The 72,089-nt window shown below is 45.1% G+C and overlaps 3 protein-coding genes and 1 pseudogene across 4 annotated transcripts; 2 read left to right on the forward strand and 2 right to left on the reverse strand.

The window, feature by feature from the left end:
- Window positions 1-13,401: 13,401 nt before the first annotated feature.
- On the reverse strand, window positions 13,402-17,900 carry LOC147992607 (uncharacterized; annotated as a pseudogene). The gene is made up of 3 exons (XR_015609389.1): window positions 17,798-17,900; window positions 14,807-17,521; window positions 13,402-14,705 (listed from the first exon to the last, which is right to left on the reverse strand). The product of XR_015609389.1 is annotated as an uncharacterized LOC147992607 (transcript).
- Window positions 17,901-25,743: 7,843 nt separating this feature from the next.
- LOC147992608 (pirin-like protein) lies at window positions 25,744-29,580 on the forward strand. Its single transcript, XM_087531176.1, has 8 exons — window positions 25,744-26,027; window positions 26,936-27,079; window positions 27,162-27,211; window positions 28,021-28,059; window positions 28,202-28,230; window positions 28,325-28,387; window positions 28,690-28,793; window positions 28,871-29,580. Exons 1-8 carry the CDS (start codon window positions 25,855-25,857, stop codon window positions 29,355-29,357), a joined length of 1,089 nt encoding a protein of 362 aa, XP_087387302.1. The 5' UTR covers window positions 25,744-25,854; the 3' UTR covers window positions 29,358-29,580.
- A 36,680-nt stretch (window positions 29,581-66,260) lies between these two features.
- On the forward strand, window positions 66,261-67,090 carry LOC125528800 (photosystem I reaction center subunit VI, chloroplastic). Its single transcript, XM_048693240.1, has 2 exons — window positions 66,261-66,515; window positions 66,601-67,090. The coding sequence occupies exons 1-2, from the start codon at window positions 66,397-66,399 to the stop codon at window positions 66,911-66,913; spliced, it is 432 nt and encodes a 143-aa protein (XP_048549197.1). The 5' UTR covers window positions 66,261-66,396; the 3' UTR covers window positions 66,914-67,090.
- Window positions 67,091-67,686: 596 nt separating this feature from the next.
- On the reverse strand, window positions 67,687-71,160 carry LOC125528791 (rop guanine nucleotide exchange factor 9-like). Its single transcript, XM_048693231.2, has 7 exons — window positions 70,518-71,160; window positions 70,291-70,407; window positions 69,710-69,864; window positions 69,310-69,384; window positions 68,934-69,206; window positions 68,512-68,823; window positions 67,687-68,372 (listed from the first exon to the last, which is right to left on the reverse strand). The coding sequence occupies exons 1-7, from the start codon at window positions 70,864-70,866 to the stop codon at window positions 67,968-67,970; spliced, it is 1,686 nt and encodes a 561-aa protein (XP_048549188.1). The 5' UTR covers window positions 70,867-71,160; the 3' UTR covers window positions 67,687-67,967.
- Window positions 71,161-72,089: the final 929 nt, after the last annotated feature.

Raw genomic sequence — 72,089 nt, forward strand, 5'->3', positions numbered from 1 at the left:
CATAGTTCGGGACCCCCTACCCGAGATCCGCCGGTTTTGACACCGACATTGGTGCTTTCATTGAGAGTTCCTCTGTGCCGTCGCAATCAGGAAGGATGCCTCTTCCCGTCTTTAAAGACGGCGCCGTTACTAAGGGAGCCTTGGCTGTCGGCCAAACTCTCCGGCTAGGCGGTTTTCTCATGACCGCCTGTTCGGCCGTTGCGCCGACGGTGACCTCTCGGGTCATCAAAAGCAATCTTCACGTCAGCTCAGAACTCGTCGAGCAGTTAGATCCAATGGAGATCTCTTCCGTAAACGAGCTCTTGGATCGCATCGCCGCCTTGGGGGTCACTACGGATTATGACCAGGTTGGGCTTAAACCCGATCTAAGAGAAATTAATTCTCCCCAAGTCACCCATCACGTTGCCGTGGTAGAGGCACAGCGCGGCGACTCTTCATCTATCTTAAGGACTAGCTACGTCCGGATTCCCGATCCCTCCAAGCCGGATACCCACGGAGGGGAGGATGTAACTCAAGACCTGAACTTAGAATCAGGCAACGGGCTAGATTCACTGGACAACATCCAAGAATCCGAACTTCAGAGTTCGGAAACTCCTTGGCCTCTGAGTCTTAGATTGGGTGAAGTTCCGGATTTAATTCCACCCACCCACCCGAACATAAGCGATCTATCCCAAATCAGGCAAAACCCCGAAGAAACAGTACATCATTACTGGGCAAGGTTCCTCCTGGTTATGAACAGGATAAAGGACTGCCGCGAGGAAGACGCAATCTCAATCTTTTGCAATAATAGCACGGACAAGGGAATCCTCAACGCCACAGGTCGTCGTGATATTACACGCTTCTCTGACTTGGCGTCCATAGTACAAAAGTACTGTGCGATGGAAAGCGCCCGGAAAACCGAAACTAAATTTTGGGACAATCCGGCCCTGAATAGAAACCTCGTCCGAAATAAAAGGGTGCATCATCATCAGACACCCGGGTTAAAAACCAAAAAACCAAAACCCTCTATTGGGCATGGAACCGTACTGGAGGGATGGCTTAATGGACCCTGTAAAATTCATAGTACAGAGGACGCCACACCAACTCATAGCCTTAGAGCATGTTGGATACTCTGGCAGGTGGCCAAAAGGGGCGAAGATCTCCTAATTCCGGAGGCCGCAGAAAACCACCTCAGGGACTCCAGTACAGTCTTAACAGTCTTCGAGACTTTCGCATCAAATAATATGCGAAAAAGAACACTCCGCAGCCTCGCCGAAGTCTATCAAGTAGCAACAATAAACCCATGGAGTGACACGTCTATTACTTTTAATGCCAGTGATGAACCTAAAATCCGAACAGCTCGAGCACCGGCCGCATTGGTACTCAGTCCTATAGTGGACGGCTTTCGCCTCACCAAGGTACTCATGGACGGAGGCAGCAGATTGAACGTCATTTATGAGGAAACCCTTCAAAAAATGGAAATAGACTGGAACCGCATTGAGCGAAGCAGCACAACCTTTAGAGGAATAATCCCCAGTCGGGAAGCGCGCTGTGCAGGAAAAATCACACTAGATGTGGTGTTCGGCACGCCGGATAATTATAGGTCCGAAGAGGTCACATTTCAAGTGGCCCCGTTCAGTAGCGGATACCACGCTCTGCTGGGGCGGGAAGCGTTTACAATCTTCCAAGCAATACCCCATTACGGGTACATGAAGCTCAAGATGCCCGGGCCAAACGGAATCATCACTCTCGCTAGTGATCCGGACATAGCACTCCGCGCCAAAAACAAGACAGTCGCATTAGCCCTTGAGGCACTGTCCGAAGCCCTAGCGGCTGAGGAACTGACTACGCTGCGCTCCACGATAAACAGGGACGATGTGATACTCGATAAAAGATCCAAGTCCACCTCCTTTAAACCAGCGGATGAAATAGTCAAATTTCAGGTCCATCCAACGGACCCCAATAAAACAGCTTCCATCGGGGCACGATTAAACCCCGATGTAGACGCCGCACTGCGAGAATTCCTACGGGAGAACTGGGACATTTTTGCCTGGCACCCTTCAGACATGCCAGGAATCCCACGCAGGCTGGCCGAACACAGCTTAAATATCCTAAAAGGATTCAAACCTGTCAAACAAGCCCTTCGGCGTTTCTCTGAGCCCAAGAGACAGGCAATGGGAGAGGAGCTAGCCAAACTATTGGAGGCCGGATTCATCAGAGATATAAAACATCCGGACTGGCTAGCAAACTTGGTGATGGTACCAAAGAAGGACAAATCCTGGCGCCTGTGCGTTGACTTCAAAGACCTTAACAAGGCTTGCCCAAAGGATCCCTTCCCCCTCCCCCGCATCGATCAAATTATCGACGCCACTGCAGGACACGATTCGTTGTGCTTCCTCGACGCATACTCCGGTTACCATCAAATCAAGATGGCCGAGTCAGACCAAGCCGCAACGGCATTCATCACCCCATACAGCCCATTCTGCTTCAACACAATGCCTTTCGGGCTAAAAAACGCCGGCGCAACATATCAGCGCATGATTCAGACATGTCTGGCAAACCAGATCGGCAAAACAGTAGAGGCATACGTGGATGATGTGGTCGTAAAAACAAGACATGTCGAATCTCTAGTAGACGACTTGAGGCTTACATTTGACAACCTCCGAGCATATGACATCAAGCTAAATCCGGAAAAATGCGTTTTCGGCGTTCCAGCCGGAAAGCTCTTGGGCTTCATTGTATCCGGTAGAGGAATCGAAGCAAATCCAGCCAAGATCCGAGCTTTGTCACAATTGGATATCCCAAAGGACCTCAAACAAATACAAAAATTAACCGGATGCGTGGCGGCTCTAAGCCGCTTTATCTCCCGGTTGGGAGAAAAGGCGCTACCCCTCTATCGCCTCCTTCGGCGCACCGAACACTTCGAGTGGACGGATGCCGCCACGGCCGGACTCGAGGAAATAAAAGCCATATTGGCAACAAACGCCGTCCTGGCCGCGCCAAACATCGGCGAACCAATGCTATTGTACTTTGCAGCAACCCATCAAGTTGTTAGCGCAGTACTCGTCGTCGAGCGAGAAACGGACGGACACAAATTCCCCCTTCAAAAGCCGGTTTACTATGTGTCCACTGTCCTCACCCCATGCAAATCACGGTACCCACATTATCAAAAGATTGCATATGCGGTATTCATGGCATCCCGGAAGCTACGACACTACTTTCAAGAGTGTTCAATCACAGTAGCATCGGAAGTACCACCACTCAACGATATTATAAACAACCGTGACACAACGGGCCGAATTGCAAAATGGGCCATCGAGCTCCTCCCGTTCGACATAACTTATAGGCCACGACGAGCTATCAAGTCGCAAGTTTTGGCCGACTTCGTCGCAGAATGGACGAAGGCCGAACTCCCTAAAGAGTACGACACATATTCAAACTGGATCATGCACTTCGCCGGTTCCAAAATGTTGGCTGGACTCGGGGCCGGCGTCGTTTTGATGTCCCCCACAGGAGACACAGTTCAATATGTACTCCAGATTATGTACACGGACTCCAATAATGCAGCCGAATATGAGGCCCTTTTACATGGTCTCCGGATGGCAGTATCCATGGGCATTCAACGCCTAGAGGTGCGCGGGGATTCGAACCTCGCGATATCCCAAATAAATGGAGACTTCGATGCCAAGGATCCAAAAATGGCAGCTTATCGCAACGCCGTCCTCAAAATGTCAGCTCGGTTTGAGGGGCTCGAATTTCACCATATAGCCCGAGAAAACAATCAGGCGGCAGACGTCCTGGCACGCATCAGCACAAAACGCGATGCGGTCCCCCCCAACATCTTCCTGGAAAGGCTGTTCAAGCCATCCGTAGTATCGGAAAGGGAACATGGCAATATTAGCCCGGACCCAACCGCACTGTCCGACGCCGAACAATCTGACATAATCGGAGGCTCTGCCAATGAAATCACAACCTCAGCCCACGTACTAATGGCCGTTATCGCCTCGTGGACAGAACCATTCCTAGCCTACCTTACTAGGCAGGAACTCCCAGAGGACCAAAACGAGGCACGCTGTATAGTGCGGCGATCTAAAGCCTATAAAGTCCATGAGGGAGAACTTTATAAGAAAAGCACTACCGGAGTCCTTCAAAGGTGCATCTCCGAAGAGGAAGGGCGGAACCTGCTGGCTGAAACTCATGCCGGACTCAGTGGCCATCACGCCGCAGCTCGGTCCCTTGTAAGAAAGGCTTTCCGTACAGGCTTTTATTGGCCGACGGCCCGGGCGGACGCTCAGGACTTGGTCCAACGATGCGTCAGTTGCCAGCTTTTTGCAAACCAAAGCCATATGCCACCCACCGCCCTCCAAACTATCCCCATCACTTGGCCTTTCACGGTCTGGGGGCTTGACATGGTGGGACCCCTTAAAGGCGGAACCCACAAGAAAAAATACTTACTGGTCATGGTGGATAAGTTCACCAAATGGATAGAAGCCAAGCCTGTTAAGACGGCCGAATCCGGACCTGTGATAGACTTTATATCCGGGGTCGTACACCGTTATGGCGTCCCCCACAGCATCATCACCGATAACGACATGAACTTTACGGCCGATGAGGTAAAACTCTGGTGCAAAAACATGGGCATCAAGCTCGATTATGCTTCCGTCTATCACCCACAAACTAACGGTCAGGTCGAACATGCAAATGGTCTCATCATGAGCGGCATCAAACCCAGATTAGTGCGGTCCCTCAAGGAATCTAACACGCACTGGGTAGAGGAGCTCGACTCCGTACTCTGGGGGCTGCGAACCACGCCGAATCGCACCACCGGATACACACCATTTTTTATGGTGTACGGCGCAGAGGCAGTCTTGCCCTGCGACATAATTCATGACTCACCTCGAGTGCGCATGTACGAAGAAAGGGAAGCCAAGCTCGATCGGCAGGACGGTTTGGACGCCTTAGAGGAGGAGCGCGACGTGGCAAAAGCCCGTTCCGCATTCTATCAACAGCAGCTCGAAGATATCAAAGCAGAGAAGTGCGGGCCAAAAACTACAACGTTGGCGAATTAGTTCTACACCTGCCGGACAAGAAAAAGGACAAGCTGAAGCCCAAGTGGGAAGGTCCCTTCATAATCGACCAAGTCCTGACTGATGGAGCATACCGCCTGTGAGATGCGTCGGATAACCGACTCGAGCCGAACCCATGGAACGCAACCCGTCTCTGAAGATTCTACGCCTAGCGCCGGACTCTGTGTTTGTCTCCTTCCTCTGTCCATTTTTTACATTTTCTGTCTTACATTTCTCTCCTTCCCCTCTTTTCTTTTATAGCCCTTAAAGTCTCCTCAAGTGACGTGCTACTCGCGCTCATTAAACCTGGGGGCTTCTTTAACAGAAGCTTATTTATACGGGCTTCATGCCCACCACATGTGTCAAACTTCCGCATGTACCTTTTCTTCACCATTATATGCATCGATATGACTTAAGTTTTGGCCAAGTTGGGTTGCCTGGCTCCTGTGCTTACCCCTACGTTCCCGATTGTTCGGCTAGGTGGTAAAGAGAGCACCTCTGCGATTGTTACTGCCGGATCAGCCGGATGTGTACCTCAGACTGGGTGAAGCCGAAAGCTAGCGTTCTTAAGGGAATATTCGGTCGGTGAACTAAAAGATGACCTTTTTTACTTATTTATATATATGCCCCCAGATGATTTTCCTGCGTTTGCAGTCCGGACATGCACTTTAGGGCATGCCTCCCAGAGAAAGGAACCCCTAACGGAACTATTCTCTCTGGAAGATGTTTCTTACTAACCATGTAATATAACATAACTAGTTGGGCACTTGTCTGATAAAGCACTAATGACCCCTACGCCTGGTCTCCATGCATACCCCGGTTCTTACATAATCGGTAGGGTATTCGGACACACTCCGGACCGTCAGGTCCTGAGGTTGAAGCGAAAAGGTCGGCAACGACAAACGATCTACAATCCGGCTAGAAGGCATTACACATGTCAATTAAAAATTACAGTCACTCTGACTGATTGTATTCCTCTTCAATACCATCTAACAGGCTGTCTAACTTACAGTCCTGCTGGGAATACTTTGCGGCCAATTCTACTTGGCCATACACTAAGCTTACAGGGATCTCCTTCCTGCCAGGCCCCACAGGTCCGACCTCGGCCATGTGGTTTGGGTCAGACTTCGTGTACCGCGTCTTCACCATGGCCCAGGCCTCCCTAGCGCCTTGTCGGCAGGCCAATATCTTCCACAACCGGAAGCCCCGCCGAGCTCCCTTAAGCTTCTCCGAAAGCTCTCCAAGGCCCTCGGGCATGGAGTGGGAAGGCCATAAGGCTTGGGCAACGCCTCGCATCGCCTGCCGAACTCGCTCGTGCAGTTGCGAGAGCTCGGGAAGAAGGTCACCGGTAGAACCGGGCATCTCCTCTACAGGACGACCCGTTAGCATACCTACAGACATTACTCTGTTAGTCGACTTCCTCGCCGAACTCTTTTCTTTCAAAGATTCGCTTAAGCACTTACTAAATATGTCGCGTTGAAGCCGCTGATTCTCCTTAGTAGAGTCCGACAGCTGGCCACGAACATCTTTAAGTTCAACGTCCAGCTTGGTGTTGGCATCCTGAAGATCATTCTTCTCCTGCCTCACCCTTGTCAACATACTCTCACCGGCCTTTAGCCGGCGCAAGAGTTGTTGCCTCTCCGGATCTAGTCCGGCGCCATCTGCAATATGATTTGTCAGATTTACACCCACACCGCACTTCGCAAGATACTAATCTTTCAAGTGTATCTTACCAGAGGGGGTCTCTTTGGGCTCCCCTGCCGCGGCTAGTGCGGCCTCCAGTTGGGCTTTGCACTCTTCCAGCTCCTGGGACAGTACGGTATTCTTCTCTGTAAGAACCTGCATAACAAATGATCCTTAAATTAGTTACTCTAACGGTTTCAAGTCTCGGGGGCTACTGGTATATATATATATATATATATTTACCAAAATTTTCTTACCCGTATGTCTTTTACATATTGCTCCGTGGCTCTGGCTAAACCATTTTGAGCGGCACGGAGATACGCATCTCCCGAACTGAAGGCATCTAATGCCTCTTGGGAGAAACAAGCATCACGAAGAACTGTCCGGCGACGCCTGTGGTTCATGGCACTCTCCACCTCGGAATTGGTGGCAGACAGCCTGTCCGCATCCTCTGTCGGAGGAGCGTCCGGTGCGCGCCTTGTGTTTGCTTCCGCTTCCGGGCCAGGCGTTGGAGCCTGACTGGTGGAGGCGCGATTGGCAACCTCTCCGGATGTAGTCCGGCGAGGTCTCTTCGTCCTGAAGACAGCACGAACATTAATATGCCCTGAAGGAATAACACCAGGGAAAAAGAGGGTGCGCTATACCTTTGCGTCGGCGTCTCAGTCCGGACTACATTCCTTTTTACCCCACGGGGCCCTGCGGCTCCTCGTTGGCTAGCCGCCGCAGGTTCGGCCTCCCGCCTCGGAAACCTCCCCTGCAAAACACGGTCGTTGTCAGGAAAACTGAAATGCGTGAGAATGGATTCCTTCTCAAGGGGATGAGACTCCGCTCTCTGTTACTTGGGAGGCCGGGATTAACCCTGGGTAATCAGCCGTAATGGCCACCAAGGTATTGTCCTTGCTTAGCTGATGAAACACCCCGTCAATCAGCTCCACCGATATGTCCGGATCCTCTTCGGAGTCCGGATCGAGGGACCGTTCTGGATCCTCGGGCTGTGGGGGACGGCTGTTTATATCCTTTACTTCCTGACGCAGTTCCTGCGTTGAAATCGGAAGACTACATATTTAATCATGGGAAAACGGATGGGCAAGCACAATTGTCCACTTACCCAACTCGGAGGGTTGTACATAGAAAATCCGCCCTGCGGGTTGACGCGGAGGAATTCCTCCTCTTCTCCCTTGTACAAAGAGGATAAGATCTTTACTAGAGCGGCAGCTGAGGCTGGCCCCTTACGACCGTAACGGGTGGCGTCATCCTCCCCGTTAAAATCCCACATGGGGTGGCCTCTATATTGAAGCGGATGCACCCCCCGCATAATGCATGCGGCCATGACTTCAATCATGGTTAGTCTGGAATGAGCCAATAGTCTTATCCGACCCATCAGGTGAAGGACGTCCCTGTCGCCTTCTCTCTGAGAGCTTCGCGGATGCCAGCTTAGGTGTTTCTTTAAGGGAGCACTGTTGAATTCGGGGAGACCGGCCCGGATAGGATCCGGCAGCGGGACATCATCTATATAAAACCATTCCGAAGGCCAGTCCTCGGACGCCTTCTTTGGGGTTCCGGATAGATATCTGGTCCCGACGATATGCCACACTTCGGCTCCGCCCACTTGACATATAGACCCCTCTTGAGAGCGGGGCACCAGGCAGACTAACCTCTTCCTCAGCGCGGAATGAGCCTCAACACCCAAGAATAGCTCGCAAAGGGCGACGAAGCCCGCGATATGCAATATAGAGGCGGGCGTGAGATTGTGCAACTGGAGGCCGTAGAACTCCAGAAGCCCACGGAGAAATGGATGAATTGGAAATCCAAGTCCTCTTATTAGATAAGGGACGAGGCACACCCGCTCTCCTTTGGAGGGATTGGGGGTGCTCTCCGCTTGCTCTCCGCCATTATAGGTGGCGAGTCTGGCTCGGACCGGGACCATATAGGCCTGAGGGAGAAATCCCTTGGCCTGAAGCGACACTAGCTCGCTGTGCGGGATGGAGCACCTCTCCCAGTCTCCAGGTTTAGGACTAGAAGGGCGAGAGGAGGAGCTGCGACGGCTGGCCATGTTGGAATGGACCTTTGCTGGAGGCGCTCTGATGATTACTCGCGGAGAGGAGAAGGTGTGGTTTGGATCTGAATCCCCATCCCATTAAATAGGCGGCTCGTTTATGCGGCTAGGGGTGTGAATGTAAAAACACCCCGACTTTTCACATTCGTTTAACACGTGGAAGACGACCATTATTGGGCGTGGAAGCCAAGGTGCGCTACATTACGAAAATCGGACATTATTCAGCAGGTACACGGAATTTGGAGAAGAACCCGCCTTGCAATGCCGAAGACAATCTGCGCGTAGGACTCGTCGTCATTGAAGCCTGGTTCGGGGGCTACTGAGGGAGTCCTGGATTAGGGGGTGTCCGGGTAGCCGGACTATACCTTCAGCCGGACTCCAGGACTATGAAGATACAAGATTGAAGATTTCGTCCCGTGTCCGGACGGGACTTTCCTTGGCGTGGAAGGCAAGCTTGGCGATGCGGATATTTAGATCTCCTACCATTGTAACTGACTTTGTGTAACCCTAACCCTCTCCGGTGTCTATATAAACCGGAGGGTTTTAGTCCGTAGGACAACTTCATCATACAACAATCATACCATAGGCTAGCTTTTAGGGTTTAGCCTCCTTGATCTTGTGGTAGATCTACTCTTGTACTACCCATATCATCAATATTAATCAAGCAGGAAGTAGGGTTTTACCTCCATCAAGAGGGCCCGAACCTGGGTAAAACATCGTGTTCCTTGCCTCCTGTTACCATTCGGCCTAGACGCACAGTTCGGGACCCCCTACCCGAGATCCGCCGGTTTTGACACCGACACTTAGTCTTGATCAACCTCTCACAAGACCAATCTTTAGGTAATTCCTTGAATAGCACCTTGGTCGACACAAACTCTCCTTGAAACCAACACATGTACTCCAAGAAAAGCCTATGGGCAAAACCTTCAAATATAACTCAAGGCAACCATTAGTCCATAGAGATTGTCATCAATTACCAAAACCAAACATGGGGGCACCACATGTTCTTTCACCATTGCACACGGCAGAGGACGAGATCGTGATACGTCTCCAACGTATATATAATTTTTGATTGTTCCATGCTATTATATTATCAACCTTGGATGTTTTATATGCTATTTTATATGATTTTTGGGACTAACCTATTAACCAAGAGCCCAGTGCCAGTTTCTGTTTTTCTTGTTTTAGAGTACCGCAGAAAAGGAAAATCAAACGAAGTCCAATTGACCCGAAACTTCACGGAACTTATTTTTCGACCAGAAGAAGCTCACGGAGTATCAGAGATGGACCAGAAGAGTCTCGGGCTGCCCACAAGGGTGGGGGCACGCCCACCCCCTGGGCGCGCCCCACTGCCTCGTGGACAACCCGGAGATCCACCGACGTACTTCTTTCTCCTATATATATCCATATACCCTAAAAACTTTGGGGAGCATAATAGATTGGGAGTTCCGCCGCCAGAAGCCTCTGTAGCCACCGAAAACCAATCTAGACCCATTCTGGCACCCTGCCGGAGGGGGTGGGGAATCCCTCTCCGGTGGCCATCTTCATCATCCCGGCGCTCTCCATGACGAGGAGGGAGTAGTCCACCCTCGGGGCTGAGGGTATGTACCAGTAGCTATGTGTTTGATCTCTCTCTCGTGTTCTTGAGGTGGTACGATCTTGATGTATCGCGAGCTTTGCTATTGTAGTTGGATCTTATGATGTTTCTCCCCCTCTACTCTCTTGTAATGGATTGAGTTTTCCCTTTGAAGTTATCTTATCGGATTAAGTCTTTAAGGATTTGAGAACACTTGATGCATGTCTTGCACTTGCTTATCTGTGGTGACAATGGATATCATGTGATCCACTTGATGTATGTTTTGGTGATCAACTTGCGAGTTCCGTGACCTCGTGAACTTATGCATAGGGGTTGGCACACGTTTTCGTCTTGACTCTCCGGTAGAAACTTTGGGGCACTCTTTGAAGTTCTTTGTGTTGGTTAAATAGATGAATCTGAGATTGTGTGATACATATCGTATAATTATACCCACGGATACTTGAGGTGACATTGGATTATCTAGGTGACATTAGGATTTTGGTTGATTTGTGTCTTAAGATGTTATTCTAATAGGAACTCTATGATAGATCGAACGGAAAGAATAGCTTCATGTTATTTTACTACAGACTCTTGAATAGATCAATCAGAAATGATAACTTTGAGGTGGTTTCGTACCCTACCATAATCTCTTCGTTCGTTCTCCGCTATTAGTGACTTTGGAGTGACTCTTTGTTGCATGTTGAGGGATAGTTATGTGATACAATTATGTTATTATTGTTGAGGGAACTTACACTAGCGAAAGTATGAACCCTAGGCCTTATTTCTACACATTGCAATACCGTTTACGCTCACTTCTATCATTCGTTACCTTGTTGTTTTTATAATTTCAGATTACAAATACCTTTATCTACTATCCATATACCACTTGTATCACCATCTCTTCGCCGAATTAGTGCACCTATACAATTTACCATTGTATTGGGTGTGTTGGGGACACAAGAGACTCTTTGTTATTTGGTTGCAGGGTTGCTTGAGAGAGACCATCTTCATCCCACGCCTCCCACGGATTGATAAACCTTAGGTCATCCACTTGAGGAAAATTTGTTACTGTCCTACAAGCCTCTGCACTTGGAGACCCAACAACATCTACAAGAAGAAGGGTGTGTAGTAGACATCAGATCACAAATCTTGCTTCCTCTTGCTCAACATGTTGATTGATTCGTTCACTCGATGTTGGTCTACACATTATGTAGACCGCGCGAGCTGCCGTGGTGTACCACTTGACAGAGGGACGGCCGCTTACGTATACACATTGTCGGATGAAGCTGAAGAGGGAATATGTGTTGGAGGGCCTGATCCGTTGATAAAAACTTGTTGGACATCTGGTTAATCTAGTCAAATTTAAAACATTGTTGTACTAGACTTAATTTGCATATGTATGAATGATTTGTGTTATTTTCTATCTTTTTTATGAATATCAACCGGTTTGCATGAATTTCGTCTGATTAGTTCAATGAGGGTTGAAATGCATGCGACTATGGTAGGATGGCGGCCTCCCGCATCCGTGTCCACGGACGAATGCGGAGAAAATTTGCGAGTTGCCATTGAAGATGCCCTTAACCCCATAAAATGCAAGTCATGGACACATCCATTTTACACCCGGGCTGAGATGGGTTTAAGTGTGAACAGTAAAATCATTTTAAATAGCAAAAAATTCAAAAAAAATGTGGTGCCTGATATTCATGTGCGTGGTGCCCATGCAAAATTAGGTGAAGTTTGACATTGAAGGAGGTTGTGGCAAAAAAGATAAAATTCAATCGAATGTCCAAACTTCCCAAAAATTTGCCTGAACATCACACATCTGCGCATCTTCCATCATTTTCTTTTGAATTTTCCTGCTATTTTTTTATTTTACTGTTTGGGTGTAGATGAGTCGGGACACCGAATTGAATTATCAAATCACCTAGTTTTTTTTTGAGAAATATCAAATCATTTAGGTTTTTTTTGAGACACATCAAATCATTTAGGTGAAGCACCTAGCCAGTAGAAATGCTCAATTCCAGCCTTCCAGGCCCGTTGGGTTCATGTGTCTCTCAGGCCAGCTACATACCAGTGGACCGGGCCGGTAAACAGCACCCAGGGTATGGACAGTTACACTCGTCGTCGTTGTCTAAAAAAAAAAACTACACTCGTCGTCGACCTGTTCGTCTTCGATCCCCTCCGATGAGCCTCCCGGAACAACCGCAAACACAACGGCGGCCGGCCCAATCCCTCCCTCCGCCTCCTCATCTCTCCCCAGGCAACACTTATAAGCAAATAGTTCTCGCCAGATTCCTGCGCCGATGCCTTCTCTTGGCGCGGAGGCGGCGAGGGTGCAGATCGATTGCCGGCGACCGGAGACGGAGGATGAGGATATGGAGCTAGCGCGCGCAGGCGGCGAACGGGATACTTTCCCATCCTTCCATCGCCGTGGGGGAGATGCGCTCGCGGCGGTGTGAGGCGCCGGCGTCCACACGGGTAAGAGGAACTGTGCAGTCTGCAGTACATTGCATCTCTTTAGTCCCACATCGGTAGTTGAGTGCGATTTTCACGGATTTATAACTATAGGCTTCAGCAGGAGTGTCATCAATTTTTATTTTCTTTTGAAACCGTGTCATCAGGTTTCTGGTACAGGGAGATAGTGGTATATAGTTGTAGGAATAAAAAAAATTGCTCCATTAATACAGCCAGGTTTTTGCCACCAACGATTGATTGAAAAGTGGCATTTTTCCAATGGGAATGTGCATATGAGCAATGTAATTCACTATAGAATCGACCTAAATCAACTATGTGGCGCGACTGCTATTTTCAGGAGCACTAGCTCCCATTTTCGGTACGGTGCTGTTACCGCTGGCCTCCTGACCTGTAGTTCCAATATGTTATTTCTAGCTGCTACATGCCATGGTGACATAGTTCCATATGCTATTTTTCAGGAGGACTAGTTAATTTCTACTGTAGTTCTTCATACAAGATTAAGAAAAACTACAATCTTGAAATGTTCTCCAGATATAATATAACTCATAAGATGTAAAGACCTTGAAAACACCTTTTGTTTTTTCATCTTTTGCATTGCCCAGTAATCAGGATGTTAGAGTAGAGGAAAAGGTGAACTCAACTTAAAGTATATTTTCATGTTTGAAGCATAGTGATAAGACATTTCCGATAAAAAATCTGGGCTGCAATTTTCATGCTTGGTGTGTAACATACTGAAACCTCATGTTTTGTTTGTCAATATGGAGCACCATAGGTAGTTAGCGCTTGTGTTTTGCTCATGCTTCCTGGTAAATCCTTTTGGGCCGGGATTCAGGAAGCTCCTGTTTTCGGTTATGCTCGCTGTCATTTTCATTTTTGTATCTGCAGTCTTTCGGAGCTGCTAGTTTCTGCTCATTTTCTGTTTTTGTGTTCTGAAATTGTGTATGGCTCCCTTTCTGTCCTGCTTAGTTTGTAAAACATAAATATAGATGTGTTGTGCAGAGTTAAAGGTTTCTTTTTTCTAGTGTATTGCTTTCAAGAAGTATTTGCACAAATATATTTCAGTGCTGTTAAAAAATGATTATTTCCTGTGATGATTGTTCCATAGCACCAGTTTCTGTCAAATCGTCCTCCCAGTCCTGAAGTAGATCACGCAACTTCATGAGAGCTACCAGTATGTAGCAATAGCATCCTCTCAACTCTTGAAAGTGCGACGCAAGTCTTGCTAGTTGTACTAATAGCAGAATATTTTGTCAAAGTCCGCATTTTACTCATGGCTAATTTATTGAATTCATACCAACACGATTTATAGAGGCTGGGCGTGAGCTCTTAAAGTTGTATAGACTCGATGCGGCATTAATAGTCAATACAAATTATCTTTATTAAAAAATACCGACTCGATTTATAAAAACTCGATGGGACATTGCAAATCGCATGAGTTAATCGTGACAAGTGCAATCTCACTTGCCAAATCACTCTAGTGTGGCATAGCTTGCTCTGGTTTGTTTGCTCTGACATATATATGATGTTCTGGCTGCCTGCAATTTCATGGCTACTTCTCTCATGTTCATTCGTTCTCTTGGGAACAGACGGGTACAAGACAGAGCTACTTGCACAAGGGACACCAAGCACTGATATACCACGTTTCCTGCTTCCGCTGTTGCACGAATGAATCCCTTGCACTCTTCTTGGAGATGATCATCAATGATATGCAGTATCTGATCTGGAGAGTTCCTCTCTGCGAAATTGACAATGTTGAGTTCATTGTCAAAAATAGGGTCTGTTGGTCTCTTATCTATCAGCATCTCTAGAAGAACAACTCCAAAACTGTAAACGTCCCCATAAGTTGATGCTTGGCCAGTTTGAGCATACTCTGAAAACATATAAAATGAAACTGATTAGTGCCATATAAATCTAAAAAGCCAATGTTCAGACATTAAGCCTCACACAAATATATGATGTGGAGATGAATACCTGGAGCAATATATCCTATAGTTCCCTTCAATCCAATTGAGCCATCTGAAGTTGAGGCTGAACTTGAATGCCCAACTGATGTTGACTTTGAATTACGGACGAGGTTTGCAATGCCAAAGTCACCCAAATATGCATTCATATCAGTGTCCAGGAGGATATTGCTGGGTTTCAAATCGCAATGGACAATGGATCTTGTGATGTCATGGTGCAGGTAGGCCAATGCATCAGCGATATTAACAGCGATGCTTATTCTTTGCCCTAAGCTCAAAATCCTTGGACCTTCACCAGCAGATTTTGTGTGTAACCATGTGTCCAAATTCCCGTTTGGCATGAACTCATAAATTAGAGCTTTGAAAGTGTTACCATCATTATCTATTGTTGAGCATGCTGTTAAGATAGAAACAAGATTTCGATGTCGAATACTTCTCAAAACCTCGCATTCTGATATGAAACTTTTGTCTGCGTATCTCACATCGAGGTCAAAAACTTTAATAGCCACTTGTATTTTTGCTTGAGTTAACTTTCCTCTATATACTGAACCGTAGCTTCCTCTCCCAACCAGGTTTGACTCAGAAAAGCTCTGTGTAGCTTGAGCTAGATCCCTGTAGGTAACTCTAGGAAAATGCTTGCCAAAAGAAAGGAACAGTAAGTATGTTCTTCTTGGCGTCTTGCTCTCCAGGAGTACAAAGTAAGCGAACAATACGAGTGATGTGAAGCCAACCAAAGGGATACATACTCTGACCAAGTAGTACAGTCTTCCTTTTCTCTGAGAAATAGCAGAGCAAGTGGGCATACGAAGATCCACTGCTCCACCACAAAGTCCTGAATTCCCATCGAGAGAAACAGCCGTGACATTTTCAAATACCCCATTTCTTGGTACTTCTCCATGAATATGGTTGTAAGAGAGGTCTAGCTGGTTCAGATATTTCAGGTCACTTAGTGATGTCGGAATGGATCCAGACAAACTGTTATGTGAAAAGTTGAGCACCACCAAGCTCTTCAGATTGCTCAAAGACTCCGGAATATCCCCTGTGAGAATATTCTGGTCCATTTGGAGGATCTGCAGCTCTTGACACTCACCTAAAGCACTAGGAATTTCCCCAGAAAGTTTGTTGGATGAAAGATACAGCTCAACTAGCTGCCTAAGATTACTGAACTCTGTAGGTATTGTTCCTTGTAAGTTATTGTAGGATAATGCACATATGGTCAGTGTGGAGCCAGTGTGGAAGATCTCCCTAGGAATGTTACCCTGTAGATTGTTATAACTAAGGTTCAACCTTGTGAGCATGGTGAAGTTTCCCATACTGGAGGGTATCGGACCTTCAAACTCATTGCTTGCTAGATAGATCTTTATCAATTTAGTAAGATTACCGATAGAGTTTGGTATTGGGCCAGTGAAGTTATTCTCATCAAGAGCTAAAATTGCTAGATTTTTCAGCTTTCCAACCCATCCTTCAATGGAACCGCTGAGCTTGTTTCTACGCAAGTCTAGTAATGTTAAGCCACTAAGATTCCCCATGTTAGTGGGTATTGTCCCTGACAAGTCGTTTCTATCTAATGTTAGTATTTGAAGTTTGCTTGACAGGTTGCTAACAGAATTTGGTATAGCTCCTTGTAACTGATTTTGACCTACTGCAAGAACTTGCAGAGATGTGCAATTGCTCAATGCATCTATGAATTCCCAGCTTTGAATATCCTTTGCTTCAAGTTTATTATTCTGAAGGTTTAGATAGTTCAACATTCCAAGCCTACCAAGAGAACTTGGAACTTCAGCTGTCAATTTGTTGATTGATAGGTCCAATGTTGATAGCCCTGAAATATTACCTAGCGAAGCTGGGATGTGACCTTCAAATTTGTTATAGCCCAATGTGAGCCATGCGAGCCTCGGGAGGGTATCACCAAAATTAGGTGGCAATGTGTTCCCTATCATATTGGTACTTAAGTCTAAAATTTGCAGATAAGATTGATTAAGCAAGGTTGTTGGGATACTACCTGATAGGGTATTACCACCAAGTAATAAAACTGCCAGATTCGGAAATTGCCCTATCTCATTAGGAATGCTACCCATGAGTTGATTATCTGCAAGATCGATTGCTTCTAACTGGCTGATGTTTTTCAGGCTTGGTGGGATCGTTCCGGTGAGATTATTTTCGGCAATCTGTAATTCTGATAATTTGGAAAGCAAGCCTATATTAAGGGGAATTTCACCTATCAGGGAGTTACCAGATAGATATAAGGAATTTAGGTTGGAACTATTTGTAAGTGTGGCTGGAATGATCCCTTGCAAAGAGTTTTCACTCAGCCAAAGTTTTTGCAGTCTATGGAGACTGTTGAGTGGAGGTAACTCGCCAGTGAAGCTATTTGTGGATAGGTCCAGTGTCTCAAGGAACGTCAGGTTCCCAAGGGATGGGGAAATCGGACCCGACAACCCTTGCTCGGCAAGGTTCAGCTCCGTGATGCGACCTGGGTGTGTGAGGCTGCAGTTGACCCCCTCCCACTTGCAATGCGGGATGCTGGCGTTCCAAGAGCCCAAGACTTGCCTTGGATCGTTGGTGATGGCCCGCTTGAAATATAGCAACGAGAGCATGTCCGTGCTGTTACCGGGGACTGTTGAGCAGGTGGCAGTGCCAACTCCATCAGAAATGACCAGCAGGGCCAGTATCAGGATCATGGTGCGTCTCGCCGGTTGATTGGCATACATGAGCCCCCCGTTACCTGCAAAGCATGAAGAAATGAGCACTGTGGGTAGTATGTTCACCTATGGAGTTGGACTGTGTGACCCTTCTCTGATTAACAATCACAAAATTACTATCTAATAGTGGAAAAAAAGGTTGAGAACTCATGTGGACAGAGGTTGAACTCATGCTGATAACCATTCCAGTTTTTAGTGCACAGGGGTTAAACTGTCCGAAATGTTTAACGCCTGACGGCCTCACCCACAGCAATTGAGACGAAGTCGACAGCAATTAGGAGGAGGAGGGAGTGGGGAACCTTTGCTACGCCGGATCGCACAGAACGGCAGCCTTTGTTGTTGCTGTTGCATGGTTATGCTGTGGTGTGTGAGCTGGGAATAAAGCGTGGGCTGGAACGCTGGAGGCTCAGCTCGGCTGGCTGAGGTCCCAGGGGTTTTAAAAGCGCTTTCACAGCGCCATCGCGTCCACACACTTGCATCTGGTCAGAAATCCTCATGTCTTATCTTAAGCTTGACTGGCTATGGAGCTGAGGACCTGTATCCAGTCCGTCAACCTTGTCAGCTACTCCCTCCGTTTTTAACACTACGCTAGTGTTAAAAACGCTCTTATATTATGGGACAGAGAGAGTAGTTACCATTCCAGTTTTTATCTTCGTGCCCACCGCTGCTGTTGCTGTGTGAGCTGGACAGGATCGTTGCGGCATGCCCAGCCCCGAATCCAAGAGTTCTACTCGATACTTTTCAGCAGGAACTGGATAGAGAGTGATCTCCGCGTCGTTCAGTATACGACCTGACATGGAACGGTTCACTGGTCTAACATTCTCTTCTTCAATATTGTGATTTTTTTTCCCAGTATGAGTTCTAGTGTTGTTCGGATGGAGACCTCATAAATTAATTAGCTTGGAACCATCATTTTGTATGTAACGGCAATGTGCTTTCGTTCAGCTACAACGATTGGCCTGACTGCAGATCATAGGAGCTGTCAAATCACAAATTCAATAACGATGCCCGGACAATTGAGTCGTCCTCATTTCCCATGGTTGAGTTTGGTTTGGTGAAAATATTTTTGCTGAAATGATGCACTAGAGTCATGTCTACTGCTCTGACCAAATATTCTGTTTTTCGTAAGCGGTTCTCCAGCAAACACTCAAAGCTCCCATGTTTCCACAAGCATGAAACATGAAGCCTCTTAATACATGATGTATATTTCCAGTTCTAATTCCAGGTATATTTGTTGCACTTGCCCTGTGCTTTTATGTCTCGAGAGGGATTAAGGCCTGTTACGTCAACTTTGCATTTGGGATATACTATGGGCTCAAGTGTTTAACAGTAACAATGGCGGTGATGAACTGGTTTCAAGCTGCACAGTTGGTTCTGTTACATTTTCTCTCCTGTTAACCCTCTTTTCGTTTTCTCTCCTGTTTCTCATAGCAGCCTGCTCTTTTACACATGGTTATTGGCGTGACTGATTTGTCGATGTTCTTCACTCTTTGTGGAATGGATAAGTGATGCTCTCTGACCAGCCTCCAACACTGTCCTTCACTTCTGATTTTATCTCGCGGAATACCATAACTGGATAGTGTGAACAGTGAATGCACACACAGTGATCGCATACCTGTCGTTGCTGTGATTAGGGATGCAAATTAGGAACCTTCAGGGTACCCTCCGACCCTACTTAGTTCAACCAAATGAACTAAACTTTCAAAAATGAAGTAAATTATGAAATTTTAGTTCATTTAGTTGAACTAAAGAAGGTCGGAGGGTACCCTCAAGGTTTCAAATTTGCATGCCTAGACGTGATCGGTCGTTGCTTGCGTTTTCCATGGGCCATTGTAAATCTAAGTTGCTGTGATGTACCTTCAATTATTTCCTGGATTATGTAAAAAATTCAAGTGCTGTAAGTGGCATGTTTTTCATTTTCAATGGAAATGGAGCTGGGGCAGGAGGAGCCCCTTTCCTCTAAGTGGCATACTTCATGAGATGAGGTGCTGCCTGCTCATATGTGTTTTGGAGCTGCCAGAATGATTGGATGCTAGCTATGAGATCAATGCTTGTTTTCAGAGACGCCGAGAAAGATGCGAAGGGCATACTTTTTATGATTGTGTCAATTCCAGTTCCTACCATCTCAAATTTAGGACATGATCAACATTCAAAATGTCTTGAGATTTTTTTTGTAAGGTAATCTTGAGATTTTAGTTTGCAATGAGCTCCGTGGTGGAGTACTAAGGTGTGATGCATAGCCCATGATCGTTGCACCTAAAGGACTTATTCGTGTTGGGCCTTCTTCCCTTAATTGTGTGGGCCACATGAACACAACGTTCTAAAACTTACCATATGTGCTCAAGAATTCCCCTAAAAAATGTGCTCAAGAATGCAAGAGGTGCCAACCAACTTGTGGTTAGATTGTTAGGAGGACAGTGGTATCCCCAGCCCACCAGGGTTCAAGTCCTGGTGCTCGCATTTAACCTGGATTTATTTCAGGATTTTCAGCGATGCGCGTTCAATGGGAGAAGACGTTCCAGTCGACTACGAGTCACCTACGGTGAATTCGTAAAATCTCAAGATAATATGCCGGCTGAGTCTCTCATAGGTGCTAACAGGAGTAGGGTGTGCGTGTGTGTATTCATGGGAGTGAGCGTGTGCGTGTATACATGAGTGTTTGTGTCTATATTGTGTAAAAAAACAAGAGGTACTCAGCGATGGAATACATGATTTGGTCAAAAAAATTATGAAAGACCTTCATAGCTAGTTTTACTGATTACCCCCCCCCCCCCCTTCCTTTATCTAAGATGTATATTCTTTGGCACAGTGACCAAGGCAACAAATTATAGATACATTATTACAAAATTACCTTTGTAGTTATTACTGGCAAGTTAACCAGTTAGGCTTTGAAAGAAAGAGATATAAGCTATCAGAGGAGAGATATTTTTCTTCTTTTTCTATAAAGAAAGATACAGACAATCGGAAGAAAGATACTTTCATTTTTTCTACAGGGATAAAAAAGGGATTACGAGAAATTCGAAGAAATGCATCTTATATTATGGAATTTTATCAAAAAAAAACAAATACATCTTTTATATAAATAAATGGAGGGAGTATTTAGTAAGGATACATCCTGTTACAAGAAATGTTATTTAAGAAACTATACTTAGCTAGCTCATCAGCCACACAATTAGCTTCTCGTGATTTGGTCAGTTAAAAACGACTATCTGGCTAGACTTGGTCGCGGAAGAGTGGAAACAAATTAAAATTTGGAGAACGACCGATTCTAGGCATGATACATACATAGTCCCTAGTTTCTCGGCCACATTAAGATGTTTAAACTAGCTTGCTGCGACTGCACACTTATGAAAAGCAGAAGATCCCTGTACACACCAAACCGGTTTGCTTGCAGTTTCTTTGTAAATAAAACCGGGTTGCTTCCGAGATGGATCGAGCTGGCTGCAGTGCACAATTTCTTGTGCACACCAGAACCGGTTAGCTTGTAGTTTCTCTTAAAATAAAACCGGGTTGCTTCAAAGATCGATCAAGCTGCACACTTTGATAGAGGGCTCGTTCGTCTTAGGTCTTCTTACTTTGATTTTTTTTTCCTTGAGCCGCTTCTCCTTTTGACTCATTAACCATGGCTAGTTGAATATGATATTATTGACTTGACTTAATTTTCTCAAACTTTTACGTAGAGAACACGTAGGGCTCTCCGATGGCACATATATGTCCACAACAATTAGAACTCGATCAGTTGCCCCCATCCCAGCAAAGGATTGGATTCCACCATCTAGAGATAACATAATGGAACATATACTAGCTTCCATGTGTTTACATACATCATAAAATAAGAGTAAAAAAATAATAAAATAAAAGGTTCACGCTGTCGCCTAGCTCTAACAGCCAAAACAGTGGAAAGATGGGCAATAAAAATGGCTTATAATTACATTAGTGCAACAATAACTCGATTACATAGTCATACGATGCCTATGCTTGTTGAACAGGAGGATTTTTTTAGACTAACAAGCAGGAGCTCCCCGGCTCCAAAAATCATACAATGGCTTTTAAATGTTGTTCAGAGTCAAAACGCAGGAACTTAAAGCTAACGGAACAAACTAAAAGCAGACAATAGTTGTAACAACCAACAAATAAAGGCAAGTCGAGAGAGAACACACGCTAGCGTTGAGATCTAGAAACTTGCACTTTGCTTCATATTGCTCGCATCTTCACGCTTGAACTTCAAAGGAGGCTCGCCTAGCCTTCAGAGGCAGGGCATCACATGACTATGGAGACCAGCAGATCTACAGCTGGGACACATGGCTCATGATCAGTGTTATACCCTTGGAAGGCTTCATCTCTGACCAAAACACTTCATCACCTCCTGGGAAGGTCTGATTGGATGCTGGAGAAGTGGAGGCAAAATCAGGTGAAAGAATGTTCAGCCTGCACAGATCAATAGGGGTTTTCTCAGGAATTCTTCTGAGAGGAGGTGGAGAAGTTCTCCAACCTCTACCTGCATTGATCTGATGAGAGAATCATCCAATATCTGACTGTTCTCGGAATATTTCATCAAACATGTTTGATAGCAAGCCACTGTACATTTTTAAATATCATGGAATTCCTAATTCTTTAGATATTCCACATAATGAGAGAACAAAACAGTGTTTAGAGCATAATTATTACGTACTAATATAATTTTTTTGCGAGGAAAACTTTCGATTTATTCATCAACTGTCAAGATAGTACAAATAACACAAGAAGTAAAAAATACATCCATATTTGTAGATCACTTAGCGACGACTACAAGCACCGACAGAGCTACTCCATATTAATTGTCGCTGAGTTAGTACGACTTTGTACTAAATCAATGACGGTTAATATGGAAATGGAGGGAGTATGAAAATAAAATAAGATCCAACCCGGACTCCAAAAAGATAGCAAAATATTTCTGTCCACCGCACACAGTCAAGCAGGAGATGGTGGATGGATTCATATTCAATTCAAAAGACACATTCTGAAGGTCTAATAATATGGATTTTCCTTAAGTTGTCTCTAGTCACGAGTTAAAGAAAACTAATGAGCTTAAGAGTCCGAGAGATACTCATGAGCGCTGGCATAAGTGCTTTTGCCCAGGTGAAAAGCGACTTTAGTTGTGGCTAGATTTGGTCAAAAACTTCACGGAAAAGCAGAAACATAAATTGAGAAGGACCAATCCAAGGCATGGTAATATCATACACAATCCCTACGTTCTTATAATAAGTTTCTTTTTTACAAACTTTATTTAAACTAGGTTGCATCTACTGCGCACGTTTGAAAGTCGAGCGAGAGAGGAAGCAGAGGACGTTCCTATACACACCAGAACCGGTTTGCATCCAGTTTCCTTTTACTAAACAAAAACCTTCCTTTTCTATTGGATCGAGCTGGATGCATTGCATTGCATTGCACATTTTGGTACTAGAGCGGGTGCGCGCGAATCAGTGTATCAGATTTAATTAACCCAGTTTCCTATAAACTTTAAACTACGTTGCTTTCTCTCGCAAAGTGACTAGAGAAAACCTTTCTCCCCTCGATCTTCACCAGCGAGCGCGTGGATTTGCCTCCCCTTCTCACGCCGCTCCGGTGGCCGGTAGCGGGGAAGGAATTTCTGATGCCTTGAATCCAGCTAGTAGATAGGTAGGGTTTTAATCCTCGTAGGGGCGGCGTTTGGATGGATGATGGCGCTTCTTCTTCAAGTCAGTCTTTCGGGCTCCGATCCTCCCAACGTTCGTCCGTCGGAATGGATTAGAGAGAGCTCCGACATAGATTCGAGGTTAGGGTTTCTCATCGTGCTTTCGCAACAACGATATTCAGTGTCAGGTTCTTCGGATCGATTTAAGGATTCAACAGCGACGACTGTGGCTCCAGGGCGCTGGTCCTTAGGGGCACGTGCACGAAGACTTCCCGGCTGTTATCGACAAGGCTTCGTCGATGACCAAAACGCTTCATCGCCCCTGGGAAGGCCTGATTGGATGCTGGAGAAGAGGAGACGAGATCAGGTGAAAGAATGTTCAGCCTGGACAGATCGATAGCTAGAGAGTTCCTCGGGAGGTCTGACAGTTAGGTGGAGAAGTTCTCTAACCTCCGTCTACATTGATCCGATGACAAACAAAAGCTAGCTACAAAAAAAAAATCCAACCCGAGCTCCAAAAGAATAGCCCAATATTTATGGCACCACAGAGTCAAGCATGAGATGGTGGATGGATTCATGTCATTGCAAAAGACACATTCCGAAGGTCTAATAATAATATGCCTTTTTCTTAAGTTGTCTCTAGTCACGAGTTGTTTTTAACTTAAAAAACTATTGAGCTTAAAAGTCCAGGAGGCACTCATGAGATGGAACACGTACTTTTTCTGAGGTGAAAAGCGACTTTGCTGTAGCTAGATTTGGTCAAAAACTTGACACAAAAGCAGGAACAAAAACTGAGAAGGACCGATCCAAGGCATGTGATAATGTCATACACAATCCCTACGTTCTTATAATAAGTTTCGTTTTTGTACAGTTTTTGTTTAAACTGCTTGCTTTGACTGCGCACGTTTGAAAGTCGGGCGAGCGAGAGAGGAAGAAACAGAGGATGTTTTTTGTGTACACACCGGAAGCGGTTTGCATCACTCTCTCAAGAAGAAATAAAACGGTTTGCATCCAGTTTCCTTTTAAACAAAAACCGGTTTGGTTCCAACCAAGATGGATGGATCGAGCTGGATGCGCGCGAATCAGAGTATCAGATTTAATTAACGCAGTTTACTAGTATAAACTTAAACTAGGTTGCTTCGACTGCGCACGCACGTATGAAAAGCGGAGCCAGACATCGAGGAAGAAGCAAAGCACGTTCCCGCACACACCCGAACCGGCACGCTTCCGGTTTCCTTTTAAACAAAACCGGCTTGACCCCAGCCAAGATGGATCGATCGAGCTGGATGCATTGCATCGCACAGCTCGGAAGAGACTAGAGAGAGGGTGGCGCGAATCAGACCACTGAGACCAGCCAGCGGATCAAGACAGGGGAGCGGTTCACACCAGGAGCAGCAGGTGTGTGTGTCACTATAGCCGCGATCGATAGCCGATAGGGTAGCAAGTGCGTGCGCACACACACACACACACGTCTCCGGCACGCAACCCTCCTCCTCCCGCCGCCGCTGCGCTCCGGGGCCCACGGGTAAATAGATGCGCGCGGCGAGTGCGTGCATGGGGACGCGGGTCTCGTCGTAACGGCCGTGACAGGCACAGCGTTCCCACTAGTACAGACGGGGCGCCGGGATGCGACAAGGCACGCGCCGGTGGGGGCCCACCCGCCAAGCTTGGAGCGTTCACACCTCTTTTTTTTAAGACACAATATACAATCGACTACATACACAAGGTTATACTGGTCCCCTGTGAAGACACGCACGCACGCCTTATACCTACGAGGGATGCCCACCTATAAGCATTTTTAAATGAATGACTCGGCATAGCATTTTGAGACTCATGAAGTCACCATAGACAACGAAAACATCGTCTCCTACTGAATAAACATCGCCGAAAAGTCTGAATTAAATCTAGAAAATTGCGAGCACCACTGTTATTTATATATGACTTAGACTATCTATAGTGGAAGTAATATAGGTGGTAACATCACATATCTCTAGGCAAAACAGATGATGTGACGAGTAATTAATAAGAAAAGAGAGACATGTGGTAACATGACTAGTTACTGTAACGTCACACATACCAGACAAAACGAGTCTACAATCTAATAAATAAAGTGGTAACATAGCTAGTTAATGTAACATCATATATGCATGACAAAATGAGTCTACAACCTAATAAATAAAGTTTTTACATGACACCACGCATATGTTACTCCCAACTATAGAGGTAGTAACATATCGACTAGTAACATATACATGTTACTTGTCTAAATTACTGCCCATTGTGACTAGTCTTAAATCTTGATGGGTGGGTATACCATCTTTATGCTAACCGTCTAATTGGTTCGATGAAGCGTTCACACCTGGCCGTGCCTGTGATTGGTAGGGAGCGACTCCCGAACGGAGGGAGGGACTAGTGCGTGCCCTGCTTCGTACATGCAACGCAACCGAACGCAGCAGCAGCGACAGCGGCGGCGTTCCCACTTGACGCCTTCCTTCCTGCGTTCGTGCGTGCGTGGGCGCTCCACTTGTTAAAATTTAAGCGGCGCCGGCGCGCTCGCGGCCGCGGGTATATATACACGCCGCCGTGGGAGCACAGACTCGCTCACACCAAACATATAGCTCATCAGCTAGCCAAGGCCTGCAACTGCAAGCTCCGGCTGTCTGTCACGTACGTACATACTTATATACGTACACGCCGCCAGCCATGCCTGCCGCCGCCTGCGTCTCCTTCTGCCCCTCCCCCGCGTCCTCTCGCCACGGCGCCGGGCCTATCGTCGACGTCGTCGGGCTGCCGCCGGCTGTGGAGGAGGCGGAGGAGCGCGGCGCCGAGAGGGACCTCCTGGAGTTCGGCGCCGACGGGATGATCAGCGCCAGCAGGTAAACACACACCACATGGATGCATAGCAACAGCAAGCATGTATATTGACTTGATGCATACATTTCTTTCGACAAGATCTTGATACAGTACCTTAAATGTTGATAGAGATTAATTTGTTTTGTGATCGATGTGCACTATGCCACTCCTTGTGAACCGGTCTGTTATTTCCTTCAAAACCGAGGCAGAAGCTTTGTCTCGCCTCATTGATTAACAAGAGTTATTAACATTAGATACAAAAATAAAAAAAACAGTCCTAGGAACCAACTAGCTAGCCTACTCTAGCAGCATCAAGGACCTTCTCAAGTGCTCCGTACCACTCAGCCCCTTATTATTAAGCGCGAGCCTCGGTTTTTATCCTACTAGCTAGTGATTACATTTTTTCTGCAGGTAGCTAGTGATTATATATTAACCATGGCAAAAACATTTCTAAAAACATGTTCACCATGTACGATAAAAAAAGGGGTTTATGTATTTGTAGATTATTTTCAAAAGGGAACCTGTACAAAGTTTGACGAACTTTATACTCTTTTCGAAAGTCAACCTCTATTGAGTTTGATCAATATAATCAGGACATGGTGAACATGTTTTTTTTTATCGTCGTACTATTTTTTGTGTGTCAATGATAATATTTTCCTCGACAAACGTGGTCAAACTTATTATGACTATATTGGAAAAAGGTATATGCACTGTATTCCCAAACGGAAGGAATATAATTATAGTATACTTTACATTCTAAATGTTATCCCAACCTATATAGCTACCTTTTAACATCCGATTAATCTATGACATACTGGTTTTTGATCTTTTGCAATAATTAAGGAGGATATCGGCGCATGTGATGCATGCAGATTATATTCTCCATGTGATGCATATTCCACTTTCTAACCTCTCCTTGTGTGCGTGGCAGTGACAGTGACGAAGATGCTGCTGCTGCTGAGATCGATGACGAGGAGGAGCACTCGGTGAGGAGGCCACGGGCGGTGGTTCAGAAGTTCATGTGCGAACGCAAGGCTGTCGGCGACGGCTTCGTTCTCCGGAGGAGCATTGGCAGGTGATCAATCACATCATGCACCCTATCATCCATTTATATTGCCTAACAAGTTGCTCAATTCAAACTGTGTTACTTCTTGCAGGCCTGAGTTGCAGAGCTTGGATCCTTTCATCTCCCTGGACGAGTTTGAATGTACGTATGCACGATGATCATCCAAACAGGAATCTTCAGTTGTCCATTTCAGCGATCAGCTCTAGCATCTTAATTGAGAAATTGGATATTTTGCCACGCCTTACTTTTCCATTCCTCCCCCCAGGCTGCCAGGTGGGCCCGGGGCCACTGGTCATTGGAACAACTCTGGGGCAAATCCCCCCATCTTAATTTACCTTTTCATCCAGTTAATTAAGATACTCAAGGTCCCATTTCACTCGCCAGAAAAAAGGACTCCCCATCAATTAAAACGGGATACTTTCCGCAAAAATTAAATACTAAAAAGGGGACACATTTTGAAAGTGGTTGCATACAGGTTATAAAATCCAAGATGGTCTGGACCATACGAGAGTAACCAATCACATCACCAACATCAAATTTTATTAATGGAGTTTCGTAAACTTCACTACTCCTAGTGGAACAACTATGGGCGCTCCTCCAAATAATCTAAATGAACGTGATACACAACCACATAGCCGGGAGAAACTGTCAGGTTACATCCCTAATCACCTGCCATGGTCGGCAGGTCTGGTCACCCCTACCACGGGTATCCAGACCGTCACTCTCATAATTCATATCTAGTCTATCAGTTTCATCTAGTCTATTTTGACTACCCCGAGATGCTTATATTGTAAGGCTTGAGTTAATGGTGTCCAACTTAAACACCTAATCCATCGCTAAATACGTACAATGTTCAACTATAGGCTAACTAAATAAAATCATACGTATTTGATTGTTCGTATACTAAATTGGTCAACTTACAATTAATTCATACCTACCTTCTTTTCCAGTTTCTCGTCCAGCTGGCTTTTCCGATCATCCACACCGAGGTTTGTAATTTATTTACCATTCTTGTACATACTGATGGAGCATAGAATTTCTATGACACCCATTGCATGGATAAGCTAGTTTCATGTATTAAAGAATTATTATGGTCTGACTGTGTTTCTTTTTTCTATGGTGCCCCTTCAGGATTCGAGAATGTTACCTACATGCTTGAGGTAAAAAGTCCGTATAACTCTCATTATTCTTGCCAATGAAAAGAACAACATCCGTTGAATTAAGACTTATGCGGTAAAATTTCGTCATTTTCAGGGAGGCTTGAGTTACCATGACTTTTCAGGCCACAAGGGCACGATCAACACCGGGGATGTTCAGGTTTGGTCTCTCTTCAAACTCAGCAATTATACCAAGTGGCATTGTCAAGATAGCACTGTTGTGCATGTTCATAGTTTGAAAGCTAAAAATTGAGCATATATATGAGCGTTGAACGGGGCAGATGAGTTTGGGCTCAGAATTAGATTTTTTTTTTGTTTTTTTAGTACTTTTTTGGAATTTATTGTTCACCGGGTGCAGATGAGTCCGGGCTCATAATTGGATATTCATGTTAAACGCAATTACCTTCCATGGCATGGTCTTATATATGCTGATATTAACAAGGAAGGAAACACTTGTAACAGTGGATGACGGCCGGGCGTGGTGTGGTGCACGCAGAGATGCCGGGCGGTGAGGGGGTGCAGAGGGGCCTCAACCTCTGGCTCAACCTCTCCTCAAAGGACAAGATGTATGCATCGATCCACCTCAAATTTTGCAAATATTTGCTGAACGCAATAATAACAAATGTTGGTTCTACGTGTACAGGGTGGCGCCGAGGTACCAGGACCTGAGGAGCCACGACGTCCCCACGGCGGAGAAGGACGGCGTGTCCATCAAGGTCATCGCCGGCGAGGCCCTGGGCGCGCGCTCGCCGATCCAGACGCGCACCCCGGCCATGTGGCTCGACGTCACCATGCGGCCCGGCGCGCGCCTGCGCCAGCCCGTCCCGGCCGACTGGAGCGCGTGCGCCTACGTCCTCGACGGCGAGGCCAGCTTCGGCCAGCCAGGGGACGAGGCGGCCGGCGCGCACCAGTGCGTCGTGTTCGGCGGCGACGGCGATGGCGTGGACGTGCGGAGCGACAGCGCGACGACGCGTTTCTTGTTGCTGGCGGCGCGGCCGCACGGCGAGGCGGTGGCGCTGGACGGGCCCTTCGTGATGAACACGAGCGAGGAGGCGCAACAGGCCAGGGAGGACTACCTGAACCGCCGCAACGGCTTCGAGATGGCCGCCGGCTGGACCTCTAGCCAGTGACCACAGTCGTGCATTCACAGACATTGGTGGGCCAACGAGAGAAGAAGGTGCCATGGCAGTCGACGGCACAACGGGGCTGCATTGAATGTATATTTTTTTCCTGCCTAGTGAATTAGTGATCGGGCTAGCTCAAAATCCAATCCAAAGGCCCACGGGGTTATTTGTTCTAGTCAAGTTATAAGTGTTCTTTATGGCGAAAGAAAAATATAAGTATTGCATGATAGTCACATTTTTAAAAATAATATTCAAAATATTTTAAAACTATCTAAATTTCTAAAAACATCCCCATGCTTTCAAATATGTTGAAGCATCTCTGACAAAAAAACATGTACTACCTCTGTACCAAAATAATATAAGACGTTTTGGTGGGCTAAACTAGCCTACAAAAGCGCCTTATATTTTGATACCGAGGGAGTACATTTTATAAGATTTCTCATCTAATTTTGAACTATTCATACATTTTTTTTTTCTAAAAAAGGTTCATATTTAAAAACAAAAGAACCCACAAAAACAGGAGTAAACCAAGAGAATCAAATGAAAATTGAAAAAAAAACCCTTAGCACTACAACACTTGGCAGCTAACTTGGATCTCTGGCTCATAGATACTCCCTATGTGGTTCCTCGACTGTTTGAGGTGGGTGCTTTTATGTCTCACTTTTTTCCATTTTTGCAACTTTAAGAAATGTTATAAAAATATATTTAGAAATTTTTTCACAAAAATGACCAATATCTATTTTAAAAAGTGTTCACTCTACTTAAAAAATGATCACGCATTTTTAGTAAAATGTGCACTTGAAAAAATGTTCGTACATTTATAAAAATGTTTGTACCATTCAACAAAAGTGTTCACACGTTCCAAAGGGCATTCATGGCATTTAAAAAATCATAAAACTGTAGAAATTTGTGAAAAATGTGTGTGACCTATTAAAACATGTGTAAAGTTTAAAAATAAAATCACAACACTTGCAAAATGTTCACACACTGATAACGCTTTCCATGAAAATATAAATATTTGTTTGCAATTGTTTTTTAAATGCTCACAGCATATATAAAATAATGTTTGTGAGTAAACTCGGCCAGATTAAAAAAATTCATGCATCTGAAAAAAATGGAGAAAGGAAAGAAGAAGAAGGAAGAAAATAAATATATATATATATAAACAAAGAATAAAGACAGAAAAGAATAAACCTACCAAGACAATGGATAGAAGCTTTCCAAAACTGGAGCCAGATAGGGGTGCATTGAGGAGTCCTCCTAACACGCTTGCTTTTATGTAGCACCCCTCGATGATCTTAGTACCATCTTTCTTGCAAGCCACACTGGTACCGAGCTTTCTTTAAAAGCTTTTATGTTCCTAGTGTAGTCAGTGCAAAATTAACTCGCTTGTATCCCATTTCAAATTCATTTTCGGTGAAGTAAATTGTAATTCAAGATCAAGAAAAGCAAATGAGTTCCATGGAATAATTTTAAATGGTCACATTTTATCCCTAATAAAAGTTACTTCGTATACAAATTCAATTTGCTCGCAACAGGCAAGTACTTCTTTAAGGATGGCAATTTTATCCATGGGTATGGGTATCCGCGGATATCATACCTGCATGGGCAGGGTATGGGCACAATTTTATACCCATGGATAGTACTTGTACCCTACCCGTTAAGTCATGGGTAGGGCACGGGTATAATTTTATACCAATGGGTATACCCATACCCTATCCGTTTATACTGATATGTGGACTTTACCCGTGGAGGTCCAACATATGCGCAAGGGTCGGTAGTGGCAAAGGGGTTGCGCGACCCAACTACTCGCATAATTAAGCCTCACACCATCACACAAAAAACCGACTCCATGAGAGAAAAAAGCCATTTTGCTTAGCGCTTTGTTCTGTCGATGCCACTAACGTTTGAGCCAAGTCGTCGTCCTCAAGGGCCCAAATATATCTTGCCATCGTACAATTTACCAGGGACTGCCTCCAGGACTACGGTGCTCCACATAGGCCACAAAAACTATCATTTGCCATGTGTCAGTGAGCTCTAATATCCTCCGTAGGTAGGGAATGCTTCAGTAATCTCCATAGAAACATGCGAATTTTTTCCCGGCACCGGTGTCTTCCATAGTGTTTTGCACACCCCTTCTTAGATGAATTTGATGACCCTGGAGTACTTTATATTTTGAGTGAGCACATGTGAGTTCAGCTAGCTACGATCTCAGATGTGTTAAATTATAGATGGCCTTTGCCCATATAAGACAATATATTCTGGTTAATCTCTAAGGTCTATGTAGGTGCATGGCAAGTGGTGGAAGTTTAGGAGAGCCCCTATTGAGCGTCTTCAGCGCGACTTCCTCCAACTGGCGCTCACTACAAGGCTTAGTGGGCTGCATCTAAACAGTCCACCCGCTCGCTACTGTTTGAGGATTGGTTAACTGATAAAAGAATCTTCCACAAAAACTGATAAAAAATACAAAAGAAGGTAGAACATGTTTTGAGTCAATTTGACTCTTGACTTTTGGAAAAACCGGTCAACCATTGAATTGACAATATTGCATAAAAACACAAAAATAATCAAAAAAATCAAATATAAAAAAATCAAAAGAAATCTTGAATTAAAAATAATCATATATTTGAAATATAGTTCACAAATGAAAAGTTCATGAATTGGAAAAAAGTTTCATCAAATGCTGAAAAACATTCATCGAATTTGAAAAAAAACATCAAATTTGGAAAAAAATCACAAATCTGAAAAAGTTCATCAAAATAGAAAAAAGTTCATCAAAATTGGAAAAATGTCATACAATTTGAACAAAAGTTCATCAAATTTGAAACAAAATTCCATCAATTCTGAAACAATGTTCATAAACTTTGAAACAAAGTTCACAACTATGAAAAAAAGTTCATGAACTTTTAAAAAAGTTCACGATTTCGAAAAAAGGTTCATAAATTTTTTTAAGTTCACAAACTTGCAAAATGTTCATCAATTTTAGAAAGATAACCGAAGTTGAAAAAGGGATGTGCTATGTGTCGGCCAACGGATTTTTCTAAAAGATCCGTCGGCTCGCAAGTCGTCAGATCTGGCGCATCGAGCGACCGAGCAACTTCCTCCACTTTTGCAACATAAGTCTTGTTGCAGATTTTTTTTTTGCAACTAAGGTCTTGTTGCAGAATGTTTTTTATAACTGAGGTCTTGTTGCAGAATTTTTTTACAACTGAGATTATGTTGCCGAAGCGTCGCATCGCCGTACTGTGGTATTCCTGCAACATCGGTGATGTTTATGCACCAATGTTGATGTTGTTGTTCTGGCCGCTTGCAGCCAAAGGCGACTCAGGTGAGTGCTGGCAGGGCTTGCAACACTAGTGCCCGCCAGCAAAAGGAGGCTGCTAGCGCATCTCCAATCACAGCATCAATGTCTCCCGTCGGCCATGGCGGCAGCACTAGCGGTTCATGTGGAGCGGCCTGCTTGTAGCGACGGTAGTGGGAGCGGTGTGTCCACGGAGCTGGACGGGAAAGAGGAAGAAGATGGTTTCCTGAAGGATAAGATTTGTCTAAACGGTTCGTTGGACATGTGGCATGCTCCAGTTCCACGATAAGAAAGATCAAACGGTGATGGACGTGGCGGACACAACAAGTTGATCGGTCGGTTGATTTCGATCAATTCCTGTTGAAAAAAGGTTGTGCATTTTAAAAAATACTAATTGGCTGCCCGTGCGTTGCCACGGAACAACAAATTTAGGCAATTTTATATACGAGTGGCGGGTAGTATGCTTCACGGCTCCACAATATAAACGTATATATCCATCACTATCGCACAACTTACACTCTTTATAATTTTAGAAGAGCATTTTCTCTCCCTCTACCGCTATCCATAATGCATGAATTGCTGAAATGAATGACAATGATATTGCTTTGGAATATTTTTACTAAATCCAATGGATTATTAGCCTCTGAAAGGATAGAATTTTGAATAATATTTGAGCACACACATTGTCTCGAAGACAAGATAAAAATCATAAGTAAATTCAACATTTAGGAATTTTTAAGAGATAATAACACATAGTATTAAAAAACATATTCATACTTTGATCTCACTGAACGAAGTTGGCAGAGTATATGAAGTTCATATGCAGCTTCCAGGTTGTACAAATAAATATAAATATTAACAAAACTTAACCAGAAACAAACATGCCACCATCAACTTTCTCAGGTGCTGACGACATTTTCTGTAGAAAGACCACAATAAACCAAATCAAAAATTGAAGAATCAGAACTCACCAATATCTAGATTAGATCTTCCAACTTTTGGTGTTCCTTGAATAAAATGTAAAGAGAAACAATCCATGAATTTGCATATTACATAGTACCAAGGTTAAGCACACACCCAATATATAGGGTACTTGCACTTTTGATCAATCGAAATATTTAGTATTTTGCATCCCAGAAATATAGATGCTTTCTTATAATTAATGCCTCTACTGTTTTCATCTTATACAACTAACACTTTTCAGGAATGGAAGATGGTAAAAAGGTTTATCTCAACTATAGAGATTTTGAAAGTGACTGACCAATATCAAACAATTTAATCTTGGGTCAAATGACTATGCTAGTTAAACTGATCATATCAGATTTGTTCCAGAATATCCATTTTCATGCCAAAACAATATGTATATGACTCTGAAAAATTGTTCTCAATCCTTGAATAAAATGAGCACACTTAAAATAATTAGTTTACATACATACTGCACAGAGTCTATTATGAATACGGTTCAGTTACACCTAGACTAATACTGATTCTCATGTTCTCTACATACAAAAACTTCATCCGTCAAAGCGAAAGAACCGAGTTGCACAAAGTCTGTTATGAATACAGAAGTTCAGTTACACCTTGACTGATACTGATTGTCATGTTTTCTACGAACAAAAACTGTATCCGTCAAAGTGAAGGAACCGACATTCCGTAAAGACAGGAAATCGACCTTAGGGCACCATTAGGGAGTGAGCATATGTGATTCTTAATATAAAAGTTGTAAATTAATGCATGCCTGGAATATATATATGGATTAGCATAAATTTTCACACACCACTGGTACATCCACTCGGTTGTTCTAGATCATTCGATGGAAGTATTCCTCTGTAACGACCAATATTGAGGATCTCAACTTTTTCAAAGCCTACGACCACCAACCTGCATCCAAAATCGATGCAAATATATAAGTTAAGATTATGGACTTAACTGGAACCACACAAAGCCATTTTGTCGGCATGAGTAGGTCAAACGGAACATATGATGAGAACTCCAACTGCATTATTTAATTAAAAAAATGACCGAATAACACACCAATTTTAATAAAATAACAGGCATAAACTCATATGTAGCAGTATCTCTTCCACCAGTATGCAACAATTTTAGGCTAATACAAGAATATGTAAGGTACATAAGTGCTTGAAAGAAGAAACCCTTTTTGTTTGTAGAACATGACAAGTACATCTTTTTATGTTTCAGAAGAAAGCACCGCACCACCATTATTTATCAGAATTTCCTCATGTTTTATCTCACAAAACAGAGTCACCAATGGTAGCACATTAGCACAGAAATCCGTTGCATTCTAAACCGAGCACAACGTACTAATTTGTCATAGTAGGAGAACATCTCAAAGAGAGTTTACGAAGGATGGTAGAAAATCAAATAACTAATCATAGATTGATAGATAGGTAGATGACAAAGACCACTAACACAGATGAATACATTGTCCGTAAAGAGAAACCCGGGAAGGGGAAATATACGCCAAAAAATCAGTAGAGTAGAATGGAGAAGAATGGCCTCACTACTGGCTCAGGTTCACCTATCTGGAAGCAGCGAGGCTGGCATGATCACCACACATGCTCACGTTTTATGCAATATTTTATTCTCTTGGTGATCAGTGTGTACGACAATGAACTACTTTGAAAAAAAATTATGACTGTACACCGTGAGCACCATAAGTGAAGCCACATGTAATTTGGATTTGCCATGGGCCACAAAATACGACATATGGGATTCATTTACAGATTAATGTGTTACCTAAAGAAAGTGTTTGACCACAAATGTATTTGCCATGTGAATTTAAAGTTACTTACAACTCCAATTAATAGTGTATATGTAATGTCAATTTAAAGTTGCGTGCAACTGCAATTCATAGTGTATTTCATGTCAATTTAAATACTTATCCGATTTTTTATGCACAAGACTTAGAGGTTGACCCTGTCTAGCTAAGCTGTGGGTCAGTGGTTAACATGGATGAGCGGAAAACATCACCACATCCTATTCTCTCATTGTCATGGTAATGATAGCAAGAAAAAACAAATTTCATAAACAACAAAAAGATGGGAATTTTCATCGCTTCCTAGCTCTCTTGTTCATTGAGACGACAGAAGGATCTAATGATCGACTCGATGCTTAAAGTGAAATAAAGTTGACTGCATTATCGACAAGATGACAGGCCAAACTGGAAACAATGATCAAGATTAGCAAGCAACTACATTAGTGAAGTGAGTGATCACACTTAATAGTGGATGGTGCAGAAGTACTCGAAAAGTAAAAGAAACATAAGCATACCATGGAACAAAGATTCTGTTGGGGAACGTAGTATAATTTTAAAATTTTCTATGCATCACCAAGATCAATCTATGGAGTCATCTAGCAACGAGGGAGAGAGGAGTGCATCTACATACCCTTGTAGATCGCGTGCGGAAGCGTTCAAGAGAACGGGGTTGATGGAGTCGTACTCGATGTGATCCAAATCACCGATGACCTAGTGCCGAACGGACGACACCTCCGTGTTCAACACACGTACGGTTGGGAAGACGTCTCCTCCTTCTTGATCCAGCAAGGGGGAAGGAGAGGTTGATGAAGATCCAGCAGCACGACGGCGTGGTGGTGGAAGCAACGGTGATCTCGGCAGGGCTTCGCCAAGCGCAGGGAGACGGAGGAGTGTCACGGGAGGGAGAGGGAGAGGCCAGGGGCTTGGGTGCGGCTGCCCTTCCTCCCCCCACTATATATAGGGTCCCTAGGGGGGGGGGCGCCGGCCCTAGGAGATCCAATCTCCTAGGGGGGCGCCGGCCAAGGGGGTGCCTTGCCCCCCAAGGCAATGGTGGCGCCCCCCACCCATAGGGTTTCCAACCCTAGACGCAGGGGGAGGCCCAAGGGGGCGCACCAGCCCACTAGGGGCTGGTTCCCCTCCCACTTCAGCCCATGGGGCCCTCCGGGATAGGTGGCCCCACCCGGTGGACCCCCGGGACCCTTCCGGTGGTCCCAGTACAATACCAATTACCCCCGAAACTTTCCCGATGGCCGAAACTTGACTTCCTATATATAAATCTTCACCTCCGAACCATTTAGGAACTCCTCGTGACGTCCGGGATCTCATCCGGGACTCCGAACAACTTTCGGGTTACCGTATACTAATATCTCAACAACCCTAGCGTCACCGAACTTTAAGTGTGTAGACCCTACGGGTTCGGGAGACATGCAGACATGACCGAGACGACTCTCCGGTCAATAACCAACAGAGGGATCTGGATACCCATGTTGGCTCCCACATGCTCCACGATGATCTCATCGGATGAACCACGATGTCGAGGATTCAATCAATCCGTATATAATTCCCTTTGTCAATCGGTATGTTACTTGCCCGAGACTCGATCGTCGGTATCCCAATACCTCGTTGAATCTCGTTACCGGCAAGCCACTTTACTCGTACCGTAATGCATGATCCCGTGATCAACCACTTGGTCACATTGAGCTCATTATGATGATGCATTACCGAGTGGGCCCAGAGATACCTCTCCGTCATACGGAGTGACAAATCCCAGTCTTGATTCGTGCCAACCCAACAGACACTTTCGGAGATACCTGTAATGTACCTTTATAGTCACCCAGTTACGTTGTGACGTTTGGCACACCCAAGGCACTCCTACGGTATCCCGGAGTTGCACAATCTCATGGTCTAAGGAAATGATACTTGACATTCGAAAAAGCTACAACAAACGAACTATACGATCTTTTGAGCTATGCTTAGGATTGGGTCTTGTCCATCACATCATTCTCCTAATGATGTGATCCCGTTATCAATGACATCCAATGTCCATAGTCAGGAAACCATGACTATCTTTTGATCAATGAGCTAGTCAACTAGAGGCTCACTAGGGACGTGTTGTGGTCTATGTATTCACACATGTATTACGATTTCCGGATAACACAATTATAGCATGAATAATATACAATTATCATGAACAAAGAAATATAATAATAACCATTTTATTATTGCCTCTAGGGCATATTTCCAACAGTCTCCCACTTGCACTAGAGTCAATAGTCTAGTTACATTGTGATGAGTCGAACACCCATGCAGTTCTGGTGTTGATCATGTTTTGCTCTAGGGAGAGGTTTAGTCAACGGATCTGCCACATTCAGGTCCGTATGTACTTTACAAATTTCTATGTCTCCATTTTGAACACTTTCACGAATGGAGTTGAAGCAACGCTTGATATGCCTGGTCTTCCTGTGAAACCTGGGCTCCTTGGCAAGGGCAATAGCTCCAGTGTTGTCACAGAAGAGAGTCATCGGGCCCGACGCATTGGGTATGACTCCTAGGTCGGTAATGAACTCCTTCACCCAGACTGCTTCTTGTGCTGCCTTCGAGGCTGCCATGTACTCCGCTTCACATGTAGATCCCGCCACAACGCTTTGCTTGCAATTGCACCAGCTTACTGCCCCACCATTCAAAATATACACGTATCCGGTTTGTGACTTAGAGTCATCCAGATCTATGTCAAAGCTAGCATCGACGTAACCCTTTACGACGAGCTCTTCGTCACCTCCATAAACGAGAAACATATCCTTAGTCCTCTTCAGGTACTTCAGGATATTCTTGACCGCTGTCCAGTGTTCCATGCAGGGATTACTTTGGTACCTTCCTACCAAACTTACGGCAAGGTTTACATCAGGTCTGGTACACAACATAGCATACAGGATAGACCCTATGGCCGAGGCATAGGGTACGACACTCATCTTTTCTCTATCTTCTGCCGTGGTCGGGCATTGAGCCGTGCTCAATCTCGTACCTTGCAATACAGGCAAGAACCCCTTCTTTGACTGATCCATTTTGAACTTCTTCAATATCTTGTCAAGGTACGTACTCTGTGAAAGACCAATGAGGCGTCTCGATCTATCTCTATAGATCTTGATGCCTAATATATAAGCAGCTTCTCCAAGGTCCTTCATTGAAAAACACTTGTTCAAGTAGGCCTTTATGCTTTCCAAGAATTCTATATCATTTCCCATCAACAGTATGTCATCCACATACAATATGAGAAATGCTACAGAGCTCCCACTCACTTTCTTGTAAATGCAGGCTTCTCCATAAGTTTGCGTATACCCAAACGCTTTGATCATCTCATCAAAACGAATGTTCCAACTCCGAGATGCTTGCACCAGCCCATAAATCGAGCGTTGGAGATTGCACACCTTGTCAGCATTCTTAGGATCGACAAAACCTTCCGGCTGCATCATATACAATTCTTCCTTAAGGAAACCATTAAGGAATGCCGTTTTGACGTCCATTTGCCATATTTCATAATCATAGAATGCGGCAATTGCTAACATGATTCGGATGGACTTCAGCTTCGCTACGGGTGAGAAAGTCTCATCGTAGTCAACCCCTTGAACTTGTCGATAACCCTTAGCAACAAGCCGAGCTTTATAGATGGTTACGTTACCATCTGCGTCTGTCTTCTTCTTAAAGATCCATTTATTTTCTATGGCTCGCCGATCATCGGGCAGGTCAGTCAAAGTCCATACTTCGTTTTCATACATGGATCCTATCTCGGATTTCATGGCTTCCAGCCATTTGTCGGAATCCGGGCCCGCCATCGCTTCTTCATAGTTCAAAGGTTCACCATTGTCTAACAACATGATTTCCAAGACAGGGTTGCCGTACCACTCTGGTGCGGAACGTGTCCTTGTGGACCTACGAAGTTCAGTAGCAACTTGATCTGAAGTTTCATGATCATCATCATTAACTTCCTCTCTAGTCGGTGCAGGCACCTCAGGAACATTTTCTTGAGCTGCGCCACTTACCGGTTCAAGAGGTAATACCTCATCAAGTTCTACTTTCCTCCCACTTATTTCTTTCGAGAGAAACTCTTTCTCTAGAAAGGACCCATTCTTGGCAACAAAGATCTTGCCTTCGGATCTGAGGTAGAAGGTATACCCAATAGTTTCTTTAGGGTATCCTATGAAGACGCATTTTTCCGATTTGGGTTCAAGATTTTCAGGTTGAAGTTTCTTGACATAAGCATCGCATCCCCAAACTTTTAGAAACGACAGCTTAGGTTTCTTCCCAAACCATAATTCATACAGGGTCGTCTCAACGGATTTTGACGGAGCCCTATTTAAAGTGAATGCGACAGTCTCTAAAGCATAGCCCCAAAATGATAGCGGTAGATCGGTAAGAGACACCATAGATCGCACCATATCCAATAGAGTGCGATTACGACGTTCGGACACACCATTACGCTGAGGTGTTCCAGGCGGCGTGAGTTGTGAAACTATTCCACATTTTCTTAAGTGTGTGCCAAATTCGTGACTCAAGTATTCTCCCCCACGATCTGATCGCAAGAACTTGATTTTCTTGTCACGTTGATTCTCAACCTCACTCTGAAATTCCTTGAACTTTTCAAAGGTCTCAGACTTGTGTTTCATTAAGTAGACATACCCATATCTACTCAAGTCATCAGTGAGGGTGAGAACATAACGATAGCCACCGCGAGCCTCAACACTCATCGGACCGCACACATCAGTATGTATGATTTCCAATAAGTCGGTTGCTCGCTCCATTGTTCCTGAGAACAGAGTCATGGTCATTCTACCCATGAGGCATGGTTCTCACGTGTCAAATGATTCGTAATCAAGAGACTCCAAAAGTCCATCTGCATGGAGCTTCTTCATGCGTTTGACACCTATGTGACCAAGGCGGCAGTGCCACAAGTATGTGGGACTATCATTATCAACCTTACATCTTTTGGTATTCACACTATGAATATGTGTAACATTACGCTCAAGATTCATTAAGAATAAACCATTCACCATCGAAGCATGACCATAAAACATATCTCTCATATAAATAGAACAACCATTATTCTTGGATTTAAATGAGTAGCCATCTCGAATTAAACGAGATCCTGATACAATGTTCATGCTCAAAGCTGGCACTAAATAACAATTATTGAGGTTTAAAACTAATCTCGTAGGTAAATGTAGAGGTAGCGTGCCGACGGCGATCACATCGACCTTGGAATCATTCCCGACGCGCATCGTCACCTCGTCCTTCGCCAGTCTCCACTTATTCCGCAGCTCATGCTTTGAGTTACAAATGTGAGCAACCGCACTGGTATCAAATACCCAGGAGCTACTACGAGTACTGGTAAGGTACACATCAATTACATGTATATCACATATACCTTTAGTGTTGCCGGCCTTCTTGTCCGCTAAGTATTTGGGGCAGTTCCGCTTCCAGTGACCACTTCCCTTGCAATAAAAACACTCAGTCTCGGGCTTGGGCCCATTCTTTGGCTTCCTCCCGGCAGCTTGCTTACCGGGCGTGGAAACTCCCTTGCCGTCCTTCTTGAAGTTCTTTTTACCCTTGCCTTTCTTGAACTTAGTGGTTTTATTCACCATCAACACTTGATGTTCCTTTTTGATTTCTACCTCCGCTGATTTCAGCATTGAATATACCTCAGGAATGGTCTTTTCCATCCCCTGCATATTGAAGTTCATCACAAAGCTCTTGTAGCTCGGTGGAAGCGACTGAAGGATTCTGTCAATGACCGCGTCATCCGGGAGATTAACTCCCAGCTGAGTCAAGCGGTTATGCAACCCAGACATTTTGAGTATGTGCTCACTGATAGAACTATTTTCCTCCATCTTACAGCTGAAGAACTTGTCGGAGACTTCATATCTCTCGACCCGGGCATGAGCTTGGAAAACCATTTTCAGCTCTTCGAACATCTCATATGCTCCGTGTCTCTCAAAACGCTTTTGGAGCCCTGGTTCTAAGCTGTAAAGCATGCCGCACTGAACGAGGGAGTAATCATCGGCACGTGACCACCAAGCGTTCATAACGTCTTGGTTCTCTGGGACAGGTGCGTTACCTAGCGGTGCTTCTAGGACATAATCTTTCTTGGCAGCTATGAGGATGATCCTCAGGTTCCGGACCCAGTCCGTATAGTTGCTGCCATCATCTTTCAGCTTGGTTTTCTCTAGGAACGCGTTGAAGTTGAGGACAACATGGGCCATTTGATCTACAAGACATATTGTAAAGATTTCAGACTAAGTTCATGATAATTAAGTTCATCTAATCAAATTACTCAATGAAATCCCACTCAGATAGACATCCCTCTAGTCATCTAAGTGAAACATGATCCGAGTTAACTAGGCCGTGTCCGATCATCACGTGAGACGGACTAGTCAACATCGGTGAACATCTTCATGTTGATCGTATCTTCTATACGACTCATGCTCGACCTTTCGGTCTTCTGTGTTCCGAGGCCATGTCTGTACATGCTAGGCTCGTTAAGTCAACCTAAGTGTATTGCATGTGTAAATCTGGCTTACACCCGTTGTATTCGACCGTTAAAATTTATCACACCCGATCATCACGTGGTGCTTCGAAACAACGAACCTTCGCAATGGTGCACAGTTAGGGGGAACACTTTCTTGAAATTATTACGAGGGATCATCTTATTTAAGCTACCGTCGTTCTAAGCAAATAAGATGTAAAACATGATAAACATCACATGCAATCAAATAGTGACATGATATGGCCAATATCATTTGCTCCTTTTGATCTCCATCTTCGGGGCTCCATGATCATCGTTGTCATCGGCATGACACCATGATCTCCATCATCGTGTCTTCTTGAAGTTCTCTCGTCATCTATTACTTCTACTACTATGGCTAATGCTTTAGCAATAAAGTAAAGTAATTACATGACGTTTATGTTGACACACAGGTCATAAATAAATAAAGACAACTCCTATGGCTCCTGCCGGTTGTCATACTCATCGACATGCAAGTCGTGATTCCTATTACAAGAACATGATCAATCTCATACATCACATATATCATTCATCACATCCTTTTGGCCATATCACATCACAAAACACTTGCTGCAAAAACATGTTAGACGTCCTCTAATTGTTGTTGCAAGTTTTTACGTGGCTGCTATAGGTTTCTAGCAAGAACGTTTCTTACCTACGCCAAAACCACAACGTGAATTGCCAATTTCTATTTACCCTTCATAAGGACCCTGTTCATCGAATCCGATCCGACTAAAGTGGGAGAGATAGACACCCGCCAGACACCTTATGCAACTAGTGCATGTCAGTCGGTGGAACCAGTCTCACGTAAGCGTACGTGTAAGGTCGGTCCGGGCCGCTTCATCCCACAATGCCGCCGAATCAAGATAAGACTAGTAACGGCAAGATAATTGATAATATCGACGCCCACAACTGCTTTGTGTTCTACTCGTGCAGAGTAACTACGCATAGACCTAGCTCATGATGCCATTGTTGGGGAACGTAGCAGAATTTTAAAATTTTCTACGCATCACCAAGATCAATCTATGGAGTCATCTAGCAACGAGGGAGAGAGGAGTGCATCTACATACCCTTGTAGATCGCGTGCGGAAGCGTTCAAGAGAACGGGGTTGATGGAGTCGTACTCGACGTGATCCAAATCACCGATGACCTAGTGCCGAATGGACGGCACCTCCGCGTTCAACACACGTACGGTTGGGAAGACGTATCCTACTTCTTGATCTAGCAAGGGGGAAGGAGAGGTTGATGAAGATCCAGCAGCACGACGGCGTGGTGGTGGAAGCAACGGTGATCTCGGCAGGGCTTCACCAAGCACAGGGAGACGGAGGAGTGTCACGGGAGGGAGAGGGAGAGGCCAGGGGCTTGGGTGCGGCTGCCCTCCCCCCCCACCATATATAGGGTCCCTAGGGGGGGCGCCGGCCCTAGGAGATCGAATCTCCTAGGGGGGGGGCGGCGGCCAAGGGGGTGCCTTGCCCCCCAAGGCAAGGGTGGCGCCCCCCACCCCTAGGGTTTCCAACCCTAGGTGCAGGGGGAGGCCCAAGGGGGGCGCACCAGACCACTAGGGGCTGGTTCCCCTCCCACTTCAGCCATGGGGCCCTCCGGGATAGGTGGCCCCACCCGGTGGACCCCCGGGACCCTTCCGGTGGTCCCAGTATAATACCAATTACCCCCGAAACTTTCCCGATGGCCGAAACTTGACTTCCTATATATAAATCTTCACCTCCGGACCATTCCGGAACTCCTCGCGACGTCCGGGATCTCATCCGGGACTCCGAACAACTTTTGGGTTACCGTATACTAATATCCCAACAACCCTAGCGTCACCGAACCTTAACTGTGTAGACCCTACGGGTTTGGGAGACATGCAGACATGACCGAGACGACTCTCCGGTCAATAACCAACAGCGGGATCTGGATACCCATGTTGGCTCCCACATGCTCCACGATGATCTCATCGGATGAACCACGATGTCGAGGATTCATTCAATCCGTATACAATTCCCTTTGTCAATCGGTACGTTACTTGCCCGAGACTCGATCGTCGGTATCCCAATACCTCGTTCAATCTCGTTACCGGCAAGTCACTTTACTTGTACCGTAATGCATGATCCCGTGATCAACCACTTGGTCACATTGAGCTCATTATGATGATGCATTACCGAGTGGGCCCAGAGATACCTCTCCGTCATACGGAGTGACAAATCCCAGTCTTGATTCGTGCCAACCCAACAGACACTTTTGGAGATACCTGTAATGTACCTTTATAGTCACCCAGTTACGTTGTGACATTTGGCACATCCAAGGCACTCCTACGGTATCCGGGAGTTGCACAATCTCATGGTCTAAGGAAATGATACTTGACATTCGAAAAAGCTACAACAAATGAACTACACAATCTTTTGAGCTATGCTTAGGATTGGGTCTTGTCCATCACATCATTCTCCTAATGATGTGATCCCGTTATCAATGACATCCAATGTCCATAGTCAGGAAACCATGACCATCTTTTGATCAACGAGCTAGTCAACTAGAGGCTCACTAGGGACGTGTTGTGGTCTATGTATTCACACATGTATTACGATTTCCGGATAACATAATTATAGCATGAATAATAGACAATTATCATGAACAAAGAAATATAATAATAACCATTTTATTATTGCCTCTAGGGCATATTTCCAACAGATTCTGCAAGGAATTTTTATACATAATTCTCAGTCCTAATTCTTGTATCAACAAATGTATTGAGTTCCTGTTTCCTGAATTAGGTCTGTTTGGCAAGATACACCAAAAAGAATTTGTACGGAATTGTGTGATCAAAAGAGGGGGGAATGGGCAATAGAAAGTGCTGATTTTATATTAGATGGATCAAAGAACAACTGTTGAATACCGGTGCATATACCTTACAATGCAAAGTTTCAAATATTGTAGTAATAAGTAAGAAGAAGTTCATATATACATAGAAGTGCAAGGTTTTAGAATTCAGAAAGGGAGAAAAGACCTCACTTATATTGTGGGGCGCTGTGTAGAGTTTGGGCTATGACTCTTTGGTTGTGCATCACCACTGTTCTTTTCCTCGCATCTCAAATGGCAGCTAATAACAAGAAGAAGAAACAATGCTCAATACATTGCAAAAGGACCAATATGGAAATCACCAAGAACCACCTCACAATACTGGAGGCAAGAGGACACTTCTCAAACATCTCTCCATCTCCAACCCGTGACTGCTATAGGAACGAGTAGTGTTGTTGAATTCTGAACAATCCTCATAGTGGTTGACTCCTCCTCCGAGCTAGGGTTCGTCACCACAGCGATGGCCCACGCTCTCACGACTGGGTTGGTCAATGTCGCACTCAGCCGTGATGAAGCGGCCACCGCCGCGGCATCTGCACTGATGGCCCTCGCCCTCGCAGCCCTGATCGACTGCTGCGTGCCACTGTTACCATGCCCCGCCGATGCCCTTACAGCATTGTCTTGTGAGACCACGCGCTGGGTCGTCCTCAAGGTGCCTGCCTGCAAGGAGCCAAGGACATGGACGATATAGTCACTGGGCAAGGACAAGGACAAGGGCGCCGTTCCAATGGCCTGAGGCCCGCAGGTGTCCTCCCGAGCCACGAGCCATGGACATGGGTGGGTTGAGGCTGATCCCTAGATCGGATTGGGGATGAGATGGGCAACATAGGAGAGGCAGGAGCGGGAGAGTGCAGGTGCCGGGGTGGTTCCGGTTCGAGAGAGAGATCCTCTGCAGATTGAGATCGTGGGAGAAGTGGAGGACGTGCAGGTTTTCCTCTCACTAGTAGAAAACGGAGCTTTAAAACCGATTCGTAAGGGCCTTTAGTGCCGGTTCTGTAACCGGCACTAAAGTGTGGGCACTAAAGGCCCACCCCTTTAGTACCGGTTCGGCACGAACCGCCACTAAAGGCCCACCATGTGGCGAGAGCTCGTGGCATGGGGGACCTTTAGTACCGATTGCTGTTACCAACCGGTACTAAAGGTTTTTTTGAATTTTCTTTTTTGAAAATTTTGGAAATTTTTTTGATTTTTTTTATTTTCAATTTTTTGAATTGAATTATTTGATGATTTAGTCTCTAATCACCCCTCTTAACTGCTCAAGCGTGGATCACTCATTCCAAATCGTCTAACATCCCGGTCGGTCACCCATCCTCTCACTCCCCCAGCCTGAGCACGCTTAACTTCAGAGATCTATCCCCCCTACTTTCCAAGTCTGCACTTGTTGTTTTCCTGACAAATGTAAGCTGTCAATCTTATTAACCCTCAGCAGTTTAGCTTGAGCATTAGGTCACTCGTTTCACCATTTGAGTTTGAAACTATTATTCTAAAAAACAGTAATTATTTAGTAACACTAATACTTCTTGAATAAGTTTGACCACAATTACCATAGTTTGACCAGATTTGACCAAAATTCAAAAAATTGAAATAATTATTTAATAACACTAATATTCTTGAATAATTATGTAGTAACATTAATACTTCTTGAATAAGTAGTTTGACCAAAATTAAAAAAACTAAAATTTGAGCATACCTTTTTTTCCTTTTGGATTTGAGGATTCTAAAAAATTGCAAACAAGCTGTAGGCCGTCAAAATCGGATGCGGATTTTTGTGCTGAAATTTTTGATATATTATACGTTTTTTCGACATCGTATGCAAAAGTTATAGCCGTTTTACATTTTCCCTACACTTTTTGCAAAACATGTCCAAATTTAAGTTTTCAAATTTTCATAACTAGTAGGTGTAGTAATATAACTACCTCTCGAAGGATTTTATTTTCTGAAGTTTTTATCATTTTCTTTTCATTTTTTCAAAACTGAAATGGCGATACACGGGGGGGGGGGGGGGGGGGTAGAGTTTGAAAATTGCCCTATAGTCCTGGTTTGTGTCTCCAACCGGGACTATAGGTCAGACCCCTTTAGTACCGGTTCATGGCACGAACCGGTACTAAAGGTTGGCCCTTTAGTACCGGTTTGTGCCACGAACCGGTACTAAAGGTGATCATGGGGCCCCGGCCTGACGCCAGCCTACCACCACCCCTTTAGCACCGGTTCGTGGCACGAACCGGTACTAAAGGTTCAACACGAACCGACATTAATGCATAGCCGTTCGAACCGGCACTAATGGTGCCATTAGTACCGGGCCAAAATCGAACCGGGACTAATGTGTCTCACATTAGGTCCTTTTTCTACTAGTGTCTTATAGTTTTTTGCTGCTTTGGAACGTGGATTTTCTCGGTAGACTTTTTTCTGCATGGAAATCGTACGAGAGCGGGAGACGTGTGTGGGAGGACGTATCGATAGCTTCTGTCGATGCGTGGGTGGGAGGTCGAACCATCACGATGTTCGATCCCCCTTTAATAGTAGAGAAAAATAAAAGAACAACTATTGGAAAGAACGAGAATGAAAACAAAAAAGGAAAAATGGAAAAGAAAACACTGAGTGAAAACGTGCATAAAAACAAAACGAAAAAAACTAACTGAACATACACTACAGATAGGCTATCTCAGTTGGTTGGTGCGGTTGCACATAAACAAGAGCGCTGCTTTTTTTCTTCTTCTAACAAACATGAGTGCTTTCAAATCCCCAATACGACACATTATTTTTTGAAGGTTAAAAAAAACTAAATGGGCCGAGCCTAGAAGGGAGTGGCGTGTGCACCGGGTTTAATAATGGGCGCCAAATAGAAAATGCCGAAGTTTAATAACGTACTGCGAGTTGTGGAGAGTTGCTTTATCACCTGTCATTGAGAGCTTAGAAAGAGTAATTGTACACGCGCCTCCCGCCTCATCACGATGCACGCACGTACGCGCCGTAGGAATGAGCCGAACCGAGTTCACATCTATGTGTTTTATTTTTACCAGTCAGAAATGGTTAACAAGTCGCTAACAGAAGTGCCACTGTCAGAGACGTTGAACCATGGGCTGTTCGCGGACTCGGTCGTGGGCCTAAGCCCATGCCGATCTACCCAATGAAGAAAATATGCCCTAGAGGCAATAATACAGTTGTTATTTATATTTCCTTATATTATGATAAATGTTTATTATTCATGCTAGAATTGTATTAACCGGAAACTTAGTACATGTGTGAATACATAGACAAACAAAGTGTCACTAGTATGCCTCTACATTGACTAGCTCATTAATCAAAGATGGTTAAGTTTCCTAAACCATAGACATGAGTTGTCATTTGATGAACGGGATCACATCATTAGAGAATGATGTGATTGACTTGACCCATCCGTTAGCTTAGCACTATGATCGTTTAGTTTATTGCTATTGCTTTCTCCATAACTTATACATGTTCCTATGACTATAAGATTATGCTACTCCCGAATACCGGAGGAACACTTAGTGTGCTATCAAACGTCACAACTCACAACGTAACTGGGTGATTACAAAGATGCTCTATAGGTGTCTCTGATGGTATTTGTTGAGTTGGCATAGATCGAGATTAGGATTTGTCATTCCATGTATCAGAGAGGTATCTCTGGGCCCTCTCGGTAATGCACATCACTATAAGCCTTGCAAGCAATGTGACTAATGAGTTAGTTGCGGGATGATGCATTACAGAACGAGTAAAGAGACTTGCCGGTAATGAGATTGAACTAGGTATGATGATACCGATGGTCGAATCTCGGACAAGTAACATACCGATGACAAAGGGAACAACGTATGTTGTTATGCGGTTTGATCGATAAAGATCTTCGTAGAATATGTAGGAACCGATATGAGCATCCAGGTTTCGCTATTGGTTATTGATCGGAGATGAGTCTCGGTCATGTCTACATAGTTCTCAAACCCGTAGGGTCCGCACGCTTAACGTTCGATGACGATCAGTATTATGAGTTTATGTGTTTTGATGTACCAAAGGTAGTTCGAGGTCCAGGATGTGATCACAGACATGACGAGGAGTCTCGAAATGGTTGATACATAAAGATTGATATATTGGAAGGCTATGTTTGGACATCGGAATGGTTCCAGATGAGTTCGGGCATTTTCCGGAGTACTGGGAGGTTACCGGAACCACCCCCCCGGGGGAGTCAATGGGCCTTATTGGGCCTTAGTGGAAGAGAGGAAGATGCGGCCAGGTGGAGTGCGCGCCCCCAAGCCCAATCCGAATTGGGGTGGGGGGACGGCCCCCCTTTCCTTCTCTCCCTCTCCTTCTTCCTTCTCCTACTCCTACTAGGAAGGGGGAAACCCACTCCTACTGGGAGTAGGACTGCCCCCTTTGGGCGCGCCCTTTGAGGGCTGATACGTCCATTTTGCATCATGCTTTTATATCGATATTTATTGCATTATGGGCTGTCCTTACATGTTATGTCACAATACTTATGCCTATTCTCTCTTATTTTACAAGGTTTACATGAAGAGGGAGAATGCCGGCAGCTGGAAAAGGAGCAAATATTATAGACCTATTCTGCACAGCTCCAAAAGTCCTGAAACTTCACGGGAGTTATTTTGGGAATTAATAAAAAATACTGGCGAAAGAATCCACCAGAGGGGGCCCACACCCTGGCCACGAGGGTGGGGGGCGCGCCCTACCCCCTGGGTGCACCCCTACCTCGTGGGCCCCCTGGTGGCCCTCTGATACCATCTTCTGCTATATGAAGTCTTTCGTCCAAGAAAAAAGTCATAAGCAAGCTTTCGGTAAGAAACTCCGCCGCCACGAGGCGGAACCTTGGCGGAACCAATCCAGGGCTCCGGCAGAGCTGTTCTGCTGGGGAAACTTCCCTCTGGGAGGGGTAAATCATCGCCATCGTCATTACCAACGATCCTCTCAGCGGGAGGGGGTCAATCTCCATCAACATCTTCAATAGCACCATCTCATCTCAAACCCTAGTTCATCTCTTGTATCCCATCTTTGTATCCAAACCTCAGATTGGTACCTGTGGGTTGCCAGTAGTGTTGATTACTCCTTGTAGTTGATGCTAGTTGGTTTACTTGGTGGAAGATCATATGTACAGATCCATTATGCATATTAATACCCCTCTGATTATGAACATGAATATGCTTTGTGAGTAGTTACATTTGTTCCTGAGGACATGGGAGAAGTCTTGCTATAAGTAGTCATGTGAATTTGGTATTCGTTCGATATTTTGATGAGATGTATGTTGTCATCCCTCTAGTGGTGTCATGTGAACGTCGACTACATGACACTTCACCATTGTTTGGGCCTATATGGAGGCATTGGGAAGTAATAAGTAGATGATGGGTTGCTAAAGTGACAGAAGCTTAAACCCTAGTTTATGCGTTGCTTCATAAGGGGCTGATTTGGATCCATATGTTTCATGCTATGGTTAGGTTTACCTTAATACTTCTGTTGTAGTTGCGGATGCTTGCAATAGGGGTTAATCATAAGTGGGATGCTTGTCCAAGTAAGGGCAGTACCCAAGCACCGGTCCACCCACATATCAAATTATCAAAGTACCGAACGCGAATCATATGAACGTGATGAAAACTAGCTTGACGATAATTTCCATGTGTCCTCGGGAGCGCTTTACTTTATATAAGAGTTTGTCCAGGCTTTTCCTTTGCTACAAAAAGGATTGGGCCATCTTTCTGCACCTTATTTACTTTCATTACTTGTTACTCGTTACAAATTACCTTATCACAAAACTATCTGTTACCGATAATTTCAGTGCTTGCAGAGAATACCTTACTGAAAACTGCTTATCATTTCCTTCTGCTCCTTGATTGTTTCGACACTCTTACTTATCGAAAAGGCTGTGATAGATCCCCTACACTTGTGGGTCATCAAGAATCTTTTCTGGCGCCGTTGCCGGGGAGTGAAGCGCCTTTGGTAGGTGGAATTTGGTAAGGAAAAATTTATATAATGTGCTGAAATTTACTGTCACTTGTTACTATGGAACATAATCCTTTGAGGGGCTTGTTCGGGGTATCTTCACCCCGACCAGTAGAGCAAAGAGTTGCTCCTCAACCTACTAAACCTACTGAAAATGTTTACTTTGAAATTCCTTTGGGTATGATAGAGAAACTGCTAGCTAATCCTTTTGCATGAGATGGAACATTGCATCCCGGTTTACACTTAATCTATGTGGATGAAGTTTGTGGATTATTTAAGCTTGCATGTATGCCCGATGATGTTATCAAGAAGAGGGTCTTTCCTTTATCTTTGAAGGGAGAGTCATTGACATGGTATAGGCTATCTGATGATATGGGATCATGGAACTACAAACGATTGAAATTGGAATTTCATCAGAAGTTTTATCCTATGCATCTTGTTCATCGTGATCGTAATTATATATATAATTTTTGGCCTCGCGAAGGAGAAAGCATCGCTCGAGCTTGGGGGAGGCTTAAGTCAATGTTATATTCATGTCCCAATCATGAGCTCTCAAGAGAAATGATTATTCAAAATTTTTGTGCTCATCTTTCTCTCAGTAATCGCTCCATGCTCGGTACTTCTTGTACTGGATCTTTTATGATGAAGACTATTGAATTCAAATGGGATTTATTGGAAAGAATTAAACGCAACTCTGAAGATTGGGACCTCGACGAAGGTAAGGAGTTAGGTATAACACCTAAGTTTGATTGTGTTAAATATTTTATGGATACCGATGCTTTCCGTGAATTTAGCACTAAATATGGACTTGACTCTGAGATAGTAGCTTCTTTCTGTGAATCCTTTGCTACCCACGTTGATCTCCCTAAGGAGAAGTGGTTTAAATATAATCCTCCCATTGAAGTAAAAGTGGTTGCACCTATTAAAGTTGAAGAAAAGACTATCACTTATAATGATCCTGTTGTTCCTACTGCTTATATTGAGAAACCACATTTCCCTGTTAGAATAAAGGATCATGCTAAAGCTTCAACTGTGGTTCGTAAGAGTAATACTAGAACACCTACTCCCTCTGAGCAAATTAAAGTTGTACCTAGTGTTGCTATGGTTAAAGATCTCTTGGCCGATAATATTGATGGGCATGTTATTTACTTCTGCAATGAATCTACTAGAATTGCTAAACCTGATGCTAAAAATAAACATAGACCTGTTGTAGGCATGCCTGTTATTTCCGTTAAAATATGAGATCATTCTTATCATGGCTTATGTGATATGGGTGCTAGTGCAAGTGCAATACCTCATTCCTTATACAAAGAAATTATGCATGATATTGCACCTGCTGAGATAGAAGATATTGATGTTACCATTAAACTTGCCAATAGAGATACTATTTCACCAGTTGGGATTGTTAGAGATGTTGAAGTCTTGTGTGGGAAGGTTAAATATCCTGCTGATTTTCTTGTTCTTGGTTCCCCACAAGATAGCTTTTGTCCCATTATATTTGGTAGACCCTTCTTGAATACTGTTAATGCTAGGATAGACTACGAAAAGGATGTTGTTACTATTGGTTTGGGTGATATGTCTCATGAGTTTAATTTTGCTAAATTTAGTAGACAACCCCGTGATGAGGAATTTCCTAGTAAAGATGAAATTATTGGTCTTGCTTCTATTTCCGTGCCTCCTAGTGATCGTTTAGAACAATATTTGCTAGACCATGAAAATGATACGTATATGAATGAAAGAAGGGAAATAGATGAAGTATTCTTTAAACAGGGACCTATTCTGAAACACAACTTGCCTGTTGAAATCCTAGGGGATCCTCCTCCACCCAAGGGTGATCCCGTGTTTGAGCTTAAACCATTGCCTGATACTCCTAAATATGCTTATCTTGATGAAAAGAAGATATATCTTATTATTATTAGTGCTAACCTTTCAGAGCATGAAGAAGAGAAATTATTGAAAACTCTGAAGAAGCACCATGCTGCTATTGGATATACTCTCGATGATCTTAAGGGCATTAGTCCCACTCTATGTCAACACAAAATAAATTTGGAGAAAGACGCCAAACCAGTTATTGATCACCAACGACGGCTAAATCCTAAGATGAAAGAAGTGGTAAGAAAGGAAATATTAAAGCTCCTTGAAGCAGGTATAATTTGTCCCGTTGCTGATAGTTAGTGGGTAAGTCATGTCCATTTGGTCCCTAAGAAGGGAGGTATTACTATCATTCCTAATGGTAAAGATGAATTGATTCCGCAAAGAATTATTACAGGTTATAGGATGGTGATTGATTTCCGCAAATTAAATAAAGCTACTAAAAAGATCATTACCCTTTTCCTTTCATTGATCAAATGCTAGAAAGATTATCCAAACATACACATTTTTTCTTTCTAGATGGTTACTCTGGTTTCTCTCAAATACATATGTCAGCTGATGATCAAGAAAAGACTACTTTTACTTGCCCTTTCGGTACCTTTGCTTATAGACACATGCCTTTTGGTTTATGTAATGCACCTGCTACCTTTCAAAGATGCATGATGGCTATATTCTCTGACTTTTGTGAAAACATTTGTGAAGTTTTCATGGATGATTTCTTTGTTTATGGATCCTCTTTTGATGATTGCTTGAGCAACCTTGATCGAGCTTTGCAGAGATGTGAAGAAACTAACCTTGTCTTGAATTGGGAGAAGTGCCACTTTATGGTTAATGAAGGCATTGTCTTGGGGCATAAAATTTCTGAAAGAGGTATTGAAGTTGACAAAGCTAAAGTTGATGCTATTGAAAAGATGTCGTGTCCCAAGGACATCAAAGGTATAAGAAGTTTCCTTGGTCATGCCGGTTTTTATAGGAGGTTCATTAAGGACTTCTCAAAAATTTCCTGGCCTCTGACCAACCTATTACAAAAAGATATTCCTTTGGTCTTTGATGATGATTGTGTAGAAGCATTTGAAATACTTAAGAAAGCCTTGATTTCTGCACCTATTGTTCAGCCACCTGATTGGAATTTACCATTTAAAATCATGTGTGATGCTAGTGACTATGCTGTAGGTGCTGTTCTAGGACAAAGAGTTGATAAAAAAATAAATGTTATTCAATATGCTAGTAAAACTCTAGACAATGCCTAGAGAAATTATGCTACTACTGAAAAGGAATCCTTAGCAGTTGTATTTGCTTGTGATAAGTTCAAACCTTATATTGTTGATTCTAAAATAACTATTCACACTGATCATGCTTCTATTAAATATCTTATGGAAAAGAAAGATGCTAAACCTAGACTTATTAGATGGGTTCTCCTACTACAAGAATTTTATTTGCATATTGTTGATAGAAAGGGAGCTGAGAACCCCGTTGCAGACAACTTGTCTAGGTTAGAGAATGTTCTTGATGACCCACTACCTATTGATGATAGCTTTCCTGATGAACAATTAAGTGTCATAAATGCTTCTCGCACTGCTCCATGGTATGCTGATTATGCTAAATACATTGTTGCTAAATTTATACCACCTAGTTTCACATACCGGCAAAAAAATTCTATGATTTAAGACATTACTTCTGGGATGACCCACACCTTTATAAAGAAGGAGTAGATGGTGTTATTAGACGTTGTATACCTGAGCATGAACAGGAACAGATCCTACGCAAGTGTCACTCCGAAGCTTATGGAGGACACCATGCTGGAGATAGAACTGCACATAAGGTATTGTAATCCGGTTTTTATTGGCCTACTCTCTTCAAGGATGCCTGTAAGTTTGTCTTATCTTGTGATGAATGTCAAAGAATTGGTAATATTAGTAGACGTCAAGAAATGCCTATGAATTATTCACTCGTTATTGAACCATTTGATGTTTGGGGCTTCGATTATATGGGACCGTTTCCTTCCTCTAACGGGTATACACATATTTTAGTTGCTGTTGATTACGTTACTAAGTGGGTAGAAGCTATTCCAACTAGTAGTGCTGATCATAACACCTCTATTAAGATGCTTAAATAAGTTATTTTTCCGAGGTTTGGAGTCCCTATATATTTAATGACTGATGGTGGTTCACATTTTATTCATGGTGCCTTTCGTAAAATGCTTGCTAAGTATGATGTTAATCATAGAATTGCATCTCCATATCACCCGCAGTCTAGTGGTCAAGTAGAATTGAGTAACAGAGAGCTCAAATTAATTTTTGCAAAAGACTGTTAATAGATCTAGAAAGAATTGGTCCAAGAAACTTGATGATGCATTATGGGCTTATAGAACTGCATATAAAAATCCTATGGGTATGTCACTATATAAAATGGTTTATGGAAAAGCATGTCACTTACCTCTCGAATTAGAACATAAGGCATATTGGGCCATTAAAGAGCTCAATTATGATTTCAAACTTGCTGGTGAGAAGAGGTTATTTGACATTAGCTCACTTGATGAATGGAGAACCCAGGCCTATGAGAACGCCAAACTGTTTAAAGAAAAAGTTAAAAGATGGCATGACAAAAGGATACAAAAGCGTGAGTTTAATGTAGGTGATTACGTGTTGCTATTCAACTCTCGTTTAAGATTTTTTGCAGGCAAACTTCTCTCTAAATGGGAAGGTCCTTACGTTATCGAGGAGGTCTATCATTCCGGTGCCATAAAAATCAACAACTTCAAAGGCACAAATTCGAAGGTGGTGAACGGTCAAAGAACCAAACATTATATCTCAGGTAATCCCATAAATGTTGAAACTAATGTTATTGAAACCGTAACCCCGGAGGAATACATAAGAGACACTTTCCAGAATGTTTCAGACTCCGAAAAGGAATAGGTATGTGGTACGGTAAGTAAACCGACTCCAGAAGTAGTCCGGGAAGGACACGAGGCTTCCACAAGGCTTCCACGAGGGTGGAGGGCGCGCCCTACCCCTGGGCGCGCCCCCTGCCTCGTGGGCACCTCGTGCGCTCTCCGGACTCCGTTTTCTTGCACGATACTTCTTATGGTCGGTAAAAAATCAGTATATAATCTCTCGAAGGTTTTAACCACCGTACCACGCAAATATCCTCTGTTCTTGTTTCGAGCTGTTTTTCTGACAGATCTAGATCACCATGACGTCTCCAAGTGCCCCCAAGGACAAGTTCTTCGAGAAGGTCATCAACCCCTACCTCGCGGAAGTGCTGCAACATCCTCAAACCATTGAGATGCGTGAGGGGTTGCTGCACATCTGCGATGTTGAGGGACCAAGGAGGACCGAAAGCGTGGAGACAAGGCTCGACGCAATGGAGCAACAAGTTTTCAAGTGTCAGGAGATGGTGGAGCGTGGACTCGACTCCAATCACATAATGATCACAGAGTTCACCAACAACCACAAGCTGGACGCCAAGGACATTGGGGAGGCCATCTTCAAGCTTCATGAGAAAATCGAGCACCTCCAAGCCCAGATCTACGACCTGCAAAATCAAAACTGTGAGTATGAATATATATTCAAGAGGATGAGTTTGGCTGCAGATTTAAGGATCCCGGAGACTCGATCATCCTTCTATGATGGTGAGCCTATGCCTTCGAAGAGGGACGACAAGCCTACATCATCAACAACTCCATCTCCTTCACAGGCAAAAGAGATATAATCACATGGGTATGGGCACTCCCCTTGGCAACTACCAAGCTTTGGGGAGGTGCCCCGGTATCGTATCACCATCACACTCCTATCTTTACCATTTTTCTTAGTTTGATCCTTTTGGTAATATCTTGATCTAGTAGAATAAAGTTTTAATATGATTTAGTTTTGAGTTTTGCTTCTTGATCCTTATATGTAATCGAGTCCGTGAGCTATATATAATAAAGATTAGTGTTGAGTCAAGGGCTTGATTATCTTGCTATGATCGTGAGGGAATTGAAGAAAAAGAAAGAATAAAAAGAAATAAAGAGATCATATTGATCTTATGGAGAGTAATGACTTCACATATAAAGAGTATGATGATTAAAATTGTTGAGAGTTGACAAACTTAGTTTTGGTCATCGTTGCAATTAATAGGAAATAATAAAGAAAGAGAGGTTTTCACATATAAATACACTATCTTGGACATCTTTTATGATTGTGAGCACTCATTAAAGTATGACATGCTAAAGAGTTGATGTTGGACAAGGAAGACAATGTAATGGGTTTTGTTTTCTTATATCTGAATAAAGTATATTGTCATGGATCATCCAACATGTTGAGCTTGCCTTTCCCTCTCATGCTAGCCAAATTCTTTGCACCAAGTAGAGATACTACTTGTGCTTCCAAATACCCTTAAAACCAGTTTGGCCATGAGAGTCCACCATATCTATCTATGGATTGAGTAAGATCCTTCAAGTAAGTTGTCATCGGTGCATGCAATAAAATTTTTTGCTTTCTAAATATGTATGATCTATTAGTGTGGAGAAAATAAACTTTATACGATCTTGTGATATGGAAGCAATAAAAGTGACGGACTGCATAATAAAGGTTCATATCACAAGTGGCAATATAAAGTGACGTTCTTTTGCATTAAGATTTCGTGCATCCAACCATAAAATCACATGACAACCTCTGCTTCCCTCTGCGAAGGGCCTATCTTTTACTTTTACCTTATGCAAGAGTCATGGTGATTTTCACCTCTCCTTTTTATATTTTATCCTTTGGTAAGCACCTTGTGTTGGAAAGATCTTGATATATATACCCAATTGGATGTAAGTTAGCATGAATCATTATTGTTGACATTACCCTTGAGGTAAAAGGTTGGGAGGCAACACTATAAGCCCATATCTTTCTCTATGTCCGATTAAAACTCCATACCCACAAGTATTGCATGAGTGTTAGCAATTGTGAAAGACTAAATGATAGTTGAGTATGTGGACTTGCTGAAAAGCTCTTATATTGACTCTTTCCGATGTTACGATAAATTGCAATTGCTTCAATGACTGAGATTATAGTTTCTTGGTTCTCAATGAGGTTTCTGATTCATACTTTACATTGTGAATAGATTATTACTCGAGCATAAGAAATAATATGACAATATCCATATATGTTGCTGTTATAAGAATGATCATGATGCCCTCATGTCCGTATTTTATTTTATCGACACCTCTACCTCTAAACATGTGGACATATTTATCGTTATCAGCTTCCGCTTGAGGGCAAACGAGGTCTAAGCTTGGGGGAGTTGATACGTCCATTTTGCATCATGCTTTTATATCGATATTTATTGCATTATGGGCTGGCATTACACGTTATGTCACAATACTTATGCCTATTCTCTCTTATTTTACAAGGTTTACATGAAGAGGGAGAAAGCCGGCAGCTGGAATTCTGGGCTGGAAAAGGAGCAAATATTAGAGACCTATTCTGCACAGCTCCAAAAGTCCTAAAACTTCACGGGAGTTATTTTTGGAATTAATAAAAAATACTGGCGAAAGAAGCCACCAAAGGGGGCCCACACCCTGGCCACGAGGGTGGGGGCGCGCCCTACCCCCTGGGTCCACCTCTACCTCGTGGGCCCCCTGGTGGCCCTCTGATACCCATCTTCTGCTATATGAAGTCTTTCGTCTGAGAAAAAAGTCATAAGAAAGCTTTCGGGAAGAAACTCCGTCGCCACGAGGCGGAACCAATCTAGGGCTCCGGCAGAGCTATTCTGCCGGGGAAACTTCCCTCCGAGAGGGGGAAATCATCGCCATCGTCATCACCAACGATCCTCTCATCGGGAGGGGGTCAATCTCCATCAACATCTTCACCAGCACTGATGTCTACTACACAACCTTCTTCTTGTAGATGTTGTTGGGCCTCCAAGTGCAGAGGTTTGTAGGACAATAGCAAATTTCCCTCAAGTGGATGACCTAAGGTTTATCAATCCGTAGGAGGCGTAGGATGAAGATGGTCTCTCTCAAGCAACCCTGCAACCAAATAACAAAGAGTCTCTTGTGTCCCCAACACACCCAATAAAATGGTAAATTGTATAGGTGCACTAATTCGGCGAAGAGATGGTGATACAAGTGGTATATGGATAGTAGATAAAGGTATTTGTAATCTGAAATTATAAAAACAACAAGGTAACGAATGATAGAAGTGAGCGTAAACGGTATTGCAATGTGTAGAAATAAGGCCTAGGGTTCATACTTTCGCTAGTGTAAGTTCCCTCAACAATAATAACATAATTGTATCACATAACTATCCCTCAACATGCAACAAAGAGTCACTCCAAAGTCACTAATAGCGGAGAACGAACGAAGAGATTATGGTAGGGTACGAAACCACCTCAAAGTTATTCTTTCCAATCAATCCGTTGGGCTATTCCTATAAGTGTCACAAACAGCCCTAGAGTTCGTACTAGAATAACACCTTAAGACACAAATCAACCAAAACCCTAATGTCACCTAGATACTCCAATGTCACCTCAAGTATCCGTGGGTATGATTATACGAAATGCGTCACACAATCTCAGATTCATCTATTCAACCAACACAAAGGACCTCAAAGAGTGCCCCAAAGTTCTACCGGAGAATCACGACGAAAACGTGTGCCAACCCCTATGCATAGGTTCATGGGCGGAACCCGCAAGTTGATCACCAAAACATACATCAAGTGAATCACGTGATATCCCATTGTCACCACAGATATCCACGGCAAGACTGCCAAGACACACATCAAGTGTTCTCAAATCTTTAAAGACTCAATCCGATAAGATTACTTCAAAGGGGAAACTCAATTCATTACAAGAGAGTAGAGGGGGAAGAAAACATCATAGGATCCAACTATAATAGCAAAGCTCGCGATACATCAAGATCGTATCACCTCAGGAACACGAGAGAGAGAGATCAAACACATAGCTACTGGTACATACCCTCAGCCCCGAGGGGGAACTACTCCCTCCTCGTCATGGAGAGCACCGGGATGATGAAGATGGCCACCGGAGAAGGATTCCCCCTTCGACAGGGTGCCGGAACGGGTCTAGATTGGTTTTCTGTGGCTACGGAGGCTTCTGGCGGCGGAACTCCCGATCTATTGTGCTCTCAGATGTTTTTAGGGTATATGGAGATATATAGGCAGAAGAAGTACGTCAGGGGGGGCCACGAGGGGCTCACGAGGGTGGAGGGCGCGCCCCCTACCTCGTGACCTCCTCGCAGATCCCCGACGTGCACTCCAAGTCTTCTGGGCTTCTTTCCTTCCAAAAATGAGTTCCGTGAAGTTTCAGGTCAATTGGACTCTGTTTGATTTTCCTTTTCTTTGAAACCCTAAAATAGGCTAAAAATAGAAAATGGCACTGGGCTCTGGGTTAATAGGTTAGTCCCAAAAATGATATAAAAGTGTATAATAAAGCTCATAAACATTCAAAACAGTAGATAATATAGCATGGAGCAATAAAAAATTATAGATACGTTGGAGACGTATCAAGCACCATCTCATCTCAAACCCTAGTTCATCTCTTGTATCCAATCTTTGTATCCAAACCTCAGATTGGTACCTATGGGTTGCTAGTAGTGTTGATTACTCCTTGTAGTTGATGCTAGTTGGTTTACTTGGTGGAAGATCATATGTACAGATCCATTATGCATATTAATACCCCTCTGATTATGAACATGAATATGCTTTGTGAGTAGTTACATTTGTTCCTGAGGACATGGGAGAAGTCTTGCTATAAGTAGTCATGTGAATTTGGTATTCGTTCGATATATTGATGAGATGTATATTGTCATCCCTCTAGTGGTGTCATGTGAACGTCGACTACATGACACTTCACCATTGTTTGGGCCTAGAGGGAGGCATTGGGAAGTAATAAGCAGATAATGGGTTGCTAGAGTGACAGAAGCTTAAACCCTAGTTTATGCGTTGCTTCGTAAGGGGCTGATTTGGATCCATATGTTTCATGCTATGGTTAGGTTTACCTTAATACTTCTGTTGTAGTTGCGGATTCTTGCAATAGGGGTTAATCATAAGTTGGATGCTTGTCCAAGTAAGTGCAGTACCCAAGCACCGGTCCACCCACATATCAAATTATCAAAGTACCGAACGCGAATCATATTAACGTGATGAAAACTAGCTTGACGATGATTTCCATGTGTCCTCGGGAGCGCTTTATTTTATATAAGAGTTTGTCCAGACTTGTCCTTTGCTACAAAAAGGATTGGGCCATCTTGCTGCACCTTATGTACTTTCATTACTTGTTACAAATTACCTTATCACAAAACTATCTGTTACCGATAATTTCAGTGCTTGCAAAGAATACCTTACTGAAAACTGCTTATCATTTCCTTATGCTCCTCGTTGGGTTCGACACTCTTTACTTATCGAAAAGGCTACGATAGATCCCCTACACTTGTGGGTCATCAAGGGCCGTCCGAAAAGACACACAAGTTGAGTGTTTAGCCGTGTGCGGTGCTGTAACGCCCACGATGCAGCTATATCTCCCACATGTCGAAGCACGACTTAGAGGCATAACCGCATTGTAAGCAATGTCGCAAGTGAGGTAATCTTCACACAACCCATGTAATACATAAGGGAAAAAGATACATAGTTGGCTTACATTCGCCACTTCACACAATTACATGAATAAAACATTACATTCATCCAGATACACTCAAGGTCCGACTACGGAACCAAAATAAAAGAAGACTACCCCAAATGCTACATAGATCCCCGATCGTCCCAACTGGGCTCCACTACTGATCGACTGAAACGAAACAACACAATGGACAAGATCTTCATCGAACTCCTCCTTGAGCTCGGTTGCGTCACCTGCACGATATCATCGACACCTGCAAACTGGTTTTGGAAGTATCTGTGAGTCACGGGGACTCAGCAATCTCACACCCTCGCGATCAAGACTATTTAAGCTTATAGGTAGGGTAAAAGGTATGAGGTGGAGCTGTAGCAAGCGACTAGCATATATGGTGGCTAACATACGCAAATGAGAGCGAGAAGAGAAGGCAAAAGCACGGTCAAGAATCTATGATCAAGAAGTGATCCTAGAACAACCTACGTCAAACATTACTCCAACACTGTGTTCACTTCCCGGACTCCGCCGAGAAGAGACCATCACGGTTACACACGCGGTTGATGCATTTTATTTAAGATAAGTTTCAGGTTTTCTACAACCGTACATTAACAAATTCCCATCTACCCATAACCGCGGACGCGACTTTCGAAAGTTCAAATCCCTGCAGGGGTGCCCCAACTTAGCCCATCACAAGCTCTCACGGTCAATGAAGGATATTCCTTCTCCCAGGAAGACCCGATCAGGCTCGGAATCCCGGTTACAAGACATTTCGACAATGGTAAAACAAGACCAGCAAGACCACCCGCTGTGCCGACAAATCCTGATAGGAGCTGCACATATCTCGTTCTCAGGGCACACCAGATAAGCTAAGCGTACGGGAGCCAACATAACCCAAGTTTCCAAGGGACGGCCCCGCACGGTGCTCTGGGTTGGACCAACACTTAGAGAAGCACTGGCCCCGGGGGTTTAAATAAAGATGACCCTTGGGCAGGCCTACCCAAGGGAAAAAGAGGCTAGGTGGCAAATGGTAAAACCAAGGTTGGGCCTTGCTGGAGGAGTTTTATTCAAGGTGAACTGTCAAGGGGTTCCCATTATAACCCAACCGTGTAAGGAACGCAAAATCCGGGAACATAACACCGATATGACGGAAACTAGGGCGGCAAGAGTGGAACAAAACACCAGGCATAAGGTCGAGCCTTCCACCCTTTACCAAGTATATAGATGCATTAATATAATAAGAGATATTGTGATATCCCAACAAAATAACCATGTTCCAAACATGGAACAAGCTCCAATCTTCACCTGCAACTAACAACGCTATAAGAGGGGCTGAGCAAAGCGGTAACATAGCCAAACAACGGTTTGCTAGGACAAGGTGGGTTAGAGGTTTGGCTTAGCAATATGGGAGGCATGATAAGAAAGTGGTAGGTATCGTAGCATATGCATAGCAAAAGAGCGAGCATCTAGCAAGTAAAGATAGTGATTTCGAGGGTATGGTCATCTTGCCTGAGACCCCACAAGGAAGAAGAACGAGTCCATGAAGAAGACAAACGGACGTAGCCAACGGATCCTCACAAACGCAACGTTACCGGATTACCGAGAAGAAGTACACCGGAAAGAAAGCAAACAACCACCACATAAACATGGCATGATGCACAATCAAGTATGATGCATGTCCGGTTTAATGAAGCATGGCATGGAAAAATGCACAAACAATCCTACAAATTAAGTGGAGCTCAACATGCAACTCCGTTGCATATTGACGAAACACCACATTCAAGTTATTTAGTTCGATCTCGTTTATGTACCCAACAATATTCAATGTTGTTAGCATGGCAAGAGGTGAAGCAAAGTAGAACTACCTATCTAGTCAAGTTTAAATGAGGCCGGAACAACAAACAACAAGTCCGGAAAAATCCCCATGAGCATATTATAGATTTGATACTGTTCTGCCCTAAACAATATTTTAGAGTTGTTAAACATGCAAAGTAAAGCCACCATGTTAAACTAGGTATTTTTCCACCCCATTTACATATAAAGTTTGTTTAAAACCGAGCTACGGTTGTAGTTATGAATTAAAGTATTTTAGCATGACATAGGAGCAAATTTAACCAAACAACATTTTAAATATTTCAAACATGCATGAAAGTTGAATATTATTAAACTAGACAAAATTCTAAGCAACTTTCATATATAAAACATTTCAATCCGACGCACGGTTGTGGAATTATTAAATGCATGATCAACAAGGGCTTTTCTGTAAAACTGCAATCCTACGGATAATTAGCAAAAACACAGAGGCCAGAAAAAAAATGGAATGGGCCGAAACTGGCAGGCCCAGAGGTGCACAGGGGAGGCTGGGGCTGCTCACAGCGGGCCTTGGGCCGGTCGGTGGTGAGGTGAGGCCGAAAGGGGGGCGCTGGGCCTGGGGTGGCTGTGACCCAGCAGGATCGGTCAACGGGCGAGGGGTCGGGCGAGCTGCTCTGCTCGTCCTGGAAGCAGAGGACGCATGCGGTTTGGGCAGCGACGCGGTCAACGAGCAAAGGATCTGGCGGCTGGGCGCGATGTAGATGCAGAGGAGGCTAGCTCAGGCGCAAAACCGGCGAGGGTAGCGGATCCGGGCGCGGGGAGCCCCTTCCCGGCGAGATCTGGCGCCACCGGTGACGATGTACGCGAGCGGCGGTGGTGGTTCCTGTAGAGCCATGGGAAAGAGAGCGAGAGAGAGAGTGAGATCGTGAGAGCAGGTAGGAAGGAGAAGACCGACGGGAGGAAGGGAGCGAGCGGCGGGGCTCATCTGCAGTGGCGGGCTCTCCTCGAGGGTGCTCCGGTGGTGTATCTCGCCAGCGGGAGGCGGAGCGACGATGCTGGCGAGCACACGGGACGGCGGCTCGGGATCGAGGAACGGAGCGCGGTGGTTGGTTGGGCACGGAAATAGAGGAGATACAGTGGGGCGGCGGCTAGGAGGATCCCTAGGAAAAAGGGGTTAGGTTCAAAATGGACTAGGGGTAGACTAAATATATACATCACGGATTAGGTTAGGGGCTATCTCGACCCTACGATCGCAAACGGACGATCGCGGATAAAATAGCTAGGGAGTCCAAATAAGAAAACGAAAACGTTTTGTAGATGTTCGGGGTTGTTCCGGATCCAACGGTGACATGTGTCTGGGTCGGGTCCGGGACATCTTTTGGACGCGCGCGCGAGGAGGGCCGCGGGCTGACGGGAGAGGTTAGGTTGGGCCTGGCGGTGGTAGTGGACTGTGAAGAAGGCCTCAGGCTGAGAAAAGAGAAGAGAGAGACCCGGCGACTGTTTCCGGAGACCGAAAACGTCCGACGAAAAGACCGGCTATAATGCCGCTATAGTTTAACGGTTGGGCTATCAAACGAACTCCGAATGCGATGAAACTTGACAGGCGGTCTATCTACACTATAATAAGACCACATGCCAACTTTCAACCCAATCCGAGAACATTTTACGGCCACTTATAAAATAATAATTCGGACGTGCCGCGGGCGCGTGCGAGTGTGGTTGGCCTCAGAACGGACAACGGACGGAACTGGGGGAACCCGGACGGATGCAAGTTTTGAAAACATGATGATGCAATGCACATGATGACATGATGAAATGCAACACGCAAGCAAATGACAAGGCAACAACATCGAATAACTGGAAGACACCTGGCACATCGGTCTCGGGGTGTCACAGGTGCCCCCCTCCATAGAATTCCACCTCGGTCATATCGTTGTAGTGCTTAAACGAAGCCCTGCGTCGGTAACTTCATCATCACCGTCATCACGCCGTCGTGCTGACGAAACTTTCCCTCGGCCTGAACTGGATCAAGAGTACAAGTGACGTCACTGAGCTGAACGTGTGCAGATCGTGGAGGTGTCGTACATTCGGTACTTGATCAGTTGGATCGTGAAGACGTTCGACTACATCAACCGCGTTTCATAAAGTTTCCGCTTTCGGTCTACGAGGGTACGTAGACATACTCTCCCCACTCATTGCTATGCATCTCCTAGATAGATCTTGCGTGACCGTAGGAAATTTTTGAAATACTGCGTTCCCCAACACCCAACAACCCATATATTAGAAGAGTTGGCCAGTGTGGCCGGGACACCCTCACTCTCTTCTCGTGCAACCCTAGACGCCATCTACTTTTTCTCTCACTATGCTGCTTCCAACGTTCCCATCCCGACGACCGCGTGCACGGTTGTTCCAGAGAGCAGGTGCCTTCGGAACCCTATCCTTCAAGATCCTGCTCGAGAGAAGGGCGATAAGGTTTTTGGGAGCGTCTCGGCATGACTGCTCCCGATCGTTTCCCGTCTCCATCCTCCTCTGCTTCCACTACTTCCCCTGCGTCAACATCATGGCCGATGACGAAATCGCCAAGAAGAAGGTCGCGGACAACGCCGAGGCTGCTGTTGGCCCTGCTGCATCGGCCTGGCCAATCGAATGGTATAATTTGTTCATCCCTACATGCTCCTTCATGTATTGGCCATATATGTTGTGTTCATAGATATTTCGGTTCTATGTACTGCACGTACTCACATGCTTATGTATCGGTATATGAGTTGCATATCATGCTTATTATCTACTCGTGGATTAGATTAATAAAAAATGTGCTAATGTATCCATCACGATCTCGATCTTGCCCGGCCGTATGGGCATCACGTTGTGTTGGTGTACACACCCTCGCCATTTAACGAACGAAATCAATGTGTTGGTGTATATCGATCTCTCTTTAATTTCCTTGAGCAAAGATGATCCGTGCCGGTGCCCGTGCACGCGCTGTCCTAGCAATCCTCGTAGGCCCACAGTATCTCTACGAGCGATCCCGTCGACCGCACGCACGAACGGACGGCGAGATCTCCTCCACTCAGCCAGGAGCAAGCGGGGCGCCATGTCACCCCGCCACCGTGTCAGGGGGTCAGGATAGGCCTATCCGGAAGCGGCCGCGTGGCGCCCTCCCTATGGGCGTCGGCCGCGCGCAGCCTCTCCCACACAAACCTCATCGACGGCCAGCCGTTTCAAATCCTTAACAGCATCCACTGATCAAAGTGTGTGCACGTACCCCGCAGCTCCAGAACCAGGACACGCCCACGGTATACGCACGTACAGCTCGATCGCAATGGCGTCGCTCGTCGCCGTCCAGCCGGTCGCCGTGCGGGGCCTGGCCGGCAGCTCCATCTCCGGCCGCAAGCTCGCCGTCCGGCCCGCCTCCGCCGCCGTCTCCCGCTCCACCCGCAGGTACCACCCAACACGAGTTCGACAGCACGCACACCATCGATCGAGAGCAACACCGCGTGGCTCAACTGACATGGCATGAACGCAGGGCTCGCGGGGCGGCGGTGGTGGCCAAGTACGGGGAGAAGAGCGTCTACTTCGACCTGGACGACATCGCCAACACGACGGGGCAGTGGGACCTGTACGGCAGCGACGCGGCGTCGCCCTACAACGGCCTGCAGAGCAAGTTCTTCAACACCTTCGCCGCGCCCTTCACCAAGCGAGGGCTGCTGCTCAAGGTCCTGCTGCTCGGCGGCGGCTCCCTGCTCGCCTACGTCAGCGCCACCGCCTCCCCCGACCTGCTCCCCATCAAGAAGGGGCCCCAGCTGCCCCCCACCCCGGGGCCACGTGGCAAGATCTAAGTAGATCTGCAATCAAGGCCTTCTTCCTCCTCTCGCCTCGTGCTTGTGTACCATGGATCTGATGGATTCCCCCCTATGGCCCTATCTATGTCCTCTGTTGATACTTGATCTTTGTACTACTTCGTATCAGTAATTGGGAAGATGCTGCTTGCATGATGCATGCAATTACTACTAGTAGATCATTTGCTCTTTGACGATTGCCAGTACTGTTTTTTGCAGTACCATGTTTTTGCTGTACTGGCGGTTTAAATTACTACTCCCTCCATACCTGCGACAAGTAATCCAGAACGGAGGGAGTACTTGCCTAATGTGTGCGATGGTACGGGTACAGTGCCGATCTATACTTCTTTCCCTGGGTTTGGTTTGTGCTTTATATATAAAAAGCGGGGCGAAAGCCTGTTTCGAGCCAATATGTATTGTCCGGCCGGCCTACTCATCGCTCTGCGTGCACAGCTGCACACGTACATACTCCCTCCGTCCGGAACTACTATCCATTTCTGCGACAAATAATTCGAAACTAAGAGTTGTTGCTGCTGCCGGCAGGATATTAGTTCTTACCCCGCTTGTTTCGTTAATGTCTGATAAATACCATCAAGCATACATTGCGTCGTCGATTTTATGCAAAAATCCAACTGACATTATAACACTCCTACAAGACACTGGAAAGGCTACGCTTAACAAACATTGCACGGAAAACAGGGTCTGGAAGAGGTCAAGGTTAACTAGTACAGAAGCAGGCTAGAAAACTACATGTCCATTTCTCAGGCTCAGTGTGAAAAATCTCAACATTATTTAGTTCTTGTAGATAAGGGGGGGTCACACATCAGCAGCACATCATATTGGCCTCTGCACCAAATTTCCACTGGGGGTCGAACACAATGGAGATACAGACAGGTGTCCGAAAGCTTACATAAACCTCACAAGTCACAGTGCACCCTGATCGATCACAATGCTCTCAACACATATTTACATGCATTTTGGTCCGAATGATCTGGCACATATGTCTTCCCCCACCCCACCTCCCCTCCCCGCCACCCCCTACGGCAGCGCGCCACTAGTGTCTAGATATGGGGCTCCGTGCTCCGCCCAGGTTCTCAAGCTTGTCCAGGTAGGAGTACCTCTTGGTGCCGATCTTGGAGACCTTGCTCAGCTTCTTGCCCTGGGGATCCTGTGATTCTAGTATCATGGTCTCGATGGTGCCGTCCCGAGGCCCCACGAGGTCGAACAATGTCGAGTTAACCGGCTCCATTCTTCCCAGCCTCCCCATCTCGTCCTTGGCGTCTTGGACCACCGTGTCCGTGTCATCGGATGTCAAGCTCGGCATCCGCAACGAGTCCCCTTGCTTGGGGTCTTGGGTGAGGGAGTCGGCGTGGAGAACGTCCTCGATGCGGGACATTACGGTGTAGGCTAGGCTCTCGAGCGTCCTTGAGTAGCTCTCCAGAATGGCACTCCCAACATCCTGCAAAAACAACACGTACGGAAACACAAATGTATGTAGTTGGCATTATATATAGTAATGAAAAGGTACTCCTTTTCTAAAAAAGAGTAATGAAAAGGCACTGTAGCAATTCCGAAAACAAAGTGAGAATTGTGGGTACCCTGTTGTATTGGATTTTGCTGATGTCCAGAGCTGATTGGGAAATCCCTGGAAACCTGTGCTTGAGTAGGAGAAGAACGTTCTCCGCCCTCCCCTCGAATCGGCCCCGCTTCTCGTGGCTAACGCCATGGCCCCACTTGCCATCCCTCTGCATTTTCTTCTGCCAAATGACGACCGACGCTTCAATCCGGTTCTTCAGATCGACAATGTTGTACTCGTTCGACAGGTCAACCGTTGCTATGAGTTCTTCGGGGTTGAAATAATCGTCGGTTATAAGCTTGTACATCGAGTCCCCAAGGGTGGATTTCCCATTCTACAAAGCATAAGAGTAAGAGGATATTGTCATGTGAGATCTCAGTAATGTAGTCAAGTAAGTTAAATGTGATTGTTGTATAATAACGTCCTTGTGTTCTTATGGATCACCTTAGGCAGAGACTCCATGTATGCTTCTGGAACATCCATCTCCATGATAACATTAGCATTGATGGCCATTGTTGCCTTCAAGACTTGGTTGACGAGCTCCTTCTGGTGCTGAAGCCATCTCCTCGTGGAGTCTGACAGACCCTCGGGAGGGACCTTGACCGTCGGGAGCCACCATTTGTCACTCTGCTCCGCCGCGTCGCCCTTCTCCGATTCATTGTCATTTTTCTTCACATACCAAAACTCCTGCTTGTCGCCGAAACTATCGAGATAGTCCTGTTCGACAGCAGAAATGCGCAACGGTAACAAATTAGCAACTCAGCTATCTTCACATCAATCTCGTAAACAATTCAGAGAAGGGTGTGGAATTCTATATTACAAGGAGCATTCCGTCAAGCTTGCGCAATGCCGGGATGTTCATCAGCAGATCTCTGCGTTGCTGAGTTATCATAACCTGCTTGTCGAAAAAGAATAAAAATGTACTATTGTAATTAGTTGTAAACTTGTAATTCGATTTGCATAACGAGGTTGCATAGTACAGGCCCTAAGTAAGGCAAAAAAAAAAAAGTGTGACCGCCTAAGGCTCCAGTAGGCACAACCCACATTGTACGTCTTCACTAACCAATTTATTTTTCTTTGTAGGACCCTAACCACATTGTACAATCATGTTTTTTTTTTTGAAAAGGAGGAATACCCCCGGCCTCTGCATTTCTTGATGCACACAACCATATATAAACAAGCACGTGTAATGAAAACAGGGGTAGGGGTTTGTTTCTGACCTCCATGGTGCTGCCATCCTCAGCCACCTGGCGTGAAGGAACGAACTCGACGATGAAATCGGTGACAGAGAGAAGCCAGTCGATCTCCTTTGTCCACCGAGCCTTCGGCTCAGGGGCCATCGGTTGGAGACGCCGCTGCTCACCGAACACGGAAGCTGCAACAGCGTGCCACCACGAGAAAGGATACATAAGCGGTAAGATTTTCCACAAGAAACCAAGCACGAATTGAAATGATTTGAAATCCATAAATCATGCATCAAGCACGTGATAGGGCTAGGGCTCCCGATTTAGTCGTGCATGTACTCATTCGCGGGGTCGAAGATTGTCTCGTGTACAAATAAGTGTTTTCTCTAATGTCCACTAATTTATTTTGAGGATTAAAATCATTTAACCAATTACTTTCGTTTGGATTTTGTGGTGACAAGTACTCTCATTTCTGAGACCCATTTTTTCACACACCAAAAATTCCATTAATTTAGCTCGCACTACAGGCCTTTGAAACATGAGGGTAGGGGAGTGATTACCTGCTATATTGGCGGTGGCACAAAATGGAAAGAATTGAAAGGAAAGGGAGTGATTACCTGCAAGATTGGTGATGGCGTTGGAGAGAGCGAGAGCCGAGGAGACCCCTTTGCCGGTGCCGGACATGTCCTCCCCCAGCAGCAGCTTGGAGAACTTCTCCTTCACCATGTCCGTGTCTGCAATTGGAATGGATCGGCCACCGGAGCAAATCATTCGTGGAACAAGACCGGGACGATCATCCGCATTCACCGGGACGCTAGCTTAGAGATGAAGAGCGGCGACGAACCTGAAGGCGGGCCCTCGGGCCGTGGAGGGGGCTTCTGGGGCGGCGCGGCGGACGTGGACGGCCTTGGTCCGTCGGAAGGGCCGCCGGCGAGCGGCGGCGGGATGAGGTCGACCGAAAGCTTGCCCCTGGACCCGCAGCTACTCCTGGAGAGCATCCGCCTGGCGCACGGCAGCGTCTGGGCCTTGGACGAGGGCTCCATCGTGGGGCTCCCCGGGTCGAGGGCCACGTCCTCCGACGAGACCGAGGAGAGCGGCGAGGAGGGCGTGGACGACGCCTTCCCGGACTTGCGCCGCCTGAAGGAGAACCTGGAGTCGCGGCCGTGCCCGGTCTTGAGGAACGGCGGCGCCATCACGCGCTCATCGCAGGCATGCACGGGTCAGCACCGCATCCCGCGGGCACGCGCGCACGTACCCGTACGCCGACGTGCGGCGGGCCGGCCGAGGTCAGAAGGGGAGAAAGAAACACCGGCCGGCCGTCCGTCCGTCCGTCCGTCCGACCTCGCGCCCCCGCGCGCGAGAGAGAGATGGGAGGAGGGATGCCCGGTGGCTGGCGGGCGCGCGTGGCTGGCTGGCTGGCTGGCTAGATTCGGGGCGGGGGAGACGGTTTTGCGAGGGAGGCGAGGAGAGGAAAGGGGGGTGGGGAGGGACGTGTCTGTGGATGGATGGCGCGAGCTGCAGCCGCGCCGCGGGAAATGGGTCCGTTTTGTGTGTGTCGTCCAGCCCAGGTCGGCCACGCTCCCTCCCTCCAAACATGGGCAATGGGAGTGGTTTATCGTTGGAGATGTTGTACCACGCTGCTATTTTTAATCTCACTCGCCCGTGGTTACTTTTCTCCATCTCGGTTGGTGGTTAATTACCACGTGCTACTCTTAGGAGTACAACATAACAGTAACAGTACTTGGGATCGCCAAAATCATGGTGAATCATAATAGCTCAGCCTAAGCAGTAGTACTTGGGATGTCCCCTGGCGGCTCCCGTCTAGGGTTTGAGATACCTCCGGTGGCGACACCGTGAGGCTGTTCCGGACTCTACCACCAATCCCGATCCTCCCCGACTTGGTACTCGGGTTGATTAAGGGGATAGCCTCGCTATCTACCCGGCCTTGGTCCCTGTCTTGGGTTGCTAGGGTTTTGGTGGATCGGAAAACGCATCTCGCTAGGGTTTGGCTATGGCAGGATCGGGCTTGCAATCGTCAGCGGGAAGTGTGGCCCCTGGGGGGAAACCCATCGGGGTTGAAGAGATGATCGGAAAACTCAAGTTGCAGGAGCGGGAGGAAGACGATCTGATCTTTGAAGAGGACTTCCCGGATGAGATCGAGGAAGCGGAGTTCATGGCGCTGGCGACGGTGCATACGAACAAGCCCTTCAGCAAGGGGTCGTTCTATGATACGACGAGGCTCGCCTGGAACCTAGCGCGGGGTGTAACTTTCAAACCATTAGGTGAGAATCTATTCTCTCTGACGGTGAACTGTTTGGGAGATTGGAAGAGGGTCACGGAGGAGGGGCCGTGGCTGTTTCGTGATCATGAAGTGCTGGATAAACTGGCAGTTTGGACAACTTGGCTGTTTCGTGAT

This window comes from Triticum urartu, chromosome 1A (assembly GCF_056163025.1).
Source record: "Triticum urartu cultivar PI428250 chromosome 1A, HENAU_Tu73, whole genome shotgun sequence".
NCBI classification, from domain to species: Eukaryota; Viridiplantae; Streptophyta; class Magnoliopsida; order Poales; family Poaceae; genus Triticum; species Triticum urartu.

Excerpts from the sequence above, each read along its gene's own strand:
- LOC125528800 (XM_048693240.1), top strand. The coding sequence starts at position 66,397 with ATGGCGTCGCTCGTCGCCGTCCAGCCGGTCGCCGTGCGGGGCCTGGCC. Across the intron at positions 66,516-66,600 it reads GTCTCCCGCTCCACCCGCAG|GGCTCGCGGGGCGGCGGTGG; the intron begins GTACCACCCAAC and ends GCATGAACGCAG.
- LOC147992608 (XM_087531176.1), top strand. The coding sequence starts at position 25,855 with ATGCCTGCCGCCGCCTGCGTCTCCTTCTGCCCCTCCCCCGCGTCCTCT. Across the intron at positions 27,080-27,161 it reads CTCCGGAGGAGCATTGGCAG|GCCTGAGTTGCAGAGCTTGG; the intron begins GTGATCAATCAC and ends TACTTCTTGCAG. Across the intron at positions 28,060-28,201 it reads TTCCGATCATCCACACCGAG|GATTCGAGAATGTTACCTAC; the intron begins GTTTGTAATTTA and ends GTGCCCCTTCAG.
- LOC125528791 (XM_048693231.2), bottom strand. The coding sequence starts at position 70,866 with ATGGCGCCGCCGTTCCTCAAGACCGGGCACGGCCGCGACTCCAGGTTC. Across the intron at positions 69,385-69,709 it reads AGGATGGCAGCACCATGGAG|GTTATGATAACTCAGCAACG; the intron begins GTCAGAAACAAA and ends TTCGACAAGCAG. Across the intron at positions 68,824-68,933 it reads ACATGGAGTCTCTGCCTAAG|AATGGGAAATCCACCCTTGG; the intron begins GTGATCCATAAG and ends TATGCTTTGTAG.